Genomic DNA, 72,089 nt, shown 5'->3' on the forward strand with positions numbered 1-72,089 from the left:
GGTTGCGAGATCTTATGGGTTTCACCTCTAGCCTACCCCAACTTGCTTGGGACTAAAGGCTTTGTTGTTGTTGTTGTTGTTGTTTCAAATTAGCGCCCAAAGAATCCTATTGTTAATTGATCCATTATTCTTTTCATCATCAAACTTATCCTCTACCTGGCCAATCTAATTCATAACAATTGGCGTTTGTTTTGCAACGAAGCATGTCAACTTTTTTCCTCCCGTTGCAACGCACGGGCATGTTTACTAGTAATAATAATATAGAAATCTAATCATACTATCAGCATGCTCTTACGTTTGGTAGGACCACGAAAATCAGACACATTTGCCCAAAAAAAATCAGGCATGTGTATTTTCCTCCCGAGTTAGACTTAGATTTGGACACTAAGGACACTCAAGTTTGACTAATGATTTTTGCATCGTCAATTCCTGGAAACTTCTTCGCAAAAAAAAGAAGAAAATAATAATTCCTGGGAACTTTTTTTGCGGCTAATTCCTGGGAAGTTGAACAGGGACTCGGTCTCCTTTTTTTGTGCATGAGGACCCGGTCTCCTTTGTTTTTCACGAGGACTCGGTCTCCTGCCCACGTACGCCAAGTATTTATGTGGCCTGGCCGTGTGTTTTTATATCTTCAGTGTGCACGTGATCTAGTCTGTTATACGTCTCCTTGACCTATACATTATTTTGCTTTGCACCTTTCCATCATAATACGGGTACATCAATTCTAAAAGAAAATATATGTACGTGGCAACTTTCTATGTTCCAAAAAAGACATATATACAATATTTGTATGTGACGTTTAAATCTTGAATCTCATCCCTTAATCTCCAAAATTAATTGTCAAGATAATTTAATCTGTGTGGACGAACGTAATGGCTTGTTTGACTTTTGTTTTAACTATATAATAGATTAACAAATTAGCGAGTTATTGCTCAAAATAATAATGAGCGCGTTATTATTACATTGGTCCTTAAAATCTTCGCAAGCTTTTATACGCAATCACCAGGATTTTCCTTACCTGTGAGTCAAAAACAACCAAGATTTTCCTTGCCAATTTCTGTTAAACATTTACTTTTATAAGTTACTAGCACATATGCCCGTGTGCTGCAACGGAAGATAAAGTAGTATACATTTAAAGTCAGTGAGAATTATATGTGCAAGCAAAACCCTGTATGCACAAGAAAAAGGAACATTTAGCTTCTGGTTTCACCTCGTGTAAAGAAATCAATCCGCTATTTTTTTCATTCATTGATGGAAGGCATTAGAGAGTTTTGTTACGTCATCATACGCCAGAGAAGACCCATGAGTTATCCAATCTACTTTTTCTTTCAGTCCTTTCAATTGAGGGGATTTTAAGGTATGAAATTTCGGAATATTCTAGGAAACATGAATAATTTTTTAAATCCTGAACAATTATTTGAAAATTATTTACACTTTTGGAAAAATGCGAACAGAATATGAAAGGGAACATCTTTAAGAATTCACAAACAATTTCTGAAAGCACCAACTTTTTTATAAAAAACATGAACATTGTTTGAATTTGTGAACATTTTTTTAAAACGGGAACATGTGTTGAAAATTCATAAGATTTTTAGAAAATGTGTATCTTTTAGACACGAAAATCATTTATAATTATGAAATTTCACTAAAAAGGAATACTTTTCGAATTTGCAGCATTTTTTGAATACAATTTTCCTTTTAGAAATCTCGAACAATTTTGAAAAACAATATTTTTTTTGAAAAAAGAGGAAACATTTTTCAAGTGTCGAATATTTTTTAAAATAGCAACAAGATTTTGAAATTCTGAACATTTTCCATTTTATAAATTCTGAACATATTTTGAGAATTTTTAATTTAAATAATAAATTCTAAAAGAAAAATAAACATGGAGTGGAAAAAAGTGATAGGGAAAGGAGAATAAAAATAGAAGTAAAACAGAGACACGAAGAAAAATAGGCTAGCCCCTTACTGGTTGTCCTGTGCGAAACTCAGACTATTTGTTGCGCAGCGCGAAAAACTAAATTCTCCAAGCTGCATGGGCAAAAAAATAGGTGGGCTGGCTTCACTGGGCCACACCGCGCGGCTCACATACGAAAAATTCTTTTTCTACCAGACAAACGCATAAGAATTTAATACCACCCTGGATAGAAAAAAAATCTTTTTGCCGATGAACGGATGAAAAAAATTAACAAAACGCACCTTGCTTTATTAGTAAGTATAGATATAGATATAGATATAGATATAGATAGCACATATGCCGTGCACTGCAACAGGAGATAAAATAGTATTTATTTAGAGTCAGTGAGAATTATATGTGCAAGCAAAACCCTGTATCCACATGAAAAGGAACATTTAGCTTTTGGTTTCGCCTTGTCTGAAGGAATCAATCCGCTATTTTTTCATTCATTGATGGAAGGCATTTGAGAGTTTTGTTACGTTATCATACGGCAGAGAAGACTCATGAGTTATTCAATCTACTTTTCCTTTGAATCATCTCAATCAAGGGGAATTTAAGGCATGAAATTTCTAAATATTCTAGGAAACATTTTAAATCCTGAACAATTATTTGAAAATTTTGTACACTTTTGGAAAAACGTGAACAAAATATGAAAGGGAACATCTTTATGAATTCACAACATTTTCTGAAAGCACCAACTTTTTTCTAAAAAGCATGAATATTGTTTGAATTTTTGAATGTTTATTTAAAACGGGAACATGTGTTGAAAATTCATAAGATTTTTAGAAAATGTGTATCTTTTATACACGAACATCATTTGCAATTTTGAAATTTCACTAAAAAAGAATATTTTTCGAATTTGGAGCATTTTTTGAAATACATTTCCTTTTAGAAATCTCAAACAATTTTGAAAAACAATAATATTTTGGAAAAAATAGGAAACATTTTGCAAGTTACGAATATTTGTGAAAATAGCAACAAGATTTTGAAATTCTAAACATTTTCTATTTTTTTAATTTTGAACATTTTTTGAGAATTTTAATTTAAGAAATAAATTCTAGAAGAAAAATGAACATGGAAGTAAAAAACCGATAGAGAAAGGAGAATATAAATAGAAATAAAATACATAAACGAATAAAAATAGGCTACCCCTTATTGGTTGTCCTGTGCCAAAATCGGACTATTTGTTGCCCAGTACGGAAAATTAAATTCTCCTATCTGCGTGGGCAAAAAAATAGGTGGGCTGGCTTCACTGGGCCACACCGCGCGGCTCATATACAAAAATTCTTTTTCTACCAGAGAAACGCATAAGAATTTAGTACCACCTGGATAGAAAAAAAAAGCTTTTTGACGGTGAAAAGGTGAAAAGAATTTAGTACCACCTTGCTTTATTAGTAGGTAAATAGAATAACACATGGGATGTTTTTATAATGTATTTATAAGTCTCTATAAAATATACGATAATAGTAATAATAAAAATACATATAATGTGGTTAGAAGGGAAAACATAAATTGGACACAACATTATTATTCTTATATATAGATAAATAGAACACAGACCTGCGTTTTATTAAAAAAAAATATATTGGGCTGCCGATCTTTAAGAAAAAGCCCAACTTTTTTCTTGTGAGAAAAATAGAAAAGTTTCAATCTGAAGAAACAACAATACTCTACATCCCAGATTAACCGTGAAATAATTTAACCGAGGCAAAGAGCCAAACCAACAAGTTGCGTCTAGTCCAGCATGCTTAGCCAACGCATGGCTAACCCTGTTCTGATGGCGATAGCTTTTCAATGTATCTGCTCCACTTTTTTTCCTCATACAAAAACAACAGTCTTACCCTCCGTCTTCATGGTGACTAGTGGTTGGGGCGTTCATGTGCGCTCCTATCTTTTTTCAGCACATTGAGCTGCCTTGTTTGATTCCCAGTTTTGCTTCAGAATGATTTCAGTTAGAAATGTTAGTTTAGATATAACAGTAGAACATTTTAATAGCTTAGATCGATCAACCCAGAAACAAAGGTCATCTGCGTATGTTATAAGAATTCAGTACCATGCCTGATCAACCATATGTACGAACTGAATTTTCCTCACAGTCTAGTTTAAAATCATGCAGAGATTCATTTGGCCTCTTCTCTCTTCTAGCAAAAGGTCACAAGTGTACCACATAATAAGATTCACTAAAATAGGTTTCTGGTCTCCTACAACAACCTTCCAATGAAGCCTACAAACATCCCTCTATTTTGATACAAACATGTAGTTGAATTATCCCTGTCGCTGAAGAGGATGGCGAAAACAAAGGGGTGGGGTGGGGGGGGGGATTATTTATGGGGTACAATTTGAATGCTTAGTTACAGAACTCACCATAAAAAACCATGTACAACCTCCTTGCATTCAAAAACTCACGATTACCCTTTTTGAGTACATTGTGCTGCAAACCTAAAAATACAAACCTTAAGTGATTACTGCCCTTGAGGTTGTTGGCCTCTGTCCATGTAAAAATGATAATTTAGAACTGATAATGATTCATAAACATATATGTGATTTCAAATATAATGCTCCTTGACATTGTAATGGCACCGTATATGTGATATCTTACTTATGAATGGTTTTAAGATAGGATAACTGACTGTGCAACCATCGTAGTCCTCACCACAATTACATAAACCTCCTAAGTGAAAATGATAAATAACATAAATGCCCAAGTAAAACAACGAATATTGTAATAATCAACTATAAACCATGATAATATGATAGGTATTTAAGCAACCTGTTCTGTTATATTAATCACTCTATCATGCTATTCTATAATAAATTGTGTTAAAAATAAATATCTTGAAATAAACTTGCAGAACTTGTCATATATTCATCTGAGGTTGCACATATGACACTGCCAGATGTAGTAGCACAAAGAACGAATAGTAGTATGAGCATGCAACCAAAAATTTCAAAATCTGGACTACTCGATATGTGACTGACTACTATGAATCATTTGCCAAAAAAAAGAGATCAAAACTGTAATATATGGTGACTAAACATTCAATTTACATCCGGACGACATCACCTCATTCTTACAATCTTAGTATCATTTACTTCAGACTCAGACCTTCACCTTCCTTACCTGTGTTGCACAACTCCATTAGGCCATTAGGCATGCCAAAGATATCTGATGTCCTGTGATTATCAAAAGCTCAACATGAAACTCTGTAGACTGAAGAACCATTGTAGTGGCCAGCTGCATGAAACAATAAAAGGATCATGTATATTAGCCATCACCCAGACAATACACAACCATAAACATGTTATTTGCTCTTTACAACATAAACGACAGATGTAGTTCAACACTTATGGACATGTGATGAAAATTGTTTTATTGAAGTATAGGACTTGTAGTAATAAACCCAAAGTAACGAATGGTTGGTTTATGAGGGAGCAACAATGCTGACACGAGACAACTTTCAGAAGTGCATGATGTGCATGTGAGACTACGACAAGTAAAATTCAATGCATATCTGACTGGATCGTTTTTAAATGCTGGACCAAAATTATTTATTTCCTAAATGGGATTACAATATCTTTGGATTCAGCAGTGGCCTCTATAATGTACAACGGCTGCGCATAGTACTAAAATTATTAGGATGTATCCATATTTTAGTTCATGAGGTATAACGGAAGGGGTTGTGAATTGTGATGTAGATGCGATAGAGTATGGGTAACCTTCAAAATGAAGAAACACTTTCCATTGAGCACATTGGAACAATGGGGTAAGTGATCTATTTGTGGCACAAATGTAGGGTTGGCAAACACATCTCCAAATAAGGAGCATCATTACACATTGTACAATTACCTAAACTACTCATATTTATTTTACTACATAAAAAGTTTAAGTTACTTTCAACGACCTACAACACATTAATAACAAAAATGTAACAAATCCCAAGAAACAAATGGTGCAAAGTTGTCTTAGATATAATATAAGGTATTACATCACAGCTTGCTTATCGCCCGACCAAACGATGTACTTTTGTAAGATTAAATTACGAAGAAACAACGTCATGTGCTCTTCTCTATACTTGCTTATAATTAGACCCCTTCATCCAGCACACCAGGATGGATCCATCTTATATTTACTAATTGGAGGCACCATACGAGACACCACGTTAATCCTAGAAGTTAATAATTTTTTACCATACGATTAGTATAAGATGTATCTGTAGCCGCTGGATGAAGTATGAGATATGCCCACCTAAATGAGGCACCCTACTCATGGTCTTCTCATGTTTCCCTCTAAAATAAAAAATAAAATGAGATACGCCCACCTAAACGACCCTTCGTCCTTTCATGTTTCCCACTAAAAGAAAGAAAATAAGATGATAATCTGAGGGTCTCTCTCCTAGATGGCTAGATTTGGCAACAAAAGGTTAAAATTGTCAACCTTCCTCCGATTGACTCACGTGCATGGTGGGGAAGCCGCATTAGATCACGAACTCACGATCCTATCCTTTCTCTCTCGAGCCCCTCCTCCTCCAACCAATTAATTCCTTCCAAGTTCAAGTTCTAACCACGTTTCAATCTAGATTCCCTTTTAGACAAATCAGGGAATCCATCTCATGGTTGTTGACACAGCAGAGGTGGTGTGCCGGCTGTTTGAAGCAGCTCGAACGTTTGCTGTCATGGGCAAGGCTCCCGATTGGGAGGAGTACAGCAGACTGTTGGCACATTGATCGGTCTCATCGTCCCAGGTTCCTCTAATCAGCAGAAAAGTAAGTGTGTATCCTTTTACTCCCAGCTTTTTCTCCATCCAAGTGAACTGATCGCAAAATCTGCACTAACTAATTTGATACATATCGCTAATGAAAAATAAAATAGCAGATTTCCTATTGTATGGCTGGGTCCCTGACTTTAATAATTGGCCAGCAAGTTCACTTTGATATTTGTAGGAAGCATAACTACAGATGTTTCTCCATATGAGACTACATGTCCAGAATAAGTTGTCATTTCCTATACGGAGGAATCGGATGTATATATCTCTGTTCAGAGTACGTCCAATCTGATCTCCGATTACACACATGCATGGTATCTGTCTAATTATTTTACGTTTTAGCAATAAGGGAAGTTTTGATGACTTCACTTTAATTTGTACAAACCAACTTCCAAGCTTTCACAGAATCATGTCTGTATTTCCTTGGTAGAGCTGATGATATCTTTCTAAATTGTCGCCCATGCAAGAATAGAGCTAGCTACATGAATTACTGGAGTCATGCATGCTATTGTGAAGGCTGTTTCTTCTCAGTACACTCTAAATATTAATACCAAAGGTGTAGCGCCTACAGTACTTTAGCCTCCAAGTATGAACTTCTAAGATTTCTCATAATAATGTCTAATAGAGTGCATAATATTTTCTTGGTGGACTTGGTAGTTAGATTTTAAAGGAGAAACCGGTGCAAAAAGTAAGCTGGCTGCAAAGTGCCTGTATTGTACAGGTTTTTATATATGTTTCATATTTTCTATGGCAAAAGCGCTCCGGATAGATGATATTTAATTACATAAAATAAAACATTCGCATCGATTTTTCCTACAAGGCCTATCAGATTGTCTTTTCATGTGTGCTTATTTTATATAGCAATGAGTTGTGCAGATTGATGAGTGTATGCGTATTGTAAGATAAAATGGTTTCTGCAAAAGTTGTAGGCTTATGCCATCGATTTTGATTTTCCTATTTGTTAACTCAAACGAAAGGTTCAAAAGTAGTGGCTTTCAATCTGATGTTGTGTTGTCGTTCAGGTGTGTGCTCTTCCACTTTCACAGAAACAGATTTCACCGTACTTCACGTGCTCTTCATAGAAACCGACTTTTAGCACAAAAATTCAAGTTAGCTAATTTATTTGTATTAAGTTTGGTTCCTTCTACTAATTATATAAATTTGTACTTTATCAGGGCATGCATGTATTCTCCAATGCCTCAGATTCTTCTTCTTTCATACATACATATTTCACTAAGCTCCTAAAATCATGTGTTCTCTATAGAGAAACTGAATGTTAGCATGCACACCATTCAGGCTAGCCATTTTTAGCTTAAATTATCTTCATTTTTCTAATTACAGTTATATATATTCTCCACTAATGAATATTTGTATTATAAAAAACAGTGAAGGTGATACATAGTTCTTTTTATAAGTAACTGAGCAGCTTTATGGTATGTATTACTCTGAGCCAAAAAATACAGGCCAAGGATTTTGGATTTCTGTGTCACTTCATAGCTTAGTCTGGCTGCATAGTTATCTGTCGGTATAGTCTTTAGGTACAAGTAATTGTACCCCGGCAGGTCTATATATATATATATATATATATATATATATATATATATATATATATATATATATATATATATCCGTCAGTACATAAAATTTCAATTCTCCTGCTTCAAAATATTTTTCATTCCTATAAAATTATCACAGGAATTTTTGTGAGAAGTTTTGTTCAACTTTTCTGTTTACAACTTACAATATTATTTTTATTTCTGCAGACGTTGCGTTTAATGACCAAGGCGAATCAATGCCGAAGATTATCATCAAAGTTGTTGCAAGTGTTACGGGTCGTTTGTCCATCACGCTTTAATTTCTCAATGTTTTCTTTATTTTTCATGTTAACTCATGGCCAAATTTACCATTTAACGAACTTTGGACCAATTAAATTATGATTTTTATTTGAAGTATTATCTTCATATTATCAGAACACACATACACCTATAATGTAATAGATTTTGATTGTTTGGCAATCATTTAAGTTCATACAATATCCATGTAAGATGGTTGCAGTAAAAAATAATAAGAAGCTAGAGAAATATCAAGTTGTATCATCCTTTATGATAATCTCGCTTTAAAATTCCATTTTTAGCTCTTGGGTTAGATATCACTCTATCTTTAATCAGTTCCATTTATGTTCTGTGAAATTTTCGGCAATAATTATGGGTCCCCGACAAGTACCGACAAGCTCATTTTTGTTAAACAACAGATACATATTACCAAACAAAGTAGTTAAATTCATTTTTTTTCTCAAAAATAAAACAAATAAACCTGGATGCATCTAAATTTATACTTAAGGTAACAAGTCTTGCAATCCATTGTGTTTTTATGTTTCTTATTTAATTTCATTCGACATATGATGTTCCTTATAGTAGTACTTACTGCCAACAAAACTAACATCTATTGTAATGTTCTATTTGTTTTCGTGAAAGTTGTTTATTAATATGACCTTTTGTAATTTTTATTTCGTACTGCAGGTTACAACTACCATAAAAGGCAAACTATTAATTGTTTCAATAGTAATATCGAAAGCATATCCCATAATATCTCTCTATATTTCTCATTCTATATTTTATTCTTTTAGAAAATGCTAGCCCGTGTAGATGCACGGGTTGACGACTAGTATCCATAATTGCTGGTCTAATGAACTGCAGCTTCATTCATTAAATCTAGTCTGAGAATTGGACAAATCTGCCTATTTGGCCTTCAATTTTGTACTCTGTTGTGCTGACACCACGGCTCTCTTTGTGTAACTAGAGAGAGAGGGCCAGGGAAGAGAAATAGGGTAAGGGAGAGGGCGCCGAGGGGAGCAAGGGAGTAAGTGTGCGTGGAGGAAAGGCTGGCCACACCGGCGTCCACCCGTGGTTGTGAGGCGGAACTTTCGGAGGAGCACGTGGATGACGGCTACCTCGAGCGAAAGAACAATGCCGATGACGTATCCAACGGCCTCTTGCTGCATTTGCCAACACTAACCTCGCTGTCCTCGTCAGGCGGCCCCATCGTCGTTCAACAGCACCGGGTGGCTGCGCCGGGCGGTGGACGACATCCTCCTCCCCTCCTTGCCGTGCGGGGGCAAGATCCCTCGTTTGCCTCCTCTGCGGTCGAATTGGCCAACAATTTATATGCTCTCGAAGGTGGCGTTCGATTTCAAGCTTGTCACGCAACAATTGTTGGCTTGTTTATATCAATATTGAGTGGATATGCTCTAGAAGGCGGCTTTCAATTTCAAGCAGGAAGCAAGTAAAAGGAAAATGCATTAAGCAACAACCGAGTGAAAACTAAAAGCCTAAACCGAGGAGGCTGGCCATAGAGCTCTCCAGGATATGGATGAACTAAAGAAATGCATACAAATTGAATCTTGTTGAAGGAAGATGATTCTTGACCTGAGAATTAAGAAGTCTAGTGGTGCTTTGCACAAGAATTCATACCTTCAATAGGACCAAAAATAATAACTCTTGCATAGCTTTGTTCGCAATCTTTTGCCAGAAGTCACTTGTGACCCTACGAAAATAGCCATGAAACAAAGAAAATCCAAAATAAATTACCACAAAAAATGACACCACAAGCAAAAAGTAATTACTCATACAGAAAACATTTAGTTTCATGATCCTCGCAAGTTCATGAAAGTATGCATGCACACTGGAACATAGAAGTACGAGTAGAGACTAGACTACACCGCCTAGCAGAACCGCAACAACGCGATCTCTCGCAGGATTGGTTCCATTAATACCATGTGCACACGCACAATACACAACAATATGTCAAACTAATAAATTCGATGTATACTAACAATGAAAGTACACTGCAGTAAACAAATTATGAGCATACGAACGCTGCCGTATACAGATGCCAGATGCACGAAAAGGCATACCTGAAGTGCAGAGGAGACGCGTCACGGGACCATACAAACATTTGAAAGCTCATCATCCTCTCTCCTCCCATTCTCTCCAATTGCTACTTCCTCAAACTTGAAGTGCCACATACCTACTTCACCACTGAAATCATTTCGATCGGTTCAAAGAACTAAAAGTATCAAGTTCAGTAGTTGAATGATTTAATGAGAGTTGTCAAAAGGGGAAAATCAGACCAGCAATACAAGATGCATACACAGTCATACAACGATGCAGCATAAAAACGAACAGGCGACGAGCAACGGATTAGCGCAAAATGAACTAAGAAAACACAATCACATGAATCAGAGAAGCTACTCTTAGATGCGACCCTCCTGCCGCCGTGTACAACAAAGAGGGGTGGGGAAAGAGGAGGCCGAGAGGGAGGAGCCGATGGTGCGGCGGCAAGGTGAGGAAGGCGAGCCGAAGGTGCAGGAGTCGGCGCCGATGTCCACGACGCCGCCACGCGACACAAACTTTCATCCACCGCCGCGGCCACTCCTCCGCCGTCGGTCACGACCTCTCCTCCTCCTCCTGGTGCCTCCCAGCGTGGCATCTAAGGTCGACCTGCATGGATCTGGATTCGTTGTTGAGAGGCAAAATCGTAGGAGACGACGCGAGGGAGAGAGGATCTGGCTGTCAGAGAAGAGGAGAGGAGGACGTGGCGTGTTTGATGAGAAAGGACGCGTTGTGACGAGGACCTTGGCGTGCCGGTCGATGTGCAGCTGGCTTCGTAGCGAAGGAGACACGCCCAAAGACATAATTTGATGGATTAGAAGCAAATTTGTCGGCAGCTGGCTTCGTAGCGAAGGAAACACACCGGCAGACGGCAGCCATTTGATGGATTAGAAAATTAGTCGGTCGATAGAGTAGCAATGATTCTTCAGCATCGAGTGGATTGGTCGAATTATTGAACCAGAACACTTGCTTGTCATGGTCCATTTTGGTTTTTAAACACAGTACGCAGACACTTACATACACATACATACACATACGCTCATTTCGACGAGCGAACACACATTCTATCTTTATGAACACCTTTGACATACCAAGTCGGCGAGTTTAAAGATTAATTGACAAAGTCATCATAGACACCTGCTATTGACGTAAGAGTTAATATCATCATAATTACAGAAACTTGCGCATCATTCACAGATACATACATAAACTTGAAAGAACACAGATAAATAGTCACTTAACTTCTGATGTGTTAACATTTTGATACAAAACAGTCCCTTAACTGCCAGATCCCCGAGAATAATCTGTTTTTATTAGCTCTTGACGTAAACATGGTCTCCCACTAAAAGAGTAATCTGTTTTTAGTAGACATATAATAAATGTGTCAAACCTAGGGTTGGATCCCCGAGACTTCTCTTCTTTTCCGTTTTATTTGAGAATTATCTTTGGTTCAATTTTGTATTTACACATAGTACCGATCCTCTTTTATTTGGAATCCTATGACCTTTTGTTTTTTACCTGGTCTTTGTACCTTTTTATTTCTCAAAGTACGGATCAAATCTTATCTTGAAATTATGCTAAAGGGTACTGTAAATTGCATGTTTTGTGGTATTTACACAACTCTTCTACTGTCGGTGTTGTAGTGTAACTTGAGCTTTGGTATCAGCGGATATGTACGTTCTCCTATCAACGTACAACCATTGTTGCCGCAGCTTGCTCTCTGGTTCGCCGTAAACCTCTCTCTCTGCTCTCCCTCACTTGTTGTGCACGCACCAACGAAGAAGAAGAAGGTAGAGGAAGACACGATGACCTGGGGCACCTAAGCATACGACTCGAACCAGTTGAGCTAGGTAACTTTGTTGATCACAGAAGAGTGCAAAATCTTAAGAAAACTTAAACGCCGATCCGAACATCTTTAAAAAATTCGAACACATTTTTTTTTCAAAAACAAAACGTGAATGTTTTATCAAACGCGAACATTATTTTTTTTTTACAAATTTTGAGAAAACTCAAACATTTTTCAACACACAAATGAATTTTGGAGATGCAGACATATTTTTTAGAACGGAAAACATTTTTTAAACCACCCAAAAAATTGAACAGGAACAAATTTTCCAATTTCAAAACAAAATTTGGAAACACGAACAACTTTTCCATGTGAAGAATTTCTGAATTCCAGAACAAAATAAAAAAAAACAAACTTTTTTTAAAATTTGCAAACAATTTTGGAAACAGAACATTTTTCCAAAACTTCCAACAAAACATGTAAATATGAACATTTTTTGAAATTTTCGAACAAATTTCGAAACAGGAACACTTTTTCAAACTCCCAAACAAATCTATGGAATTTATGAACATTTTTCAAATTGTGAACAAAATTTGAAAACATGAACATTTTATAAATTCGTGAACAAATTTGGAAAGCTGGAACACTTTTTGAAATTCCTAAACATTTTGCGAATGCAATGTTTTTTAAAATATGAACATTTATTGAAACACACAAACAAAAATTGAAAACGAACATTTTTCTTAAATTTGCGAACAAATTTTGCAAAGTTGTGAAATTTTGAAAAAGAACATCAAGAAAAGAAACAGAAACTAAAAAAAGAAAGTGAAATTTGAAATATGTGAACATTCTTTAAAACTCCCGAACAAAATTTGAAATATGTGAACACATTTTTGAAATGGGAACATTTTACGAAACTCACGAACAAAAATTTCAAGCACGAACATTTTTTGTAAAATGTGAATTTTTTTTGGAATAGGAACATTTATTGAAACTCACGAACAGAAATTGAAAAAATGAAAGTTTTTCTTTATTTGCAAACAAATTTTGCAAATTTGTGAAATTGTGAAAAAAACATAAAAAATGAAACAGAAACTAAAAAAAGAAAAGAGAAACAAAATTTGAAGATGAGACCATTTTTTGAAGTTTGAACAATTTTTTGAAAGCATGAACTTTTTTCAAGTCAGGAACAAAAATTGAAAATGAGAACATTTTGTGAAGTTTTGAACAATTTTTTTTGAAAGATGAACAAAATTTGAAAATGAGAACATTTTGTGAAGTTTTGAACAATTTTTTGAAAGCATGACCAAAATTTGAAAAATGAGAACATTTTGTTAAGTTTTGAACAATTGTGAGCAACACAAAAAAAATTGAAAAAAAATGAAAATAACTTTGAAAACAGAAAAACAAAAACGAAAAAATAAAAAAGAAAGAGAAAACAGAATAAAAAGAAACATAAAAAACGAAAAAAAGATAAAAAAGAAAACAGAAAAATAAAAAATTATATAAAAAGAAAAAGAAAAATAAAAAGAAACAGTAAAAGAAAAGAAACAAAAAGAGGTAAAGGGGAAATAGAAAAACCGGTTCAGGAACCTTCTAGAAGGTTCCCAAGATCCACCTAGAAGATTTCCAAAACCGGATTCGCTTTAATGTTGAACGGGCCGGCCCATACTAACGCGCTCGTCGATCTGCCTGTGCGTCCGGTCGACTACTTGCCGCAAAGAACGGCAAATAGGAAATTCCCGCTCTGGCCACGTCCTCGCCGCGCACGTACACGAACGAGTCGCACCAAGCCCGCATGATCTCCACGCGGGCCCTGCGGAAACACCAACGACCTAGCCCTACAGCCAGACGTACGGTGTACACGGACCGGGACACACACCCGTGCAGCAAAACACTACACACGCACGCACCCGACGCAATGGACTAAGCCTAGACACAGGTTGGACTAAGCCCAGACACAACTCAGACCATGCCTAGACTATATAACCGTGGCTTATTTGCCCAACACACACTCCCTAAGCCATGGCTCAGAGGATACTGTCGTACTCGACGTTGCCGTCGGCGAGAAGGGCTTGCTCCGGCGTATGCGCATTCGGCGTCTTCGGGCACTCGCGTCGGGAATGTCTGTGCTCGCCGCAGTTGTAGCACCGCCCTCGCCGCTTCCCTCCGCCGCCCGATGTCGTGCTCGCTACTCCGTCGTCGCCGTGGTCGCAGAAGCCGTGCCCTCCCTGTTGTCGCCGCCGCGCCGCCCACTGAGCAGCCGCCATCATGAGATGCTCGCCCGCGCGCTCGTCGCCGGCCTGCACGCGCCGCCTCGACTTCTCTTCAAAAGCCTTCAGACGATCGACAGCCTCCTCAAATGCCATCTCCTCCATGTTGCAGAACTGCTCGATGCCGGAGACCGCGGCGTACAACCGGTCTGGCACGGTGTCGAGAAGCTTCTTCACCATGGCGGACCCGTCCAGTGTGAACCCGAGCTGTGCATACCTCGCCGCCATGCCGTTCACCTTGCCCGCGTACGTGCCAAGGTCGTCGTTCTCCTCCATTCGCAGGCGATCGAACTCACTGCAGAGAGTCGCGAGCCGTGCCGCCCGCACTCGATCGACACCGACGAAGCGAACCTTGAGGGATTCACATACCTCCTTCGCGGTTAGCTTCGTCGCGACCTGCATCATCAGGTCCTCTGACAGCGCGCCCAACATCGCCGCTCACACCGTCTTGCTCTTCCCGGCGTCGACCACCGCGCCCTCCGCCGGAGCCACAACACACCACAGCCCTGGGCGTCAAGCATAGCCTCCGCGTTGATCACCCAGTAGGTGTAGTTCGTCGTCGTCAGCGCCGGCAGCTGCAATGGCATCCATCCCGCACCGCCGCCCGTGTGGAACAAGCGTCATGGCCGTCGGCGATCACCTCACAACCGAAGCTCTGATGCCAATTGTTATTGCCGCAGCTCGCTCTTTGGCTCGCCGTAGCCCTCTCTCTCTACTCTCCCTCATTTGCTATGGCACGAACCAACGAAGAAGAAGAAGAAGGTAGAGGAGGACACGATCACAGAGTGGACACGGTGATGGTTCCCGGCGCACGAACACCGCCGCCGCCACAACGACTATTTCTTCTCAAGCACGTACTCGAGCCACACAGCCTGCTCGTTACAACGATCCCCGCAGGGCTTAAATATTTGGGCCAACGCAGGAGCATGATCCCCATGCGCCTGCCCACCCACGCGCCCCGATGGGCCCACTCTGGCCGCATCCTTCCCACACACATATGCGAACGAGTCGCACCAAGCCCGCATGATCTCCACACGCACCCCATGGAAACACCAACCACCTAGCCCTACAACTATACATATGGGGTACATGCACCGGGACACACCCGTGCATCCAAACACGACACACGCATGCACGCGACGCCAAGAACTATGCCTAGACACAGGTCGGACTAAGCCCAGTGTTCGCACACGAACACGTCGCCGTGTACCTCCAACGCCGATGGTGATGCACCGCAGCTCACGTCGAAGGAGACCCGTCCGGAAGCGCGGTACGCAAGCAATCCGGCGGGTGCTTTTCAGGACCCGAAACCCCACACGCCAGGGAGGGACCCCTTCTGGACACACGGCGGCTATGGGCTGCCCTAGGCAAGTTCGCCCGCCCCTAGAGCCTCGAGGATCGCTGCCCTTCAACACGAAGAATGAACGAAGAACGAGGGAGAAATACCAGGGAGAGATGTAAAACTAGGGTAAAAAGGAGATGGGTTTTGTGATTGTGTGTTGTTATTCAATCGGCCGTCACCCCTTAGGTATATAAGAGGCGGCTGGACTTCCCGTGCAAGGAGAAGGCTTGGATTCACATCCAAAACTCTAGTCAAATTCGGATTAGGTTTGTACGAACTTTCCAAAACTGTTCGGTTTAAAACGACTTCGGTTGGAAACGAGCCAAAAAGAAATCTTGACCGTTTCGACGAGGCAAACAACTTTCATGTTGAACATTTTTTGATCAGAGGTCATCTTGAGGGTCAAATCGGTCGCGCAAAACAGGCTATTCCCTTGCGCTACCCATCAGACAGACATGCGTGTGGTGGGGCGTGCCACATCTCGCCTCGTGACAGGGCTGCACTCTGATTTCTCTAACTTTTGCATATGAACTCGGATCTCGACAATTTTTATATCAAAATCAATCATTTCGACGAGACAAAGACAATTCATGTAGCATGTTTTTTCATATGAGGCCGTCTTGGGGCCGTAATCAGCCAAATAGTGTTCTGAATACAAAATCTCAGTATTTCGAACAGAACTTCAGCCTTCGAGATGAGATCGGATGGTGATGGCCCAAAGACCAAAGATGTTCATATGGACAATACGGAACTCTTTTATGTAGATCACTTATCTATTTGAGGCCATATTAATTAAGTTATTGACCGTGCCAAAATCTGGTGTCAACACCTAGACACAACTTAGGCCATGCCTAGACTATGACCGTGGCTTATTCTCCCAACAAACCAATCAATTATCCGATGCTTTATTTGTTCATTGCTATGGTGAAAATATTCCATGGGCTCTTGCAATTACAATGCAACGATAAATTATCCAAAACGGTGTTCTTTTGTGCGAATATTCGAAATAGCTTGGACAAACATTTGTCTGTGAGTTTGCCCTTGCGGCTTTACAGAGTGCTTAGGAATGAGTGATTTGGATGATGACAATGATGATGATGGTGCTGGTGATGGTGAGCATCATGTCGTCTCTAAATTATGAAATGTGAATCACGCAAGAACCGTGTCAATTTCTAAGTGCTAAACATTTTATGTCAAATGGTCAATGTCATGCTGAATTCCTAGCTAAATAATGTTTTCTTGCGGGTTCTGAATTCCTAGCTATAGACAGTGAAGATTATTAGTTTCATTCCCTTTTCTACATAAAGCTTGGTTCCCATGTTAATGTTCACTGTCCGGTGTTCGCACACGAACACGTCACAGTGTACCTCCAACGCCGAGGGTGATGCACCGTAGCTCACGTCGACGGCGACCCGTCCGGAAGCGCGGTACACAAGCAATCCGGCAGGCGCTTTTTAGCACCCTAAACCCCACTCGCCAGGGAGGAACCCTGTCTGGACGCGCGACAGCTATGGGCTGTCCTAGGTTGGTTCGCCCGCCCCTAGTGCCTCGAGAATCGCTGCCCTTCAATGAAGAACAAACGAAGAACGAGAGAGAAAGAACAAGGGAGAGATGTAAAACTAGGGTAAAAAGTAGATTGATTGTTCAATTGTGTGTTGTTGTTCAATCGGTTGTCACCCCTTACATATATATGAGGCGGGTGGACTTCTCGTACAAGAAAATGACTCAAATCACGTCCAAATCATCAAAAGTTACCCTAACTCGGACTACGAGATCTGAATTTCCGGACTCAAATTATATCAGGTAGCCCTCTTGCACTAAACCTGTAGGTCGCATACGACTTTGGATCACGATGGCCTCAAAAGCAAATTTGTAGGTCTTGCAATGGAGAAAAATTCTACAGTTGATCACTTTTTCATCTGAGGTCATCTTGAGATTGAATTCGGGCCCGCAAATCTACAAATAATGTTAAAACTCCAGTTTTTGGGGCGCACCGCGTGCAAACTTTCGGTTTAGCCCGGAACCTGCCGGAAGGTGCCCGGAACTTCCGGGGCAGAATTTTGCAGCACACTATTTTGGCTCTAACTTTTGTATACGAACTCCGATTTAGACGTTCTTTATATCAAAATCAACCGTTTGGACGAGGCGAAGATAATTTGTGTAGAAAGTTTTCTCATATGAGGCCATATTGGGAGCGTAATGAGCTGAATAGTGTTCTGAATACAAAATCTGAGTAATTCGAACACAACTTCGGCCTTAGAAATGAGGCCAGATGTCTATGGCCCAAATATCAAAGTTTCTCCTTTTGCCGATACGAAACTTTATAACTTTGTGCACTTCTCCATTTGAGGCCATCTTAATTAAGTTCTTGACTGTGCCAAAATGTGATGTCAACACATGCCCCCTTGTTTTTCGGCAAACTCGTGTGCCGAAAAATAACTTGCATGATGCTTTTTCTAAGGACGATGTCAACACTCCATCGGACATTTTATGTGCTTAGGATGATAATTTCTATATCGGCCATGTTTATGCTTAGGGCGATAATTTCTATATCGGCCGTGTTTGTGCTTAGGGCGATAATTCTATATCGGCCATTGATTTTAACTTCTTGTTTACATCATACCTTGAAACCGATTACCACCAATCGGCTTTAATGAGATGGGAATGAACCCGTTCCTTGTAGCACTAAGGAAATCAAACTCCGAGAGTTCACGCCCTGTTAAGCAAGTAACATCGGGATGATTTTAATCCACCGATGCATCAGCCAAAGCAACACAAGCCGAATTATCCGCATGAATGACTTCTACCTCATCATCGACCCATTATATTAATAATTGATGCATGGTAGATGGCACACATTGGTTAGCACGAACCCAATCGCGTCCTAATATAACATTATAGTTACCTTGCACCTCGGCGATGAAGAATGTGGTGGCCAAAGTTTTGTTTCCCACGGTGAGTTCCATGCACATCACACATTTGGCCTCTGTCTTTTCTTTACCATCAAAACCATTAAGTACCATATTGGTCCTCATCAATGCATCATCATCTAACCCCAACTTCTTGAAGACCGAGTAGGGCATAAGATTTACCACAGCACCACCATCAACGAGCATCCTAGCAACCGGCGATCCGTTAATATGACCTTTGAGGTACAACGGCTTCAAGTGTTTCACCAGTTCTTTATTTGGCTTCTCGAAGATAGCATTCTTAGGACCAAAATCCAGTTGGGCTACCTCCCCTTCTTCACCTATAGCACAAAACTCGGCAAGTAAGTAATATACCATATTCATGTCCATACCTTCCCGAACCGACGTAGATTCATAATCCACCATCTCATCCTCATCTCCCAATGTGTATATTGGGCTTAAAGTTTCCTCAATTGAAGGGGATGGTTCAGGTGGTGTGGACGATGTAATAGGGGTCACATCATCCTCTTTTGGTGGTGAAGGTGTTGCTGCAGCGAATGTGGAAGCATCTGTGTTTTGTTTTTGTTTAGGCCCTCACACTTGTTTTCTCAGTACCATGGGCTGAATTTCACTAAGCAATTTGTCCGTTTGCCTCTCCTCTTTGTGCTCTACCTTCTCGTGGTTCCTCATGCGTTGTAGTCTTCTTTTCATGGTCTTAGTTAAACCGGGAGGACACCACTTAGGTTGAGTATATTTGGGATCTCTTGGTTTGGCCTTGCTTGTGCTCGCCTCATGATTATTAACCATGGAACCCTGCTGAACAATAGCAATATCATCATTAGAAGTAGCCAGATTATGAACAACCGCCTTTTTTATTTCCTTTTGCTTGTCGGATTCTGAAATTTCTGCATTAGGTGAATTAATACGCCACACTTTTTTGTTGGCCTTGCTTGGAGAAATTTTTGTTGGCCGATTAGCACAATAGCTCAAACGACCTTGTGTGGGCTAATAGAGCCTCTCGCGAGTAGGCCTTCTAGGTGCTTCCCACCCCATATGAAAAGCATAAGGAGCCATTGGGGCTGCCTGCATCCTCCATTAAAGTCTCTCAATATGGTGCATACGGGGTTTGTGATACCCATGGTGTCGGTTCCCATGAATCATATGTCCTTGCATAGCATCGAAACTCTTGCTTCGGAGGAAATCTTGCACGATTTGAATGCGATGGTCGATTAGAGCTAGAACCGTCCGCTTGACTTGCATATTTGGATAGCAACATATCAAAAGTTGGCTTGATTCGCTTGCGCTTAGCTTCACTCTTTCCCCACTTGCCAACTTCTGAATTCTTGGGCTTGATAAACTTAACATGAGTATCTTCTTGTACTTGTGGTTGCCCCCTGAGTGCAGGATTTTTTATGGTGATTTTCAATACTTCCTTGCCATCGGGTTGCTTATCAAGCACAACCTCTCTTCCTAAGACTTTGTCGCCCTCCTTGCCTTTCCTGGGTTCACCAATAATAACATTATCTTTATTAGCAGATTCGGCTATGCTAGGCCGAATTAACATTTTCTTTCCCTCCAAGTCCATGGTGTTTACTTGGAAGGGATGTTTATAAACTTGCATCTCAGCAAAATTCAATCGTCCATCATTAATGGCCGATTGTATATATCGTTGAAAAACATTGCAATCATTAGTAGCATGAGAAAATGAATTATGGTACTTGCAATAAGCGCGCTGTTTTAGCTCCTCAAACGACGGTATGTTGTGTGATATTGTAATCATCTTGTCTTGCAAGAGAGCATCAAATATTATATCACATTTAGATATATTAAAAGTGAACTTCATCTCATCATCACGATTCTTGCGAATCGGCTTAAGAGCATTGCATGTATAGGGTTTGGCCTATGAGGACCAAACAAACTTAGTAGTATAGACATCAACCTCATCATCCGAATTATCATCATTGTATTCAACCATATGCATTCTAGGATGATCAGTTGTAGACCTATGAACCTCTTTACTTCGACTCTCTTGGGCCAAAGCTTTTTGTAAGACTTGGTTAATATTCAAAAACTCATAACTTTCTAGCCTCTCTTTAATATGAGTTTTCAAGCCACTAAGAAAAAGACCTGCCAAGTCTCTCTCACTTATCACCAAGCTATAATATTGGTTTTTTATATCTCTAAATCTCTTGACATAATCGGTGACCGATTCATCATGTTTTTGCATAACCGATGTAAGATGTGACAACTTAAGCTCATTATCGCCGCTATAAAAGTGATCATGAAACTTCTGCTCTAATTGCGACCATAAGAGAATTGAACCATGTGGTAAACTAGCAAACCATGAAAATGTGGGGCCAGTTAAAGATAATGGAAATGAACACACTTACAATTCTTCTATGGAACCTTCTTCACCTAACTGTGCTAGGTAGTGACTAACATGCTCCCATGTTGTTTTTGTGCCTTCTCCTCTAAATTTAACAAAATCAGGAACCTTGTAACCTTGAGGGTACAAAATTGCATCAAAGTGCTCAGGATAAGGTTTTTGGTACACACGACTGATTACTTTCGGCTCATTTCCGAAAGTTTCTAGAAACATCTTATGCAAATCCTCCCTTAGTTTAGCTAAAATTGGATCTGAGGTAGATGAAGATGTTTGTGGCAATGACATCGGAGCAACCTGAGTACTAGCTAGTGGTGCAACTTGTGGGATGGGTGCCGAACCATAATTCGGCGGAAGACCAAACATGCTTGCGCCTATGGGTGGTGTGACAAAGTGATTCGATGTTGACGCCGAATTGGGCATACTCATAATAGGATTAGGATATGTAGGTGCAACCACAAGATGGTTGGTTTGACTAGGGTATGAATTCAACGGCGTACTATATTGTTGTTGCATAGGATTTGCTGATGAAATAGGTAAAGTTGGACTAGGGTTTCCAGATACACCAACAGTACCACTAGATGATGGAGGCATGTTTTTCATAGCATTAGTATTTGCCATAAAAGAATTGTACGTCATCACATTACCCTTATTAAGAAGAATTTCAATCACGGCCACTTGCTCTGGAGGAAAAACTTTACTCACAATGATTAAATCTTGTTCGTCAATGAGAGGAGAAAAATTGACGTTTCCAACCGAAGTGATGTTGCCTTGATGGTCCTTCTTGAAACTTGCAAGAAATGCCTCCAAATCCTCCTCCTAGTGCTTCTTCTTGAGTGCTTCAAAAGCCTCTTCATGCTGCTTCTTGCGCATTCATAGGCTTGGTGATTTTCGTCCGATAGTTCATCAAGACTGGGCTGAATGATGTTATCAACGTCACCTTCTGAGGGCTTGGGGTGATTAGACATGGTTGTTGATGATTCTTGATCTTTCTGTCCCAGCGTGGTCGCCAAAAAGTGTGTTCGCACATGAACACGTCACCGTGTACCTCCAACGTCAAGGGTGATGCACCATAGCTCACATCGAAGGAGACCCGTCTGGAAGCGCGGTACGCAGGCAATCCGGCGGGCGCTTTTTAGCACCTGAAACCCTATGCGCCCGGGAGGGACCATGTTTGGACGCGCGGCGGCTATGGGCTACCCTAGGTCGGTTTGCCTGCCCCTAGAGCCTCGAGAATCGCTGCCCTTCAACGAAGAACGAACGAAAATGAGAGAGAAATAACAAGGGTGAGATGTAAAACTAGGGTAAAAAGTAGATTGATTATTGATTGTGTGTTGTTGTTCAATCGACCATCACCCCTTACATATATATTAGGCGGGTGGACTTTCCCGTACAAGAAAAGGACTCAAATCACGTCCAAATCATCAAAAGTTACCCTAACTCGGACTACGAGGGCCTAAACTTCAGGTCTGGCCCGGAACTTCTAGGCTCAAATTATATCAGGTACCCCTCTTTCACTGAATCTACAGGTCGCATACGACTTCGGATCATGATGACCTCAAAAGCAAAGTTGTAGATCTTGCAATGGAGAAAAAAATCCTTCAGTTGATAAATTTTTCATGCGAGGTCATCTTGGGGTTGAATTCGGGCCTGCAAATCTGCAAATAATGTTAAAACTCCAGTTTTCGGGGCGCACTGCGTGTAAAGTTTTGGTTTAGCCCGGAACCTCCCCGGAAGTTACCCAGAACTTTCGGGGCAGAATTTTGTAGCACACTATTTTGGCTCTAACTTTTGTGTACAAACTCCGTTTTAGACATTCTTTACATCAAAATCAACCGTTTTAACAAGACAAAGACATTTGTGTAGAAAGTTTTCTCATATGAAGCCATATTGGGGGTGCAATCAGCCGAATAGTGTTCTGAATACAAAATCTGAGTACTTCAAACACAACTTCAGCCTTAGATATGGGGCCGTATGACTATGGCCCAAATATCAAAGTTTCTCCTTTTGACGATACGGAACTTTATCACTTTGAACACTTCTCTATTTGAGGCCATCTTAATTAAGTTCTTGACCGTGCCAATATCTGATGTCAACATCCGGTTAGAGTGCCTCATAGGAGATTCGGAGCATGGCTCATTTTTCATGTTCTTTTGCTGGCTTCTTTTATACCTTATTTTGAAGAATATACAGAAGATTTGTCTATCACTATAGTGATTTCTTTGTTGAACCCATCATTTCATTGGAAGAAATACTTTGTTGCAAAACCGTAAAAAACTATAGATACATATTGGAATTACCTTGCGGCTGAGATCTCGCAACCACACCTCCCCTCTAGGCATTGAATCTCTATCAGAAGTCCCACTATATTTTCTTCTTTTTAACAACCCTGGCCCTAATTCTCCCTAATTCCGCTTTCTCCTTAATAATTCCATTATCCTATTTCCCATCGACCTCGTCTCAATATACACCGCTCTTCGGCTCCACTCACCAATCTCCTACCAGCGAGTGTTCATGGGGGTTTCCCGTGGTGTGAATGCCCCAACCCTATCTTATAATCGCCACGGTATGAGTTTGATATCCTAAGTGTCCCTACCGATGCGACATCATTAGGCAACTAGCTAGAGCACGAAGCACCAAGAAACTTCGCGATCTAAATTTCAACAAAGATTTATAATTTTGTCAGGTATTTAACAATAGGCAAATGATTACATTATGTCAGTGAAACATTCCGGGTGTGCGGCGGCGCCATCGAGGCACGACGCCATGGCCATGAGAAGATGAAGCGGGCACAAGGGAAGCATTGTCGGCGGGCCGCCAGGCCGCCTAGGTGATGTGTGGTGGTGTTGGCATGCAACATCGAGCTCCATCTTGGCATGGTACTAGTAATGAGTGGCCCACATCGAAGCTTGTTTTTGGAAGTGATGGCTCGCTTTAGAATAGGAGGGTGTGTAGACCAAACAACCATGTTATATGCATTAAGCGTCTTTAGCTTCCTCGGCGGTTATATAGTCAGAAGATCAAACGACCTGGGATGGTTGCGTACTAAATTCAAGTTTTATCTCATGATTTGTTTTTTTTTCAGACATGGATTTTGTGGGATGTTTATTATATGGATAGGTTGAATATCAAGAGAAATATGGTAGTGGGATGAACTATTTACGTATTATAGGTATCATATCAGTTTGTTATTATTGTTGATGGTCTTATAGCATCAAGGAATTGATCGTAGCAGGAATTGGAACATTTTTTGGTTTATTTAATAAGCATAACTCCTATTTTCTATTGAATTACTAATGGTTGAATCACAATATACTAACATGAAAATTATTCTAAATCCATGTTCACATCATTCATCTTTAACATTCATAACATTTGACCAAGAAAATAAAAATATTTGAAAATAATGAAAATGCTATGCAACACATAATACCTAGAAAATCTAAACCCATGTTTATATTCCTTCATCTGTAAGATGCAGAACATGTCAACAAGAAGAATCAATTTTTTTGACTATAATGAAAACACAATGTGACGCATAGATAAAAAAAAATCATCACGGTCCAACACGTCGAACGTTGAACATGTATATTATTGCCTCGAGCGGACTCAGTAAATTGTCCATATGATTACAAATTTCCAAATGGAAATGTAACTAACTTTTATTCAAATATAGAACTAAAATGGCAATTATAACTAGCGTCTAGCTAGAAGAAGATTCCGGCGGTGCATCAACCCATCCACCATTTCCCACAGAAGATTGTCCTACATCAGCACCATTATAGCCCATGTAAGCACCCATCTCTGGAAATCCATTGTAGAATGGTTGATCCGATAGGCCATAACCCCATGATTCATACCCAAATGGGTCATTGACAGTCAAATCATTGCCGCCAGAGTTGACCAAAAGTGGAGAGGCCGCCAAATTATACCTAGTTGTTGAGTTAGGGTTTGCATTGTTCTGTTGTGGGTTCACTGGGTTGGAAGAACTTACATAGTCTTCGACACTTATATCTAGTGGGGGAGGTAGCTCAAGTGCCTGATTAGATGTGGTTTGTAGCGGGGAAGCAATCTGTGGCACTGAAGAAGATGGTGCAGGATGGAACATTGATGGCACCTGAGGAAAATGTGGTGCCACAATCTGCCCTGGTGGTGGTGGTAGTGGAGACGAAACCATATGGTGTTGTGGCAGATGGTCAGCCCATGGTGAGTGCACTGATGAAGGGACAGTCTTCATGTGATTCGATGGTGGACCACTTGATGGTAACATATTTTGCATCATGCTTGCACCACTAGTCATGGTCTTGTGGCCATAATGCAATGGTGGCAACCGGTGTCCAATTTCCTCATGGACACGATAGATTTCATTGGATAGATGTTTTAGATCTTCGGGACTGAGTTGTTCTTCCTTCGAGAAGATAAGGTTTGCCACCGTACCAGGGTGTTGCTCCATGATTTGTTTCATATGCTTGATGGAGAGTTGGTTTTCCTTAAACTCTTTCATGCAATGCATATCTAGCCGAGCCACCTCACTTTGTAGTTGTGCAATCCTGGTAGTCGTTGCCTCATCGGCAAGTGGAATTGCCAGTGGTGCACCTGCTAGGAAAGCATCAACAATCGGGTCAGCAGATGGCGTCCCAAAGGAATGCATCTTCTCATTTTCCTTCTCTACGACGATAGCAACCCTAGCACTGGTGATAGCAGAGAGGTCAGCAGCAATCTTAAACAAACCGCCACGTCGCTTGGAGAACGTGAAATCACGCTCTTTGTCATCAGTGATGTACGTGATAGCTGAGCGCCTATCCTTCTTTGACATAGTAACTCCTATAACGACAAAGAAACTTACTACTAGAAATAGGAACCACAAGGATCTACAAAATGCTTGAGATTTGCTAAAGCTGTTGACTAACGACATATTGGTGAGAGATATGTGGAGATGTACCCCCTTATATAGAAGGGAAGGGTTGTGAACGCCCCAAGGACCTTCCATTCTCCAAAAGAGAGTTTTACTAATAATACAAAAGTTCCATCTTCCTATACCCATGTTGGGTCTACTTGTCAGAGGCATTAATAGAATGGTGTATGAGAAATATTTGTGATCATGATACTTTTGCATAATATGAATGATAATAAAATTTCATCCTAATCCACACATCCAAATTTAGTAGCAATTGATATATATCCATTAATGTTTGAGTAGTCTGGATCATGTGAATTTGTAGTAGGCATTAACATATTACAAATTTATAAACATGCTAGTTTTGTATAGAATTGATTTTTAGTCAAATATCCATATATGAGTACATTAATATCATTCTTTTGAATCGACGCATATGTTACTATATGTGTGTATCTATATCCTTATTTAGAACCAATCAAAAACTTCCAAACAAATTAGAAGATTAGAACCATTAAATCATTGATATCTGATTACATACACATCCTCACCCATTAGCATTATAAATTAATGACGAGTTAAATCCTACTAAGTTTTATTTCTATGGATACCACCATTGTGGTAAAATGGTTTTGATTATTAATTGCATTGCAACAATTACATTACATTTAAATAATTCAATGAGCAAATTTGTTACATCCAAAATCTCTACTAGTAGTTGTTTTCTCTAGTAGTAGTCATTTAATCCATAATATGTTGTGAAAGAATGGACTTTTGTGCCTTCACTAGAAAATAAGCTACTCCCTCCAGCTGAGTTTATATGTTCGAATTTTAAATTACCTCGTGCCAAGGTTCTAGCGCGAAAGCCGGCTCATATAGGGGTTACAAAATTGGCCTACTAACTTGCTCAATTTCATAGTTCAAATTTATTTTGGACCCTTGAAAATCTTGCAGGTAGCAACTATTATTTTTTTAGAAGATGTAGTGCCTATATATGGTACTCTCCTCCCTCTCTATTAATTCTTAATAACATGGCCCACCTTGTCATGCCTTGTATGGGATCAATTTCACTCGTCCGTATTTTGCACTACATGCGCAATAATTGCTAATAATCCATGATGTCTTGCATTTGCATACATCCATATGAGTAATGTCCTTCATTCATGCTTGAGACTAAACACACGTGCAACACAAAGTGCTAAATTGTCGGAAGTTGATCAGGGGTGACGCAGCATGCGAGACATGTGTTATGTGTATGCTTTGAAAACCTGCCCTAAATATTCAGAAAACGCACATCTGGAATTCTGCACCAAATCCCTGGATGGAAGAATTATGAGATATTGGGAGAAACTAATAAATACAAGTAGGATGGACGAATTATGAGATATTGGGAGAAACTAATAAATACAAGTACATAAGAAAGTCATGTTACTCTGCCTTTCCCTTCAATCCCTAAGCTCCCTTGGAATAGAGAACTATGGTTGCTCCTACCAATTGGCATCATTGACCCCACACATTGGTAAGTTATGGCGCTCTGGTGTGGAACACCCATTCACACATGAGGCACCCTGTAAAAAGTATCAACTATCCACTTTGCCATGTTCTAACGATCTTACCTCCCATCACTCCAGATCATCTATCTTGCTCCTAGAATTGGATTCACCCCTTCAATTCCATCCACCTTCACTTATAAACCAATACACCCTAGACACATTGATTCATATTAAAATCAAATTCCATTTTTTTCTTAATATTTATATTTTGTACTAAGTTACTACTAAAGCCAGAAGGTAGGTTTCCCTTTGTATGACTATGATTTCAGGAATCTTTCAAAATTCATAAATTAAGTAAACATCATGTAAATAACTCCCATGATAAATCCATGCAAAGGGGGACGGGTAAGCCTCGGGAGGGTCATTGCTACATCCTAAACATATATGTAATTTTGAAGTTTCCATGTCATTTTCTTATGGGAGTAAGAATTTTTTATTTTTTGTGCACTAATCTATTAATAATTTATCAAAGAGATGAGATACATGTCTTTTAGTCTCTAGGTACTAGAACTTTCTAGAAATCAAACAAATTTAGAGGTCATTTATTTAGTGGAGAGGTCATGTTCCAAAATATGTTGGTAGGGGTCTATGGGGTTCATGTGACATAGGGCTAGGGCATGCCCAACAAAGCATGGGCTCCATAGCAGTCCTTCCTCTTGAGTCTCTTGCCCCAATCTATATATTGTGTAAAAATCCTCGCTCAAATTATCTACAATTATTTTCCACCACCACTTTGATTCGAGGCGAAATTCATCTGCAACTCTATTTTGGTACTCTAGTGGAGGGGAAACTTATCACCATATTCATGAATGAATGATCTCTCATGCTCCCTTGATGAGGTGTGAGTAGTCCATCTCCTAGAAAACAAGTTTGTAGCCGTAACTATGCAACATCTTCTCTCCAATGTCTCACAAAGATCACATGAATTTCCTAACATGCTTGTGATCCATATAATGTATTATTATATAGAATCTTCTTGCTATGTGATAAATACATACTTTTTAATTAGATTATACATGTTGCATGGACTTTTTCTAGATCTATAGTGCTCAAAGATTCATTACTCTATACAATTGCTAGTTTAGATGGAAGATCAATGTACTGAGTGGTGTGCGTTGTTTGCTGCTAAGTGTATAGCCTAACAACTAGTTAGGCTCCCAAGTGCAGGAGTCTGTACCTAGTGGCAAGACTTTTCCCTCACTGAAAAACCAAGGTATCAATCTATAGAGGTACAAGGTTCTGTAGGAATGAAGTATGTCTACCATAGGGGGCGTGAAATGGAGTTCTTAAATTTTCTTCGGAGAACTCAAAACTCTCATAACCCGGCAGTGAAGTGAATGCAAAATAAACTACAAAGAGCTAAAACTAATAACCGAATGCAAACTAAACACGCGGCGAGACATGTCATATGAAGGGGAACATATCAAATGAAAACATGGGTAATAGAGATAACCAGTGACAGGGTATTTGTTCGACAAGTTCGTCCTTCTGCACAAGGACTACGTCTTGTTGGAGGGGCTGTGACTTAACACGGAACATAAACTCTCTTCACCCTATTATCCTCGACAATTGGTTCATCAACCGATGTCGATTACTCATGGTAGATACTTGAGGTGATCTCCAAACCTTTACAGACTTTTTCTTCGAGAACCACAATTACTCTTGGTCTCTGAAGAATATGACACCTAGATGTCTAGAGAGATTGCAGCTCTCAAGAGTAATAGGAGGACCGTACTAGACTTAGATTCGAGTGATGTTGAACCACTATCTAATTCTTTGGCTCTAGGTTTTTTTTCTTGGTGGATTTTAAACTCAAATCGCTCGGAGAGGGGGTTGCTCAACAAAATTTCTCTGAATCAAATAGAGCAGCCACCGGACAAAGCAAGCGCGGCGTGGCTATTAATAGCAGCAGCCTTCCCGGATGGGAATTCACAATGGTTGGATTTGGGAGCAACAGTAACATAACTTGAGGAACAACTAATGTTAACTCCTCGGTCTGAGACAAATCTCTCACAGCAAAGAAGATCACAGTCTCTTGCCGGCAAGTATTTGCTCGGAACACAGAGAGATTTCTCTCGCAACTTTCATAGGATTTGGATTTAGCATCAGAGAATCAAAGTTTCGAACGCTACACCCCTCTTAATAGGACGGTGGTCCTATGACTCAATAAAGAGAAGAAGAACAACGAAACAAATGCTACATCTTCACTTCGTATTCAATCTCCTCGGATGCAGTCATTTTCCTCGGACATACACCGAACTAATTGCTTCACTTCAGAAATTTTTGAGGGGTCACTCTTGTTATCATCATCTTTGGTGATAACCTTTGCTGCAGTGCGGGGAGATTATCTTCGTCGTTTGCATCAAACTCCTCGATATCTCAGGGACCTATTAATCTATGTGCATTAGTAAACACATAAGTCCCATATTGTTTAGGTGAACAAACTCCAAAACATAAGGTGCCTATCATTACACCAACAATCTCGCCCCTTTTGGATGGTTGTTGACAAAACAGATAATGATCAAAGTGAAGATAGATAAGTGAAAAGTAATTCGAACAAGAGTGAATTAGTGTTACTTGGCTCGATGATGAAATATTCTCCCCCTTGATGTATGCAGGGATATAGGTCTAAAATAAAATTCTCCTGCAATTTAGTGAAGTATATGGAGGAAATTTCAATCATTCAAGATAATGATTCGCACTGATAATATATAATCCATCGGGATTGTAGTTCAATCATTCATAACTTCTGTTAATAATTCCACTAACAAAACAAATGCTTCGAGAGAGATGGTGCAGCAGGCGGGGTTATTAACATTACATCACACAAGTTTTACAACACAGAACAGATAGTCTTTAAGGCATAAGTTTTCAAAAGACATGTGAAACAAAACCAATGAAATGCGAAAGAGCAAACCTATCAAAACTCGATGTAATTCTCCCCCTTTGTGTCAACTAGTGTAAAAAAGGGTCACAAATAACATGAGTGAGAAGCGGTGAACTTGATTCACTCAGAGGCATTGATAACCCACAGGTATAGGGGATCGTTTGTAGCCTCTTTAGATAAATAAGAGTGTCGAACCCAACGAGGAGCTAAATGCAAAACAAATATTCCCTCAAGTTCTATCGACCACCGATACAACTCTACGCACACATGACGTTTGCTTTACCTAAAACAAGTATGAAACAATTTTGCAAGAATAAAACTACAAGTACTTTGTGAGAATAAAACTACGAATAAATTGCAAGGTAATAAAAGTGATAGATTTTCTCAACAAGAAAGTCATTTGTCCCTAGGCATGAGCTAACATACTTTCTCTACTTGGATCATATGCACTTATGATTGGACCCCTAGAAAGCATATGCAACTACTAAAGATCATTAAGGTCGTGAAACCTGTGATAGCCTGGCTTAATATGGATGATAGACTACTCATATCAATAAGGAATTCCTTCTTTTCTGGGGGCCCATTCGAAAAGAAATCCAAAGTTAAGCGTGTGAGGACAAATTGCGCAGAAAAGACTAGTATTGATCTGTCGGGCTAGTCTAGATCCCCATAGGAGTAACTATCACCGGCGGGTGTGTCTGGGGCGCTACAAGTTGGTATCAGAGCCGACCCTCGTGTTTACACGGATGTTTGCGGATAGGTGCACGGTCATGTTGTGCATGACATTTTTAACCCCTCGTGACACACGACATGGCACATGTGCCGGACTGGATGCACAGACGTATGTGCCAAGAGGGAACGTTCCTGTGGCCCGACGAGCTAGTATTGATCTGTGGGGCCAGTCTAGATCCCGCCAGGAGTAACGACCACCGGCGGGTCTGTCCGAGGCACTACAAAACCCAACCATACCATTAAGTATCAAGTCCTCTTTACTCCCATACGCCATAACCCACTTATCCGCGTTTATGCTGTTGTCACCCCCGCAACAACGACACTAAGCAAACCATGAACATATTGCAACATCCTACAGCGGGGGCCCCTCCATTTGCACGACAAGGAGGGCACTGTAGGACAGAACCATAGATAAAATATACAATCATACCAACCAAGATCACGATTAACCCACAGGACAAAACGGATCTACTCAAACATCATAGGATAACTATAGCTCATTGGGAAATAATATATGGAGTTGAGCACCATGTTTAAATAGAGATTACAGCGGGTAGAAGAGGTGTTACACTGCTGCATAGAGGGGGAGGAATTGGTGTTGATGGTAGCAAGATTGTTGATGTAGATCGTCGTCATGATCCTTGCCCCGGCGGCACTCTGGCGCCACAGGGAAAGAGGGGGAAAGAGCCCCTCCTTCTTCTGCTCCCTTGGCCTCCCCCCTAGATGGGAGGAGAGTTTCCCCTGTGGTCCATGGCCTCAATGATGGCGGAGGGGCGGGAGCCCCTCCGAGATTGGATCTCCCTATCTTTTCTCTTTTGTTTCGCGTTCCCCAGATCTGGCCCTTCACCATATCTTAAATTCCCGGAGACCCGTAACTCCGATTGCACTGAAATTTTTACACAATTTTTCCATAAATTATATTTATTGCGCCCTAAGAAGGGCCCCGACTGACTTACGAGGAGGGCATAAGACACCTGGGCGTGCCAGGGGTGCCCGGCGTGCCCTGGTGGGTTGTGGTCATTGTGAGCCCCCGTTTGCATTGATTTCAAGTCCCAAAAATTACATATATTCCAAAATAATTCTCCATAAATATTTATCGCATTTGGACTTTGTTTGATATGGATTTTTTATGAAACAAAAAACATGCAACAAACAACTGGCACTGGGCACTGGATCAATAGGTTAGTCCAATAAATCATATAAAATGTTGCCAAAATATGTGAAAGTTGTATAATATTAGCATGAAACAATAAAAAATTATAGATACAATGGATACGTATCAACATCCCCAAGCTTAATTCCTGCTCATCCTTGAGTAGGTAATGATAAAATATATAATTTTTGATGTGGAATGCTACCTAGCATAAACTTGATAATATGTCTAATCATGGCATGAATATTAAGACATAAGTGATTCAAAGCAATAGTCTATAATTTGACATAAAGACATTAATACTCAGGCATCCCAACAAACAATCATGCATGTATTTCAAAATATGAACGCTAAAGAAAGCTATCCCTACAAAATCATATAGTCTTGTTATGATCTGCCTTCTTAACACAAAGTATTTATCATGCACAACCCTGATGACAAGCCGAGCTATTGGTTCATACTTTTTAACGCGCTTCAGCTTTCTCAACTCCCACGCAATACATGAGCGCAATCCATGGATATAGCACTATGGGTGGAATAGAGTATGATGATAGGGGTAAATATAGAGAACACAAAAAAGTAATAAAGTCTCACATCGACGTGGCTAACCTACGGGCTATGCACTACGAGCTATAAGTGTATGAAATCTCATCATGAAAACTAAGTGGGTGTGCATCTAACTCTATTATGAAAACTTCCCACTAGTATATGAAAGTGACAACATAGGACACTCTATATATGAAAAACATGGTGCTACTTTGAAGCACAAGTGTACAACTAGCATGCTCCTTCTCTCTTTTTCTTTTCCTTTTTTTGCTTTCTTTGCTTTCCTTTTTTCTTTTTTTCTTTTCTTTAATTCTCTCATTGTCCGGAGTCTCATCCCGAATTGTGGGGGAATCATAGTTTCCATCATCCTTTCCTCACTGGGGCAATGCTCTAATAATGAAAATTGATGATCATCACACTTCTATTTACTTACAACTCAATATTACAACTCGATACCTATAACAAAATATGACTCTACATGAATGCCTCTGGCAGTGTACCAGGATGTGCAATGATTTAGAGTAACATGTATAAAAAATGATGAACGGTGGCTGAGCCACAACTACTATGTCAGCTATATGAACATGCAAAGCAATATGACACTGAATGCGCAAGTCATCAAAACGGAAGCGGTGGAAGTTGCATGGCAATATATCTCGGAATGGCTATGGAAAGGCCATTATAGGTAGGTATGGTGTCTGTTTTTAAGAAGATATAATAAGGCTTATGTGTGACATAGAGTATCATATCACGGGGTTTGGATGCACCAACGAAGTTTGCACAACGTGTCGAGGTGAGAAAGGGCAATGCACGGTACCGTAGAGGCTAGCAAATTGTAGAAAGATAAGAGTGCGTATAATCCATGGACCCACATTACTTATAAAGAACTCATATAGTTATTGAAAAAGTTTATTAGCCCTCAAAGCAAAGTACTACTACGCATGCCCCTAGGGGATATATTGGTAGGAAAATACCATCACTCGTCCCTGACCGCCACTCATAAGGAAGACAATCAATAATAAATCATGCTCCAACTTCATAGCATAACGAGAGACTATACGTGCATGCTTCGGGAATCACAAACCTTAACACCAATATTCTTACTAACGACAACCGTTTACTATTACCTCCCACATATTACCATCTCTATATCGCAAAACTATTACAAGGAATCAAACATATCATATTCAGTGATCCATAAGTTTTATGTAGGATTTTATGACTAACCATGAAACTGACCAATTCCTATTCACTCTCTAAATAGGTATAAGTGAAGTAGGAGAGTTTAATCTTTCTATAAAATACCATGCTCTAATAAGTATAAGTGCAGCAAAAGAGCATTCTACAAATAACCGTTTTCTATGTGAAGAGAAACAAGCAATCCAAACTTCAAATGATATAAGTGAAGCACATGAAGCATTCTATAAAGCCATACTCAAAAGATATAAGTGAAGTGCAATAAGCATTCTATAAATCAACCATGGACTATCTCATACCAGCATGGTGCATAAAACAAAAGGGAAAATAAACACAAAAGATGCTCCAAGATTTACACATCACGTGAACGAAACAAAGACGAAAACATACTAATACTTTTTGAAGAAAGATGGGATGCCTTCCGGGGCATCCCCAAGCTTAGATGCTTGAGTCTCCTTGAATATTTACTTGGGGTGCCTTGGGCATCCCCAGGCTTGAGCTCTTGCCTCTCCTCCTTCTCCTCATATCGAGACCTCCTCGATCTTTGATCACTTCATCCACACAAAACTCAACAGAAACCTTGTGAGATCCGTTAGTATAAAAAAAATCAAATCACTACTCTAAGTAGTGTTGCAAACCAATTCATATTTTGTTTTTGCATTGTAGCTACTGTATTATAACTTCTCCATGGCTTATACCACCGATAAAATTGATAGTTTCATCAAAACAAGCAAAACAATGCATCAAAAACAGAATATGTCTTAAATAGGACAGTCTGTAGTAATCTAAACATCTATCATACTTCTGGTACTCCAAAAATTCTAAAAAATTACAAAGAAATAAACAATTTGTATGGCAATATTGTGCAACAAGTTTCAGAAACGTTTGACATTCCAGTAAAAATGAAAATTCAACCGCTATGGCTAAAGTTTCTGTTTTTACACCACATATACCAACAAGAAATCTAATCATCCTAAAGGCAAATATCGGCACATTGTTTTTATAATACAATGGATTTGTACAAGGGGATAATTATTTCTGTGAGAATCTTCATGAAAGTTTTTACATTTTTTCCATGAGCATGAACACAAGTGTTCAAGGTCGACCCTCACTTCTCCAATGCATAACTTCCTTTCGCTTTCCTTTGTTGAAAAAGTATTAAGTTCCCCTCTATATTTTTTAAAAACTTTATAAGAGCACTCAACAGAATAAAATGACTCTCTAAAACTTCCGTGTTGTCTCCCTGGCAGCGCTCTCTTTCATGCCATTAAGCTAGGCATAAAGTGCTCAAGTAATGAATCCACCTGGATCCCAAGGTATACCAAAGGCAATTTTAATTAACAATGATTTGGCATTTAGTAGTGAGCACAAAGCAACATATATCATGCAATGATGAAGTCTAACTCTTTTCCTATGCATCGGCATGTCATACAAGAACAATTCATGCACATCAAGTAAAGGCCAATACATAGCATAAGTAGTTTCTTGCAATTTTATCGTGTTGGAAACATAAAGAGGTGGAGATGTAGTTCCTCTCACATAATAATTGCAAGTATGAGCAGCAAGCACATGCATATTACATTCATCAAAATCATCATGTGCAAAGGTAAAAGGCAACCCATAAATATAATCCTTAATAAGAACAAACTTCTCCGATATAGTGTAGTTTGAGAATTCAAAAATATAATAGGACTATCATGTGTGGGTGCAATAGCAAAAATTTCATTCTTAACCCAAGGAACTATAGAAAGCTCATCTCCATAAGCATAATTCATATTGGCATCTTGGCCACAAGCATAGAAAGCATCATCAAAAAGGGATATTTCAAACGAAACAATGGGATCATAACAATTATCATACCATTCATCCTTCGGTAAGCATGAAGGGAGACTAAACAATGTATGAGTTGAAGAGTTACTCTCATTAGAAGGTGGGCACGGGTAGCTCATCCACTCTTCCTCCTTTTGTTCTTTGCTCTCCTCACCATCTTTTTCATCCAATGAGCTCAAGATGTCATCAATTTCTTCTTCCATAGACTCTTACAAAATATTACTCTCTTCTTGGATAGCAGAGGAGTACTCAATATATGGTTTAACATAGGCATTAGAAGCATAATTATCATAGCAATATTTAAGTATGGCAAAATTTTCAGATTTTGTAAAGAGTAGCATCATACTTTTCAATCAAAGAAGCAATTTCATAACACCACAAGAAATATGTCAACTAGTGAGCTTCTGTCAGTGACCCTGGAAGAATTTGTCATAGATCTATGACCATTTGAGACCAATTGGTCAAAAGCTGTTCAGGGGGCTCCAAACCCTAAACTATAACGACCATTTTGGTCAAAAAGGTCGTAATTTCCTTACACGAAATGGTCATAAAGCAGATAGCACTGGTCTGCTGCCTTATTTCTAGCTGATCATGACCAATATAGATGGTCATAACCTTGTAAATTGTTGTGGGTTGCTATGACTAGGCACCACCTCATCAGTTTTGCCTATGTGTCATGTCCATGTGTTAGTTTTTGCCCTAGGTTGTGAAGCAACCTATATTTCTGTCATTCCCAAAAATCCCAAAAAAATATCATAAATTCTTTGGGTCATATCTTCGTCAAATATGTAAAAAACCTTGCCTAGTTCAAAAATAATTCAAAAATATTCATGTTCCTAATCTATTCAGAGCAGCACTTTGTGAAGGAAGTGTTATTTATATGTTCTTGATTTCCCTAAAAATTTGTGAAGACATTCTTCTTACTATATGACCATCCTCAGCCAAAACTCACGCCCATTGGCCATGTGCATTTCCCATACCGCTAATCTAACACTTTGCTGCTAATTCATGTTTGAGCATAGTTCGGTCTGCTGATGAGAATCTTATGTTATAATTTTCTTCCCAGCACCTACCTGGGGAGTGCCCAACCCATTAGACATTCCTAATCCGCCCAAAACGCATGGTAACACCACGGTCACGCGGTGACCATGCGGCAGGCATGCGAGCTTACGCGCTCTACAGTTGGGGCCCTCGGCCATTGTCCAAACCTCGATGTATCGCCACCAAACCATGTATTTCTGATTAAATAGGTACTTATGTACCTAGAAATGATTGTTGGAAAAAATAAGAGCAAACTATGAGGCAGCTCCAGTTCAAATTTGACCCGCTTCCTACTGAATCGGCGGAAATTTGTCTTTTTCACCAGAGGTGGATCAAAACTTTTGACACCCAACCATTTTTTCAATTGTGCATTAAATATGGCCTAGTATTTTATAAAATTGATTTGGTCCAATTTTGCAACAACTATATGGTAGGTCCTTCACAAAAAAAACTCATTTCGGGCACTCGGAAAATGGAAAATGAATTTTCCATGCAAAGAAAATGAAAACTCCCTTAGGAAACATTGTTTGGAATTCCAAGATGCACCCTTGTGCACAGTATGAGATCATTTGAATAAACTATGCCATGAATGTGGCCATAAGATTGATCATTTGGCTTGAAAACCATGAATCTTCATGCATGATAGCTCATTTCTGAGAACATTTTTTAAAAATAATTGTCGTATTACAAGTATATTATTTTTCCTGGTAACTTGGTCACATATAATGACACAATGTGAAGGTTTTCCAATTTCTTGATTTTTTTGAATTTTTTATGCCCGTTTCGAAATGCGGTCAAAACAGCGGGAATGACCGTTCCGAGCTAGTGGTTGAATCTTGGATTCTTTTGGTGTTTCTCTCATTAAATAGAAACTTATGTACCTAGAAATGATTTTTCGAAAAAATAAAGTGCAAACTACAAGGTAGCTACAGTTCAAATTTGACCCGCTTCCAACTGAATCAGCAGAAATTTATCTTTTTCACCAGAGGTGGATCAAAACTTTTTACACCCAACCATTTGGTCAATTGTGCATTAAATATTTTCTAGTATTTTAGAAAATTGATTTGGTCCAATTTTGCAACAAATATAAGGTAGGTCCTTCACAAAAAAAATCATTTTGGGCACTCGGAAAAATGGAAAATGAATTTTTCGTCCAAAGAAAAATGAAAACTTCCTTAGGCAACATTGTTTTTCATTCCAAGATGCACCCTTGTGCACGATATGAGGTCATTTGAACAAACTATGCCATGAATGTGCCCATAAGATTGATCATTTGGCTTGAAAGACATGAATGTTCACACATGATAACTCATTTCTGAGAACACTTTTTTTAAAAAATTGCCGTATTACAAGTTTATTATTTTTCCTGGTAACTTGGTCACATATAATGACACAATGCAATGGTTTTCCAATTTTCCAATTTTTTTTTGAATTGTTAATGCCCGTTTTGAAATGCGGTCAAAACGGCGGGAATGACCGTTCCTAGCTAGTTGTTGAATCTTGGATTTTTTGGTGTTTCTCTGATTAAATAGATACTTATGTACCTATAAATGATTTTTATAAAAAATAAATAGCAAACTACAAGGTAGCTAAAGTTCAAATTTGACCCGCTTCCAACTGAATCGGCGGAAATTTGTCTTTTTCACCAGAGGTGGATCAAAACTTTTTACACCCAACCATTTGGTCAATTTTGTATTAAATATGTCCTAGTATTTTAGAAAATTTATTTGGTACAATTTTGCAACAAATATATGGTAGGTCCTTCACAAAAAAACTCATTTTGGGCACTCGAAAAATGAAAAATGAATTTTTCATCCAAAGAAAATGAAAATTTCCATAGACAACATTGTTTTCCATTCCAATATGCACCCTTGTGCACAATATGAGGTCATTTGAACAAACTATGCCATGAATGTGGCCATAAGATTGATCATTTGGCTTGAAAGCCATGAATCTTCACACATGATAGCTCATTTCTGAAAATAATTTTTTAAAAGAATTGCGGTATTACAAGTTTATTATTTTTCCTGGTAACTTGGTAACATATAAGGACACAATGCGAAGGTTTTCCAATTTTTTGATTCTTTTTTGAAAATTTTATGCCCGTTTCAACATGCGGTCAAAACGACGGGAATGACCGTCCCTAGCTAGTGGTTGAATCTTGGATTTTTTTGATGTTTCTCTTATTAAATAGATACTTTTGTACCTAGAAATGATTTTTGGAAAATATAAATACCAAACTATGAGGCAGCCGTAGTTCAAATTTGACCCGCTTCCAACCGAAACGGCGGAAATTTGTCTTTTTCACCAGAGGAGGATCAAATTTTTTTACACCCAACCATTTGGTCAATTGTGCATTAAATATGTCCTAGTATTTTATAAAATTTATTTGGTCCAATTTTGCAACAATTATTTGGTAGGTCCTTCACAAAAAAACCTCATTTGGGGCACTCAAAAAATGGAAAATGATTTTTTAATCAACCATGACCAATTCTTTAGTCAACTATGACCAATTTAAATGGTCATGACATTGTACCCGTGTGCTGCGTTTTGATTAGTCTGTCGGTGTTTCACGCGGATCGTGGATCGAACACCATCGGATGCTCGCGGGTCCAACGACAGTCCTCACCCCAAGCCCACCTAAGAGGAAACCCTAGTCCTTGTGGACATTTTCCATCCACCCCCGCCTCCTTTCTTTCTCCCTCCCTCCCGCGACCCCTGACCCCAACCCCTCCCTCCTGCGACCTCCTCTCCCCTGATCCCATCGGCTGGCGTGACCTCTGCTCCACCAGCCCCGCCAGCGACCTCCTACCCTAACACCGGCGCGTGGCAGATCCAACCCAGCAGCCGCCCATTCTCCCCCGTCTCATCCTCCCATCAGATCCATCGCCGCCGCCACCTCCTCATCTCCTCCTCCCTTTAGATCCGTCCAGCCCCTGCCGCCCCTTCTCCCCCGTCTCCTCCCATCAGATCCATTGCCGCCGCCACCTCCTCATCTCCTCCTCCCTTCAGATCCATCCACCCTCTGCCGCTCCTTCTCCCCCGTCTCCTCCTCCCATCAGATCCATCTCCGCCGCCACGTCCTCTTCTCCTCCTCCCTTCAGATCCATCCACCTGCTGCCGCCCCTTCTCCCCCAGACCAAGCAACCTCTTCTCCTCACGCAACGGTGACACCAGCGCCGCCGCCCAGCGACAACAACGTCGCGGCTGGCTTGCTTGCCGGCGCGCGCGTGCGTGCTTCAATGCGCGGAGCTCCGTCGAGCTGGCTGGACCATGGTGCGCGCATGGCTTGCCTAGGGTTTGCGGTGGCAGTGCTGCATGCCGTGTCTGCGGCCACCAGGACGATGATGACGTGAATCTCAGAGACCTCTCGGCCCCAAACACTCACCCGTAGCCCTCCCCGTGGCTAGGGCGGCGGCTCCTCCATCGTCGGCACGGCTCCGGTGACATTGGCGGCTCCTCCCCGACATCTGCCGTGCCCTCACATGCGGCTCAACCCCTAGATGGTGCTATTCCGCCCGGTGGCCATGGGGTACTCGAGCTCCATCCCCTCCCATCTCTCTCTCTCTCTAATGTCTGCTATGTTCTTTGACTGTAGGTATGCAGGAGGAAGTTGTAGATAGACTGGACGGCAAGGACGGATGGCGCCTGAGGAGGGGGTGCTCGACCATGGCTGCTGCTTGGGATGCATCAGCCATGGATCTTACTCTCTGGCTGTAGGTGAGCTCGTCCCCTCCTCCTCTCTGCTTGATTGATTTGCTAGTACTAGGATTGGCCATTGCTTCTTTGGTGTTAGAATTTGGCACTGAACCTCGTGTGGGTTGGATTGATTTTTCAGAAAGAGCCTAACAGCATATCAGAACTGAATCATCTTATAAGGTTCGCTGGAATGCATCAGTATAGCAAACCGAACACATCATGCATCACAACAAAGAGCCTAACAGAAGTTTTGCTCTACTCCTTGCTAGTTCTGTAATTAGATGCATTTTGTAGATAAATTGTGGGCCAGCTATGATGGATTTACAGTGCTAATTTGGTTGTACAGCCTTTCCGAGAACCGGCAAGGATACTTCAAACATTATTTCTATTACAATGGTTTCATTAATCTGGTCTCAAAATTCAAGTTAGTTGGTTCACTTTTGTAGTTTAACTGATCTCATTTGCCAGATGCACTGTCTTACAATGATTTACAATTCACTGATATGCTCACAAATGGACAGCATCAATGATATGCTCTCAAATTTGTTTTCCAAAATATTGACAGGAGCATTGCTCTTTCTGTTAGTAGAAAAAAGGAAGTTTAAATACAATTTTAGTACAGGGGCCAACCCCTAGCACCTTGGTACACAACCCAGATCATCAATGCGTATTCTGCTCACATTTTGACATGCATAAATGACCTGCCCTTAAATCGATAACATAAAGTTACGATATCAGATAAATTTGAGTTCTAGATTCCTCACAAAATACAAATTCAGTTTCTAAAACTAAAACTTCACTTCAGGTTCTTGCTGCTCAGCTATTGCCCGCTGCCTCCTTCAGCGGTTTACAAATTCAGTTTCTAAAACTAAAACTTCACGTCAGTATTTCTTGCTTGCATGTTTTCTTCTTCTTTAATGGTTTGCGATTCGGATCAACTAAACTGAAAGTGAGATGCTGAGATGTGGGTCACACTAGTACTATTTCAATATTTCTTGCTTGCATGTTTGCTTCTTCTTTCTACTGAAGCAGGCGAGTTGATTTTCTGCTCTTAGTTTCTGTAGCGATTGGAGGAGGAGTTGGTGCCGAGAACTGGACCGTATGTGCTTTGATTCGTGATCTACAACGCCCTTGATCTCAGGTGCGTGATCTGCAGTGCCCTAGCTTGCTTGTTCTGACTAAATTCAGTTAGAACAAGTTAAGCTTCAGACTGCATATAAGAAAAGAATAAAAACAAACTCCTAAATTCAGTTAGAACAAGTTAAGTACTTGGAGTATATTCAGCGCCCTTGCTTGTTTGTTCTGACTAGATTCTGTTGCCTCGCATGACCATGAGCGGAGGCTGGAGCAGATCCGGAGGGTGTTCTAGGTCCTCGAGTGCTCCCACGTCTGTCCCTTCCAGGTTAAGCCTCGCTTTGCTATTTGTTTCTCCTGTAGTGTACATTATATTACTTGCTTTGCTGTTTGCAACGCTATCTGCGTGCTACTGTCTTAGTTTGCTGCTGCTTTTTGTGCTTCACTGAATTTTAGGAGTGGGGTGTGTTTTCTGAATTTTCGTGCTTGTTATGATGCAGTATGCTTTGACGGGAGCATCTGCGGAGAGGGTCAGGGAGTGGGTCTCAGAGCTGGCTCATCCACTTGGAGGTACGCACCTTGCTAAATCTTGGTGCAACTTATCATCAGATTTTCTTTGAAACTTGGCGTTGATTGGTCTGAAGATGAAACTATAGTACTATACACATGACATGCAGCAGCCACTTATATCAAACAGTGGAACAGTGCTGCTGTCCTGAATGGAACGCCACGATATTCAGCATCGTTGAGAAATTGTTTGTGTACTGTCGTGTGTATAGTAGGGTTCAATTAGATACATGGAATTAATGTCTGCGTACATATATAACCGATTGGATTCTGTATGTATGCTTAGATGATTGTTTGGCTCTATATAATTGTTGACATGAATATCTTGACTTTCCAAACAAGTATAGGACTGTGCCTATGCATACAGATTATCATAACAAAACTGAAAGTAAAAATTGAAGCATGAAATAAGCAATAAGTGGCTGATTTTTATCTGCATGTTAAGCGGAAAGTTGCAGCCAAGGCTTATATTACGAAATATTGTCTCACACTTGAGCTTCTACCATTGTTAGGGACATTGTAGTGTGATCTTCATGATTTTTTGCTTGAAGATGTACTGATTCATTACTCAAGCAGAGACATAAGTCATCTTTTGTGTCTATTAAGTCATGTAAAAATCACATAACTGTTTTAGTGCCTAACATTATATTTAAGCTATACTTTTTTGTAAGTTCTTGCTTATATTAGTGTCATTCATTTCCATTCTAATTAATGTGGAACCGAGAATGAACATTTTTCTCTCTTTTTAGACTGCTAGATTGTACAAGTTGAACAATCTGCTCTAGTTTAAACAAGTTGGGATCCATCAATACTATAGGACTTAGTTTGCGTTTCATCTTGCTTCACTACAAGAAATATGTCAACTTGTGACCTTGACTATTGGTCACTGAAAGGTCATTGTTTTTCATTTGCGACCTTTTTTTGACCAAAAACAGAAGGTCAAAGGCTGGCGGTCGTAAACTGACTATAGCGACCTTCTTTGTGAGAAGGTCATGGACGTTTACGACCAAAATATTCCTACTGTGGTGTTTTGGTCACTAGCAACCTCCTCAGGCCACGTAGGCATCCAGCGTGGCAAGTTGATGTGGCACAAGATTCAGCCCGGTCCAATTCGGTTTTCTACATGGGCCTAGCCGAACAATTCTGCCTTTTTGTATATATTTTCTTAATTAATTTTGGTCAACTACATGGGCCAGGCCCAACATTTAAGCCATTTTATTTTTGGGCCGTAGCCTTTTTGGTCCATTGATTTTTCTAGTTTCAGCCATTATACATTGGGGTACCACTAGTAAGCCTGCCCCACATGTCATGCTTATCTCAAAATATGTCCCACATGTCAAAAATTTTGAATTTTGTCAAACAACCATTATAACTTGGACCCTCTTGTCAGGTTTCCATTTCACGGGTATTCAAATCACATACACAATCATTGTTTTGAACAGACTAGAGAGCAAATGAAATTCGTCCAAAACAAGACTACATTAGTCTATTACAATTCAGTATACTACAACCCAGATACGCGTACAATTACAACACATAATATGCTCCTCTTTGTTGATATGATTCACAGCTTCGGCATTGGATTCATACTTCACCTGTGCAAAGAATAAGAATGAAAATATAAGAATAAGAATGTGTTCATGGAGTGATCCAATAACTTATAAGCAAGAATTGACATCAAATGCCATGTAGATAAATAGTATGACTAACACTAACCAGTATGTGTTCATGGAGTGACAAATGTTCTCACTAGCTAGGATTTTTTTGGTATATAGTATACTGACATGTGCAACTCTAACTAAATTGATCATAGAAATGAAAAGAACTGTAAGCATGTTTTTTGGGTATATAGTACACTGACATGTTCATTCAGAATCCAAGCAACATCAGATACACACCAGCAGATACACAGCAGATACACATTCAGAATCCAGTCAAATTTTAAGCAACATCAGAACATATCTAACAAACCAGACCATAATCAGCATGCATCAAGATTTATGGTTCTAGCAAAAAAGTGGCTGACTAACAAACTAGATATGCTTTTGCAGACTAACAAAATGGCAGCAAACATACTAATCAGATTGATTCGTTCAATTAGGGCTTGTTATAGATTATTCCCATCTAATTTATTCCCATCTAACTTATACAAAATGGCAGCAAACATACTAATCAGATTTATACTAACAAACTAGATATATTCCCATCTAATTTATTCCAATGGATTATGCCATGTTAGTACCGAACCTACAGCATTCTAATTACCTGCAACAAATCAGTAGCATACATGACATCAAAGGGATGCAAACTAGATAATTTAGTAGTCTTTTACAGCACAGAACAGTAGGCATTCTAACTTGCAGCAGAAAATCAGTAGCTAGATGACTACCAACAACACAAATCAGCTCAAACACTTGGTCCTCGACATGGCGTACAACAAGTAATTAGCCATGGAACCGAGGCCAAACTCTAGCATCACAGAAAGCAGAGGGTAACAAAGGGGTGGAGGGGCTCACCATGGGGGTGCTACTGCTGCTCATCCATGGTCGGTCGTCCTACATCCATCCGGCGACAACTGCTCATTCATGGCAGGAAACCACAACACATCTCAGTCAAAGGAATGGAGGGTAAGGGAAGAAGAAGAAACTGAAGGTAAGAAGACCTGGATGGCGTCAGAGCAGTGGTGGAGGGGCGTCCTCCATGGGCGCCGCCTCTGCGTCCACCACCGAGAACATCTCGTTCAGGTCCTTGGCCCACAGCGCCTGCACGCACCAGATTAGATCACAACGCGGCGTCAAAGCTAGAGATCGATGCAACTTCAATTCAAAACTGGATATCAAAGAACAATGTAAAGAACAATGAGAAAGCAGTAAAGTCATTTGGTAACTAGCTGTCTGAACCGTGGAGCATAAATGTCCTGAATACCACTGAAGCCTTGAGAGATTCTTTACATGCTGTTTAACAATAAGGATTCAATTACATGCTGCTTTAGCTACAAATGATGAAACGATCATGTAGATAATTAACACACTACCAGTTACATTTGGTCCATAGAATTTTCGAGTTGATTGGCATGATGAAAACGGAAGCAGATTATTACCGGGTTTAGACAACTGAGTAGACTAATGAAAATAACTAGTAGTAATATGCACCTAAGTTAAAACACACCTAACTAATTAAGAATCCAGGAACATTGACCACTTGGGTTATAATTAAGAGCAAGCAAGCAGTACTATCTGTGCATAAAAGTCAAAACAAGCAAGCAGAACTCTCTGCAGTTAGAAATCAAACCAGCCGTACGTGCACACATATGCAGCACAGAACTGTAGTACTTGTCTACGGTGAGGTCGCATAAGAACAAAATAGATTAGTGATGTAGTAGCTTGGTTCCAGCAACTAGATTAGTTAGCTACGGCGCAAAATATTACATACGCAGGCACATGTATCACTGCGCCCAATGCCCGTGTCACAAGAAGAGGAGAATATACGGGGCAACCAAATCCATAGATATCTATTTCGAAAGCGCGAGGCCGCAGATCTGAGATTGGGATGCGAGGGGCACATCGATCCTGCCATGAGTCTAGGGAGGATTCGAGAGGATCTGCGCGAGAAAAAGAGGCAGGTACCTCGTGGGGCTGGAGGACATAGGGGAGGAAGGCATCGAGCGGGCCGTGGGCGTAGGGCAGGCCGAGCGCGCCCCGCCGGCGCGACAGTGTTTGGCGTAGGCCTTGGGGTAGCCCAGCGCATCGTCCACCACCCTCTCCTCCTCCGTGAACGCCGTCATCGATCCGCATCAGACGCGCCGGCCCCTCCGCATCTCAGAGGGAGAGGGAACATGGTGAGGCAGATAGGGAGAGATGCGACGTGGAGGAGTGGAGGGTGTCACCTGAGTCACCGGATGACCGAAACAACGCCGGAGCCACGTCGGCGTCGTGGTGGCTCAAACCCTAGAGGACGGGTAGGTTCGCGAGTGGCCGCAGGAGGACGCTCCCGTCGGATCCCATCGACGCCGTCGCCGTCCTGGTTGCCAGAGTGCCGTGGCCAGCATGGGGCAAAGCCACCACTAACCCTAGATCTGCTGTAGGACAGGAGCAGGTGGAGTACGAGAGGGTGGTAGGGGCTAGGGGAGGGGGAGGAGGGGGCGACGGCAGGGGCTAGCGGAGAAGGGGGTCGACGAGGTGTGAGAGGCGGCGGCGTCATTCTCGGGAGGGAAGGGGATCGAGGGGAGCCGACGGCATTCTCGGGAGGGAAGGGGATCGGGGGAGGAGACAAAGTGTGCGGGAGGGAAGGGGATCGAGGGACGTAGGATAGCTGGAGAGGTGAGGAGACGTTGGATCAGGACGATGTGGACGGCTCAGATCGCCTACAGGAGGGTGATCCGGGAGAGATGTCCTGATTGGTTGGAGACATGTATCGTTTAAAATAGTCTCTAAGTGCTAAAAACAAAAGGGGTTTATGAAGTAACTACCAATAATATTTTGCAAAATCACACAACAAATTTTTTTACTCAGGGGTTATACCACATTTTATGGATGATAACCAACTTGTATGCATTTTCGACCTTTCTAGCTTTTTTTAGCCATTTAAACCAACTTGTACCAAATTAGGACGAATCGGGTCAAATTCGAACTACATCTACTTCATAGTTTGCTAATTATTTTTTCCAAAAATAATTTTAGGTAGACATGTATATATTTCATTAGAGAAATACTATGAGTTTAGTAAGATTCCACCCGTAGGTATGAACGATGATGCCCGCGGTTTTGACCGTGTTTTGAAATTGGCATAAAGAATTCAAAAAAATTAAAAAAAATGGAAAGCCTTTGCATTGTGTCCAGGAAAAATAACAAACTCGCAATACTGTAAATACCTTAAAAAAGTCTTCTTAGAAATAAGATACCATATGTGAAGTTGCATGGCTTTCAAGCCAAATGACCAATAATTTGGCCACATTCATGGCATAGTTTATTCAAATGATCTCATATTGTGCACAAGGGTGCATATTGGAATTCCAAACAATGTTGCCAAAGGGAGTTTTCACTTTCATTGCACAAAAGAGCAATTTTCCATTTTTCGAGTGCCCCAAATGAGGTTTTTTGTGAAGGACCTACCAAATAATTATTGCAAAATTGGACCAAATCATTTCTATAAAATACTAGGCCATATTTAATGCACAATTGACCAAATGGTTGGGTTTAAAAAGTTTTTATCCACCTCTGGTGAAAAAGACAAATTTTCGCTGATTCAGCCGGAAGCGGGTCAAATTTGAACTGCAGCTTCCTCATAGTTTGCTCTTTATTTTTTCCAAAAATCATTTATAGGTACATAAGTATCTATTTAATCATAGAAATATCAAAAGTTTTCCAAGATTCAACCACTAGCTAGGAACGGTCATTCCCATCGTTTTGACCGCATTTTGAAACAGGCATAAAAAATTCAAAAAAAATCAAAAAATTGGAAAACCTTCGCATTGTGTCATTATATGTGGCCAAGTTCACATGAAAAATAACAAACTTGTAATACGGCAATTATTTTAAAAAAGTGTTCTTAGAAATGAGCTATCACGTATGGAGATCAATGGCTTTCAAGCCAAATTATCAATCTTATGGCCACATTCATGGCATAGTTTGTTCAAATGATCTCATATTGTGCACAAGGGTGCATATTGGAATGGCAAACAATGTTGCCTAAGGAAGTTTTCATTTTCTTTGGATGAAAAAACCATTTTTCATTTTTCGAGTGCCCAAAAGAAGGTTTTTTTGTGAAGGACCTCCCATATAATTGTTGCAAAATTGGACCAAATCATTTTTATAAAATACTAGGACATATTTAATGCACAATTGACCAAATGGTTGGGTGCTAAAAGTTTTGATCCACCTCTTGTGAAAAAGACAAATTTCCACCGATTCAGTTGGAAGCGAGTCAAATTTGAACTTCAGCTGCCTCATAGGGCCAGTTCTTTTGGGCGATTCTCTCAAAATCGCCCCCTCCCCAGCTTCTCCCAGAATCACCACTCCATTTTTTTTACAATCCTATCTAGTTAAGGTCTAATTAGCTAGGATTGTCAAAAATATATGGAGGGGAGATTCTGGGAGAAGCTGTGGAGGGGGGCGATTCTAGGAGAATCGCCCAAAAGAACTGGCCCATAGTTTGCTATTTATTTTTTTTCCAAAAAATCATTTCTAGGTACATAAGTATCTATTTAATCAGAGAAACACCAAAAAAATTCCAAGATTCAACCACTAGCTAGGAACGGTCATTCCCGCCGTTTTGATCGCATTTTGAAACGGGCATAAAAAATTCAAAAAAAATCAAAAAATTGGGAAACCTTCGCATTGTGTCATTATATGTGGCCAAGTTCCCAGGAAAAATAACAAACTTGTAATACGGCAATTATTTTAAAAAAGTGTTCTCAGAAATGAGCTATCATTTGTGAAGATTCATGGCTTTCAAGCCAAATGATCAATCTTATGGCCACATTCGTGGCATAGTTTGTTCAAATGATCTCATATTGTGCACAAGGGTGCATATTGGAATGGCAAACAATGTTGCCTAAGGAAGTTTTCATTTTCTTTGGACGAAAAAACCATTTTTCATTTTCCGAGTGCCCTAAAGGAGGGTTTTTTGTGAAGGACCTCCCAAATAATTGTTGCAAAATTGGACCAAATCAATTTTCTAAAATACTAGGACATATGTAATGCACAATTGACAAAATGGTAGGGTGCAAAAAGTTTTGATCCACCTCTCGTGAAAAAGACAAATTTCTGCCGATTCAGTTGGAAGCGGGTCAAATTTGAACTGCACCTGCCTCATAGTTTGCTATTTATTTTTTTCCAAAAATCATTTCTAGTTACATAAGTACCTCTTTAATCATAAATACATGGTTTGGTGGCGATACGTCGAGGTTTGGGCGGTGGCCGAGGGCCCCAACTCTAGAGCGCGTAAACTCGCATGCCCGCCGCGTGATCACCGCGTGACCGTGGCGTTGCCATGTGTTCTGGGCGGCCTAGGCATCTCTAGTGGGTTGGGCACTCCCCAGGTAGGTGCTAGGACGAAAATTACAACATAAGATTCTCACGAGGAGACCGATCGATGCTCAAACATGAATTAGCAGCCAAGTGTTTGATTAGCGGTACGGGAAATGTACATGGCTAATGGGCGTGAGTTTTGGCTAAGGATGATCAGTTACTAAGAAGACCGTCTTCACAAATTTTCAGCTCAAAAGGAGGGGCCTAGGTGGTACTTGCTTTGCAAACTACCACACTGGACATAAATACGAATGCTGAAGCTCGGCTCAAAATAATGAATGGATTGAGCTGGCATTTGGTGGAGGATGGTTATTTGGGCATAGGAAAGCACTGTAGAAAATGGATACTATTTGGACATGCCAAAGTGGTACTTCCTTCACAAACTATTGTTCTGAACAGAATAGGAAAATGAATATTTTTGAATTATTTTTGAACTAGGCAAGGAAGGTTTTTACATATTTCACGAACATATGACCCAAAGAATTTATGAGATTTTTTTGGGAATTTTGGGAATGACAGAAATATAGGTTGCTTCACAACCTAGGGCAAAAACTGCCACATGGACATGACACATAGGCAAAACTGATGAGGTGGCGCCTAGTCATAGCAACCCACCACAATTTACGAGGCTATGACCATCTATATTGGTCGTTAACAACTAGAAATAAGGTAGCGGACTAGCGCTGTTTGCTTTATGACCTTTTCGTGTAAGGAAATTACGACCTTTCTGACCAAAATGGTCGCAATGCTTTAGGGTTTGGTGCCCCCCGAACAACTTTTGACCAATTGGTCTGAAATGGTCATAGATCTATGACCAATTCTTCCAGGGTCACTGACAGAAGGTCAGTAGTTGACATATTTCTTGTAGTGCTTGTAATCAATATCCTCACTTCTAATTTACCTCAAGTTTATCGTTTTCCGGAAGTTTCAAATTCTTATCTTGGTTTATGTTCTCTTTGTAGGTTATGAGATATGCTGCTGGAGAGATGCCGTTAGCAAACTGGAAGGGATGCAACCAAATCCAATCGGAAGCATGACCTTCCTGTAGGTTTGCACATAAGTGGAAGTTGTAGTGTATAAGTAGTCGCTGGAGCTGTGATGGTGATCTTTCTTTTAGTTGCTTCTTCAAATGATGTAACTGCAACAAATGATGTATGATTGTATAGTGAAACAAATGTTGCTTTGATAGCAAAATTGAAAAAAACTGAATTGTTTCTCTGTTGTCCAGTCCTTTGAGTTAGTGGGCTGAAAATATTGATGGGCTGCAAGAGTCCTTAGCCCAAACAATATTGGACAAAAAAATGAAAGGAAAAAGGTTTTAATTTTTTTAAAAATTAAATGGACCGCAAAAAGGCCGAGGCCGAGAAAAATGGAAGAAGCTCAGAAAACAAAAAAGGCCAAATTATTGGGCCATGGCCATGTACCTAGCGAAAATTAACAAAAATATAAATATTAAAAAGGCTGAATTAATGGGCTCGGCCCATGTAAAGCATCGAAATGGACCGGGCTGATTCTAAGTAACGACCTTTTCAATTGGTCGTAATTTTGCCATGTCAGATTGCCACGTCGGATCTGACGTGGCACGAGCAGACAGCCAGTGACCAAAACAAAAGGTCATGGGTTCAAGGACCTTCTGTTTTGGTCATAAACGTCTACGACCTTCTCACAGATAAGGTCGTTAATTTCAGTTTACGACCGCCAACTTTTGACCTTCTGTTTTTGGTCATAAAAAGGTTGCAAATGAAAAACAATGACCTTTGAGTGACCAATAGTCGAGGTCAAAAGTTGACATATTTCTTGTAGTGTAAGTACCCTTAAAAGAAACAAATTCTTCAATTTGTTGAACATCATAGTAATTATAAACACCCTTAGCATACAAAGATACGATTCCATTATCACTAAACTCAGATTTGTAAGGAAAGTGTTTCTTAGGGTCTTCAGAACAATAAGTACAATCATATAATTCACATAAATTCCAAGCGTAGCATTGCATAGTATTAATTTGATGTTGTAAAAGTTTCCCTTTTGGAGATAAGCGGTGTTGCACAAAACAGGCATGCTCATCTAATGATTTTCCCTCAACTAAGCTAGTTGGGGTTTCAGCACGAGCACATAGGGATCGAAGATGATCCAAGTAGAAAGCTTTAGTAGTATGATAGATTTTGGGTTGTCCTTCAACCATTTGTATAGCAAGTACACCTATTTTTTTTGGTATTTTGTGTTTCCTACCCATAACTAGAGATAGAAAACAAGATCAGAAAATAAAAACTACTTAGTGATAAAGCAAACAAGAACACACGAGAATAGTCAACCCCACGCTATTGCTCCCCGGCACGGCACCAGCAAAAGGTCTTGATAGCCCACAAGTATAGGGGATCGTTTGTAGCCTTTTTTGATAAATAAGAGTGTCAAACCCAACAAGGAGCTAAAGGCAGAACAAATATTCCCTCAAGTTTTATCTACCACCAATACAACTCTACACACACTTGACGTTTGCTTTCCTAAAACAAGTATGAAACTATTTTGCAAGAATAAAACTACGAGTACTTTGCGAGAATGAAACTATGAATATATTGCAAGTAAATAAAAGTGGATAGCTTTTGTCAATAAGAAAGTCATTTGTCCCTAGGCAATCGATAACAAGTACCGGTAATCATTCTTGTAGTTTTATATGAGGGAGAGGCATAGCTAACATGCTTTCTCTACTTGGATCATATGCACTTATGATTGGACCTCTAGCAAGCATCCGCATCTACTGAAGATCATCAAGGTCGTGAAACCCAACCATATCATTAACTATCAAGTCCTCTTTACTCCCATACGCCATAACCCACTTATCTGTGTTTAGACTACTGTCACCCGCGCAACACTGACAATAAGTAAACCATGAACATATTGCAACACCTACAGCGGTCCCCCTCCGTTTGCGCGACACGGACGACACTGTAGGACAGCACCATAGGTAAAATATACAATCATACCAACCAAGATCACGGTTAACCCATAGGACAAAACAGATCTACTCACATATCATAGGATAACCATAGATCATTGGGAAATAATATATGGAGTTGAGCACCATGTTTAAGTAGAGATTACAATAAGGAGAAGAGGTGTTACACCACTGCATAGAGGGGGAGAGAGTTGGTGTTGACGGTAGCAAGATTGTTGATGTAGATCGCCATCATGATCCTTGCCCCAGCGGCACTCACTACAGGAATTAGCTGCTTTGCCGTCTGCCATGGCGGACGGCAAAGGCAGGAACGGCGGACGACAAAGGTCTTTGCTGTCTGCCGGGGACGGCAAAAGGCTCCGGCAAAGTAAGGATCGGCAAAGAACTACTTTGCCATCTACTTCTTGGTAGCTGATGGCAAAGACCTTCTTTGCCGTCCGCTAGCTGACGACAAAGAACTGGCAGATGGAAAATTCCTTGATTCCAGTAGTGACTCCGGCGCCACCGGGAGAGAGGGGGGAGAGCCTACTCATTCTTGTTCTTCCCTGGCCTCCCCCCTAGATGGGAGGAGAGTTCCCCCTCTGGTCCATGGCCTCGATGGCGGTAGAGGGGCGAGAGCCCATCCGAGATTGTATATCCCTCTCTATTCCCTTTTGTTTCGCGTTCCCAGATCTGGCCCTTCACTGTTTATGAATTTCCCAGAGATCCGTAACTCCGATTGCGTAGAAATTTTTACATGGTTTTTTCCATAAATTATCTTTATTGCGCCCGAAGAAGGGCTCCAACCGATGTACGAGGAGGGCATAAGACACCTGGGCGCGCAAGGGGGTGCCTGACGTGCCCTGGTGGGTTGTGGTCACTATGGTCCCTCGTTTGCTTTGATTCCAAGTCCCAAATATCACATATATTCCAAAATAATTCTCTGTAAGTTTTTATCGCGTTTGGACTTCGTTTGATACGGATTTTCTACGGAACAAAAAACATGCAACAAACATAAACTGGCACTGGGCACTGGATCAATAGGTCAGTCCAATAAATCATATAAAATGTTGCCAAAAATATGTGAATGTTGTAAAATATTGGCATGAAACAATAAAAAGTTATAGATACGACGGAGACGTATCAAGCATTTTCAGAAGAGCTGTCCGGGGAGGTTTCGGATTCTGAAGTCACTGGAAGATCATCATCGTCAATAGCAGCAGATTTTCCTTTAGGAATGGAAGCTTGATGCTGAGATGATGAAGGCACATTGGGCTCAGTCACTTGAGTCAAACGAGAAAGCACATTTCCTTCAGCAGGTTTCTCTGCCAGCGAGGTGGCTTCAGATTCGTCAAGCAGCTTGTGAAGATTAATATGCAACAATAGCTTGTGGGTGCACACGGAAGTTTCTATCATGAATAATCTTATGATCCCTTTGATCCTGGGTTGCACCGTAGGATGATCACACAGGTGCTCCGTGATATCCTAGGACAACACTGGATTCTCCAGGTGCCTTGACAACCACTGGGTACTCCAGGGTGCCTCAAGCAATTGACCCAGATGTGTGTTAAAGTAGCCACCTTAAGTTAACCATTATTAATAACTCTCACATCTGTCATGAATCACTCGAACCAAACCACGTCTACAAGCATAGCATAGCAATATAAGCAACATAGAAGTAACTCCCAAGGTTTGATAATAAACAGGACAATAGGTACTACCTCATCTACTTCCCGAAACCCACATGTTAATCAGATCCTAACCATGCAATGGTTTGAGGATGGATCTAATGAAGTAAAACTAGGTAGTAAAGAGGTATGATCAAAGTGTTACTTGCCTTGCTGATGTTCCGCAAAACCTAGAGACTCGTAGTAGCACGCTTCGCACTCCGGGTAATCTATCGCAAACACCAAAGCATACAATGAGGACTCAACTAGAAGCACGGGTAAAACTCAAATAAGAGATCTAACCTGAAAGTTCAACTTAAGAACTCCGGTTTGCAAAAAGAATCAAATCAAACGAAGCAACAAAACTCAAACTGCGAAAGAAACAAGATCCGTTTACTAATCTGGACTTAAGTCAAATTTTATAGTACCAAAATCTTGTTCAAGTTGATTAAACAGAAAGAGGGCTTCGAGACGAAGAATTACGCGCTTGAATCGCCTGATTCCGATAAATGAGCGAAAAGATAAACTAAAACGAAAATCAGGGCAAAAATCACGATCAAAAATAATCACGGAAAAATCCTGTAAAAAGAAAAACTGACGAACAGGCTAACGAATGAACGTTTGCTGTCTTCGGCTAATAGGTGAAAACTGTTCATTAAAACGAATGTACGAACGGGCGTTCACTAAATAACTAAACCGGAAAAAAAATAAACCGATCTAAATAAAAAAATGCATCTAGGTTATCGAATAAAAACCAAACGGCTTTTGGAATAAAACCGACGGCCACCTTGCGTATCGGGACGGCGGCAGCGGCGTACTCCGGCGGCGGCGGTGGCATACTCTGGTAGTCGGGGCGGGGTCGGGCGGTGGCGAAGGTGTCGGTCGGCGAGGCGGCGGTGATCTCCGGCGGCGGCGGGACTTCGCGGCGGCACGAACGGGCAGTGGCCGCGATCTCCGGTGGCGGCGACGGCGAAACGCGGTGGCGGCAGCGGGGAACGGGTGGCGCTAGGTGTCGGTGTCAAAACCGGCGGATCTCGGGTAGGGGGTCCCGAACTGTGCATCTAAGGCTAATGGTAACAGGAGGCGGGGGATACGATGTTTACCCAGGTTTGGGCCCTCTCGATGGAGGTAATACCCTACTTCCTGCTTGATTAATCTTGATGATATGAGTATTACAAGAGTTGATCTACCACGAGATCGTAGAGGCTAAACCCTAGAAGCTAGCCTATGATTATGATTGTTCTTGTCCTACGGACTAAACCCTATGGTTTATATAGACACCGGATGGGGCTAGGGTTACACAGAGTCGGTTGCAGAGAAGGAGATCTACATATCCGAATTACCAAGCTTGCCTTCCACGCAAAGGAGAGTCCCACCCGGACACGGGACGAAGTCTTCAATCTTGTATCTTCATAGTCCAACAGTCCGGCCAAAGTATATAGTCCGGCTGTCCGAGGACCCCCTAATCCAGGACTCCCTCAGTAGCCCCTGAACCAGGCTTCAATGACGACGAGTCCAGCATGCAGATTGTCTTCGACATTGCAAGGCGGGTTCCCTCTCTGAATACTCCATAGAAGATTTTGAACACAAGGATCGTGTCCAGCTCTGCAAAACAAATTCCACATACCACCGTAGAGAGCACAATATCCCACAAATCTAATCTGCTGAAAACTTTTCATAGCGTGACATCACGCCACGACCCGGTCATTATTCGAACCATTTTTTCCAACGAGCCTGCCACTGCACGTGTTGTGAGGCGGTTTTATTGGCACGTCTTGTCAAAGCAGAGATCGTGTTCCCCTTATCACAGGATTCTCATCAATATGGGTGTGGGTAACCCAACTGTACTTTCTAGTATGACTCCTCGATTTTAGGCAGGTTCCAAACGGTCACGCGGGGGACGCTTAATATTGTCCCTCTTTATAAACGGGCCAAGGCCTGTCCTTCTCTTCCCACGCTTGATCCTTCCCTTCCCCCACCTCGAGTTCCAACACCCAAGGCTCAGGCTAAGCGCTTCGGACCTTCAACCATGTCCGGATCCAACCTTCAAGGCTGGTGGATGGCTTCCTCTGTGACAGAGGAGGACATCAAGAAGCTTAGGGAGGCCAGGTATCTCACCGCCGAAATCCCGCACAGGCTGCATGCTCAAGGGCAGGTCATCCCCACTCCCAAACCCAACGAGAATGTCGTATTTGTTTCCCACTTCCTCCGAGGGCTAGGTTTTAGTCTTGATCCCTTTGTGAGATGGCTCATGTTCTATTATGGGCTAGATTTCCATGATCTAGCTCCAGATTCCATCCTTCACATCTTGTCGTTTATCGTCGTGTGTGATGCCTTCCTCTGCATCACCCCACACTTCGGCTACCTTCAATGTGAAGCCGAAGATGATCGATGGGCTACACGCAGAGTGCGGAGGTGCTATAATAAGCAAAGGCACCGACGCGACATGGACAAAGGGTTCCTTCCCGGATGTATCCGATTTATGGCAATGGGAGTGGTTTTAGATCACAGCTCCCCGAGGTACAAAGCGGGAGGCCGCCCCCGCCTTCCGCTTGGGCTCCGCCCCAACTGGCATCATGAGTCAACAAGGGGCTCGACTGGGGGCGAGTTAATGACGTGCTGACATTGCAAAGCCGCATTTCTCGAGATTTCCTCAAGAGGGACGTCAGTCTTATCAAGGTAATGCAAGTTATGCTAGTTGTTCGGGTCCTGCCATCCCAACGTCGATCTCTCCATATGTGGGAGTTCAACCTGGAAGGACCGCGAACTGTTCAACAATTCTTCGGTGTCACGCTCGAAGAGATGTATAGATTGTTCTTCGGATCACGAATAAAGTGTCCAGACACCACCGAGGATGCGGGTCTCAACTACAACCATCCGGATACCCAAGTAAGTATTTCCGTGACCGAACATGCTATCTTTTTATTTGTCACTACATCATTCTGAAAAATTGCTCTCTGCCAGGACTGGATAAGAAACGCGGAGAGGATCAGGTGTTCGGCCCCCCTTCCCGAAGGCTCACCGGATCCTGTACTAACCAGGATGCTTAAGCACGCACCTTATCAAGTGCCATCGGGAGAAGGTGAAGGGAGGAATAAAGAAGCCGAAAGTGGGCTTCACACATTATACATCCAAACTGGGGGAATTAGTGTCTCCGCGAAGGAGGATAATCGGGGAGGTGAATCTAGAATCCTCTCCCCCCAAAGGAAGAAAAGGGCCGCCTCTAAAGACTTGGAAATGGAGGTTTCCAAACGAGGGAAGATGCCTTCACCAGGGGGCCCTGCCCCAGAGGACGTTCTTACCGCACAACGCCCGCAATTGGGCCAGCCCTCGACCGAGCCGTAAGTGAACAAAAGTACTTTGGTAAATATATCCTGCTTCTTCTCTGAGAACAATAACCGAGACATGTATCTTCCAGTCCGGCTCATAGCCCTTCTCAACAGAGTTCATCTTTGGGGGATCTTCTTCCGGAGATGATGGAGAGCGAAATGCCTCCTCTTGCGTCCCCGCCTCATAGGGCGGATGACCCCGAGGTGTCGTCACGGAGGATAACTCCTGATCTGCCAAGTCCAGAAGGTAACTCTTCGGCCGCCCGAAGTCTGGAGTATTCGGCTCCTAAGGAGAGCAACAGAAAGAGTCTGGGACTGTCCGGTGCACAACCGAACACACTGATGGGTCTTCTGGAGCAAGCGGCTATCTCAGAGGCGCATCGTACCTTAATGGGTACGGTGGTTGAGAGGATTTCATCCGCCAAGAACGGGTTGAATGAGGCTTTTACGAGCCTGCTAAGGGGCTTTGAGGTACGTCAAGTAATATATGTGTATTTTTGATAGTACCGCACATGCCAGGTGTGCTCTGTATAGGTAGTAGCCCCTGAGACTCTGGTTGCCGTCCAGAGGCGGCAAACAGAGGATCATAGTCCCAGGTAATGATCATGCTGCTTCCATGTGCATGCGGCTGGGGGTCCGGTGACTGGCCAGACTGCTGATTTTGCCGAGCTGAAGTGGCAGCTTGACGTGGCGGATGCCGACATCGTGCTTGTGAACAAGCGGCTTGACAAGGCACAGGTATGTGTTTTTGGGTAGTCAGCAAATATTAAGAGGGGCATTATGCTAGTATCTATAATATGCTGTGACTGTAGATGGAGCTGCTACCGTGGAGACCCTTCGGGCGGAACTCGCCCGAGCCAAGGAGCAAGCCAGGATAAGTGATGCGTCCGCCTTAAAGGCGGTCGAAGAGTTAAGAGCCGAACAAGCTGCTCATCGCTAGAGCGAAGATAAGATAGCCAAGATGCATGTCGAGTTGAAAGATGCCGCCGGCCGATATGAGCACCTTGAAAAGGAAAGCCAAGCAAAAGCGGCCGACCTAAAGAAGGCCTTGGAAGCGGCCAAGGAAACCCGCTCTAAAATTAGAGGGATGAACGAAGAGCTTCGTGAAGCCGGAGATATCACGGTTGGGAGGCCCTTTTTGTTGTGGATGGAGTTCGGAGATCCGAAGTATGCCCATCTGGATCAGTTATGGAGTGCTGCAGACGCATATGCGGACTTGGCAAAGAGTGATGCTACTGCAACTGAGTTTTTCAAAGATCACAAAGATCATGAGGTGGAAAGGTTGTTCTGGTTGCAGTTCAGTGCCCCTACGCGTCCGCTGTCGTTGAATGAAAAAATGGCCGCATGGGCTGAGCTCCATAGGTTGTCCGGGCTTGCTATGAGGTCTCTCGTGGATCATCTTTGGCCGAAGGGACCAAGGACGGATAGTTATTTTGGTTTAGTGCAACAATTCCTTGGTGCTGTGTCGCATATCGATGCTGTGAAAAGGTCGGCGTGCATAGAGGGTGTGCGGATGGATCTTGCTGTGTTAAAACATATTGGGCAGGATGGAGGCCACCGCTATGGCAACCCGGGGTCCGGCAGGAGGCCAGGACCCGGCCGAGCACTATTTTGGAGAAGTCCTAGAAGGCGCCCGTTTAATAGAGGCTCAGTGCTCGAAGAGTACCATGTTCGAGTGACATGTATGTGAATTGTAAAAACAATGCTATTTTGATTATAAAGGTTGTGTTTATACTTTTGCCCGAAAGTATTAAAGTGCCTCCTGTGTGGCTGTTTATGTATGTATATAACCTGAAAGTTTGCAGTCGTCGGCTTCAGCCCCCATGCATATAATGCGGGGGTGTTTGAAAAAAGCGCGTAATAACACTTGATCCAAAGTCTTGGTCCATTAAGGAGGTGCTAGCGCGGCGAACCAGGCAATCAGACTATATAGCTTTAACACTTTCACTTAGCCATAGGAGTTTGACGGTGGGGCTACTATATAGCCCCTGGTACTTCCGCGTTCATTCGAATACGGTGCGCGTTCGTACGTGACCAGGAAACCGGTCCTTCATTAATGCGGAGGAATTGCGAAGATTCCACTGAGTCATCGAGTGGTTGACCAGTCTCGCGCTGTATCATGACAGTCAGTTTTCAGCTTTCTCTACTGAGGTGCTCATCCAGATGAACCAGGGCACATTCGCAATAGTTCTCCCGGTGCCGCCTTAGCCGATAGAGCGGAACATAAGTTAGCAAAACACGGGAGCCGGGCAACCCCGCTATTGACCAAAGACATGATTCAGAGCTGATGCATATAAGGCCAAACTCGCGACGCCGAACACTCCCTAAGGTATTCGGACTTTACAACATATACTAGGCTGAGTAACACCCTCGATAATGAGCCCTTAGTTTCCAGGTACATGCATTAGTCTGGCGTGGCGAAATGCGAATGACGCCAGTATCCCTCCCAATTGTGTTAATTCTTCGGAGGGTATGAAGCAACAAGATATGTTAAAAAAAGGTTTACGCAGGGTCTTAATCTAAAAAGAAACCTTTCAGCGGGGCCCTGCTGCACGTCTGCGCCTTTATCTCCGTTGTGCCATATCCTGGAAGGCTGTAGCGTGATGATCATCTGTAAAAAGGAAAAACCCAGGTGAAAGACTTCGTGCGAAAAGTTGGTTATTCTGAACGAACCATGAAAATGTAGTCTGTTATTGTATTAATAGGGTCAAGCCGAACTATGGGATTTTTTACATGCGGGCAGCCCCTAGCACCACCTATGGGGGTATATCCGTCGACCCAAGCTCAGGTTTATCTGGGTTGTTACAACTAGTGGAGCATCGGACTCGTCTATAACATGGGTGCTTCCAACCTTGATGGGGTCTCTCCAACTGACATGGGTGCTTCCCAATTTGTCACAGTGACAACCTTGATGGGGTCTACTGCTATTCCCTCTCTGGATATAACATGTCCGAAGAATCCTAATTCCTTCAACCAAAACTCACACTTGATGAACTTGGCATATAACTGATGTTCTCTGAGCTTCCCAAGTACCAAACACAAATGCTTCGTATGCTTCTCTTCATTCTTGGAGTAGACCAATATGTCATCAATGAACACCACGACGAACATATCCAAGAACTCCATAAACACCTTGTTCATCATTTTCATGAAATAGGCAGGTGCGTTAGTCAGACCAAATGACATAACGGTATACACATATAGGCCGTACCTTGTGGTAAAAGTTGTCTTAGGTATATCCTCCTCTCGAATCTTCAGCTGGTGGTATCTTGATCGCAGGTCGATCTTGGAAAATACTTTAGCTCCTTGCAACTGGTCAAACAGATCATTTATCATCGACACTGGGTACTTGTTCTTGATTGTCACTTCATTCAATCCTCGATAATCGACAACCATCCTCAACGATCCATCCTTCTTCTCCACTAGAAGCACTGGTGATCCCCAAGGTGTCGAACTTGGGCGAATATAGCCTTTATCCAGTAACTCCTTAATCTGCTTCTTAATTTCCTCCAAATTCTTTGCGAGCATCCTGTACGGTCTCTTAGATATTGGCCCTGTGCCTGGCAAAATCTCAATCAAAAACTCAATGTCTCTATCCGGTGGCATGCCTGGCAACTCTTCTGGAAATACATCAGAGAAATCCTTCACCACTGGTACTTCCTCCTGTACAACTCCTAATAAGGAATTCACTTGAGTCCTCTTCGGCACATGCTGGGATACATACTTGATCCTTCTTCCTTCTGGGGTGGTGAGCATAATCAACTTACTGGCGCAATCGATGTTACCTCCATACATCGATAGCCAATCCATACCCAAAATCACATCCAAACCTTGCGACTCCAGAATTATCAGGTCTGAGGGGAAAACATGCCTACCTATGGTCAGTGGCATCTGAAAACATCCTTGGCTTGCCATATGCTCCGCTCCTGTTGAGCTTACTAACATAGGTGTTCTAAGAACTTTTGTGGGAAACTTATAATTATCCACAAATCCCCTTGATATGTTTGAATGTGATGCACCAATATCAAAAAGAACGATTGCAGTAAACGACTTAACCAAAAACTTACCTATTACTACATCGGGTTGCGCTTCAACCTCCTCCACGTTAACATGGTTCACTTGTCCCCTGTTGAAAGGCTTGGGCTTCTTCCCAGAGCTTCCATTGCCGTTTCCATTCTTTGCTTCAGAATAGTCCGTGGCATAATGTCCATTCTTCCCGCACTTGTAACAAGTAATGTGACTTAGATCCTTCTTGGCGGGCGTTGCTCGGTTGGAACGGTTCTGGTCGTTGCTTCCTCCATTACCATTCCCATTCTTGGGGCCACTATGGTTGTGAGAACTCCCTCCATTGTGATTGTGACCTCCATGGTTATGGTGAAGGGATCCTCCCGATTCGGGGTAAAACGGGGCCTCTGCTGAGCTCCTGAATTGTAATTCCCTTGTCCATACTTCCTCTTGCGGTTGTCAATCTACTGATGCTTCCCTTCAATCATGAGAGCTCTATCTACCCACTCCTGGTAGTTGTTGAAGGTTGCCGCCATCAACTGCATGCTCATCTCATCATTTAGTCCTTCCAGAAACTTCTCCTGCTTAGCTGCATCCGTCGCGACGTCATCTGTCACGACCGGTTTTTCAATAAAATTCTTATTGAGAAAATCGATCTCTTGATCCCAGTATAGGAAGAGTTATCCTTACTGGTAGACAAAAACTTGAATACAGAAGACAAGTAGCATTAAATATATTACAGGGTTGAGCTGAGGTTGCTCAACAATTTATTACAAACAAGCCAATATTGTACATACGGGCGGTTATGATGCAGGGGTGTGGTGACATGCTACTAGCTCGAGATACAAGTGGTGGTGGATAACTTGACTCCTAAACTGGCAGCTCATCGAGCGTCGAGGTGAGGCTCGATGAATTTATTTCTGGGGTGGCGGAAGCGGATATAATACAGTGACCAAATCCAGGGTCGCACGAGACTGACTGGGACTCCTCTAGGCGTCGGACTCGCTATCGAATTCTTCATCCATGAGATCGCCTTCATCAACATCTGGCCAAATCAACAAGCCAGGTGAGTACTTTGAAAGTACTCGCAAGACAGTTCAGACAAAAGATACAATGAATGAATGCATGAATGCATCATGAGCAAAAATAATGATGCTCATTCAAATAATAAAACTGCATGACAAGGTAAGTAAAACAAACAATTGAAAACTGATCGCGTATCTGGAGCGACGCCTCGAAGGGTAAACAAATAAATAATCATGCCGCAGTCGGGCGTCTAAGAGACACCACATAAAGGGCTTATATTGAAAATTAAGAGACAAGAGAGCCACAGTCGGACGTCTGAGCGACATCGCAGAAAGGGCTTTTATTGAAAATAAATAACAAGCGTGCCACAGTCGGACGTTTGAGCGACATCACGGAAAGGGCTTATATCAATAGTAAATAACAAGTGTGCCACAGTCGGACGTCTGAGCGACATCGCAGAAAGGGCTTTTATTGAAAATAAATAACAAGCGTGCCACAGTCGGACGTCTGAGCGACATCACGGAAAGGGCTTATATCAATAGTAAATAACAAGTGTGCCACAGTCGGACGTCTGAGCGACATCGCAGAAAGGGCTTTTATCAAATGTAAATAACAAGTGTGCCACAGTCAGACGTCTGAGCGACATCACGGAAAGGGCTTATATCAAAAGTAAATAACAAGTGTGCCACAGTCGGACGTCTGAGCGACATGACAGAAAGGGCTTATTTCACAAGTAAGTAATAGGTTAGTCCATCCATAAGAATAAACTGTTAACCGGACTTAACACCCATGTGGTTCACCGGAGTTTGTCACTGAGACTGACATTTGACGAGATAAGATGATCACAGTACTTGGACATGTACAAGATGATTCAAAGGATTTTTTGACTCTGCAGAGTTTGTACTAATTTGCCCACAGCCAACAGATTTCCGTAGTCACAAAGGACTAGTTCCGTTTACGGTATTTTAGTAGAAACACATCTGACCAGTACACACCCATTCCACCTCACGATGCCAGGAATCACCCTTGACAACATCCAAGAAAAACTTTGAGACATGGAGGTCACAACCTCGAATAGCATGGGATCAAATTTCTATACACGCGCTCTAAGGGGTGCCCCCCTCTCGGTCCCAACCGGAAACACCCATGCCCCCTGACCGGATGACGGGCTTTAATCTAGGGCCATGGAACCCTCATCCCGGCCTCTCTATTTGGTGTGTACCAGGAAAACGGTTTGCAACTTACTAAGCCATATCCCTTGCGGAAAACATGTGGTAGTACAGGAAAGGAAATGAATGGGAATGTGACTTGATTCACGTTGACACTGAAGTCAAATAGACTGGCATAAGACTGGCATGCCATAACACTTCCATCTTACCCATTTTCATGCCATCACATGGCCATGCAAACCTATATCCAACACATATGGATTTCCGAAACTCACTTGCTTCACCTTTGCATGAAATATAACATTTAACGAAATGCTCATAAACATGCCATGAAACTACTAAAATGCAAACATGCAACAACCACTCATCATATCAAAAGTTCAAACATGCTTGCCTGGTTCTGAGTAGTCGGAGTCTAACTTGGCGAAGTTCGCGGCTCCGTCACCTCCTCCGGTATCTACGGTATAAGAAAAATACATACTTAACGTAAATACCGCGAGTGCACAGAAAAGTGTTCCAAATATTTTCAAATAAATATGACAAAAAACTAGACAGAAAAATAAAGATGACAGAAAAAGAATCAATCAAAAATCATTTTCTGTTTAAAAGTTATAAAGGTTTTAGAACCAGGGACTTATCTGTGATGAAACAGAAAGTTTCCAGGGGGCCAACTGAAAAAAACAGAAACGATTCGGGAAAAAGAGAAAACACTGACAAGGGGTCCCACCCGTCAGGTTTAAATTTTCAAAGGGGAAAAACAGGGCTCGACGGCGCCCGAGAGCTGCGGTGGTCGCCGGCGGCGATCCACGGCGAGGCAAGGGGATCGGGTGGTACCTACGTGTTCAACGTGTCGTTCCGCGTCGGGGGGTGGTGGTGGCGGTCGCCGGCGAGCACTATATCGACGGCGGCCCTTGCTCCGGCGGACGGCGGCTCGGGTGGAGTTGGATCTCGTCGGGGAGGGCTGCGAAGGTCAAATCGAAGCTTGGGTTAGCTCACTGGGTGCTCGAGGTAGCTACTGATGAGGTTTGGGCGTCGGGGATGGCCTCATCGGAGTGAATCGAGCTGGTGGCCGAGGCGGATCGGGGCGGCCGGAGTTGGGGGAGGAGACCTCCTCGAGGTCCTCCTAGTGGCTTGGCGGAGGGTTGGCGAGGTGCAGTGGGGGTGCGTGCTCGAGAGCGAGCTCGGGGCTCCGTTTTATAGGCGATGCAAGGCGGTGGCCGTGAACGGAGTTCTCCAGCGATGGTTACAGTGGCGCAGAGCTTGGTCGGGGAGGTTTAGGGAGTTGGGCGTTAACGTGGAGTTCCGCTGGTTCCGTTTTGACGCTAAACGAGCTTGGATTAGGAGTCCTGGGGGGATTCGACGGAACGGGGCGGTGCGGGCCCGTCGGCGGCAGAGGGCGTTCCCTGTACTTGCCGGGCCACGTCGACGCTGCTACGGGGGTGCGCTGGCATGCATGAGCCACGTAGAGGGCTAGGGAGCAAAGGGCGGCGCAGAACGGCGTAACGGGCCGATGCTGGCTCCGTTTGGCCGCCACGGGTGGCCTTGCCACCGCAGAGGCTACCGGCGTTGAAGATGCTCGCCGCCACCGACGCCTGCATCCGTCCAAGTGGCGTGCGGTGCTCTGGCCAGGGGGAAGAGGCTGTGCGCAAAACCTGAATTTACTGAACTTACTGAAAATGCACATGAAAGTGCCGGCCAAGTGTTCGACGAAATGATTCTGGCATGTGGGGATTTTATCTGGAGCTGATCCTTGGTGTGGTGGTCTCTCATTGCATATGAGGGCTGCCTGAATTTTGGTAGAATTTTTGGGGAAGAGGAGATATGAATTTCACCAAATTTGACAAATCTGGTCCAAACTTGCAGAGGATGAAATTTGAAAATTTTGAAAAGAGGAAGAGTGGATCTTGATGGTTCTAGGTTGTGGGTGCCAAGGACTATCCAGAGGAGTTGGTTTGAGATCAAAACTCAAAGGGAATTAGGTGCTTGCTTTGCAAATCACCTAGGCTTAAAATAAATGACAGAATTGTTTTGAGGAGGAAAATAAATGTAATAAAATCCAAAAATGGATTTAACTTGTTGGGACAGAATGTTTGGATTGCCCCAAAGTGGAGGGAGGGGTTTTTGGGAGATTTTACCACAAGAGGTATGGTAAATCCAAGGATGGTTCAACACAAAAGAGTAGCTCAAAAACTTTTGAGTTTCTTTTTAAAAGAAAGTAAATTTCCAAGAAATGTTTTTGAGAGAGAGATATTTTAGAAAGGATTTAATAAGGCCTTTTTCAAACCAAGCAAGGCTTTTAGCTGAAAACAAAAACAAAAATTTTGGAGTTTCACAACACCTACCCCCTTAGGAAAAATCTCGTCCCCGAGATTTCAGCTGATCCTTAAACAGGTGTGGGTGCTCTGTCCGAAGGAAATCCTCTCTTTCCCAAGTGGCTTCACTCTCGGTGTGATTGCTCCACTGGACCCTGAAAAACTTGATGGTTTTCTGTCGGGTCCTCCTTTCAGATTCCTCTAATATTTTTATTGGATGCTCCCGGTAGGTGAGGTCTGGTTGCACGTCAATGTTTTCATGGGATACTTTCTTCTCTGGATTTCTTACGTACTTTCTCAATTGCGAGACGTGGAACACGTCGTGGACATCGGATAATTCTTCGGGTAAGTCTAGCTGGTAGGCTACCGTGCCTCTTCGAGCCACTATACAGAATGGTCCGATGAATCTTGGTGCTAGCTTTCCCTTAACCTTAAACCGTTGCAGGCCCCTCATAGGGGATACTCGTAGATACACGAACTCTCCGGGTTCGAAACTGATTTCCCGATGCCTTTTATCGTAGTAACTCTTTTGTCGACTTTGAGCGGTCTTGAGTCGATCCCTAATCATCTTAACTTTTTCCTCGGCCTCCTTGAGCATATCTGGGCCGAAGATATGGCTGTCTCCGGTCTCTGACCAATTTAGCGGTGTACGGCATCTTCGTCCGTACAGAGCTTCAAATGGTGCCATTTGCAGGCTGGCCTGGTAGCTGTTGTTGTATGCGAACTCTGCGTATGGCAAGCTTTCTTCCCAACTGGTCCCATAGGTGAGGACACATGCTCTCAGCATGTCTTCTAGAATTTGGTTTACGCGTTCAGTCTGTCCATCAGTCTGGGGGTGGTATGCGGTACTGAATGCTGGTTGAGTTCCCAGCGCCTGTTGTAGATGATCCCAAAACCTAGAGACGAATTGTGTGCCTCTGTCGGATATTATAGTCTTTGGGACTCCATGCAGGCAGACGATACGGGCAAGATAAAGCCGGGCAAGCTTCTGTGTGGTGTGAGTTGACTTCACCGGGATAAAATGTGCTACCTTAGTTAATCTGTCGGTGATGACCCATATGGCATTATTTCCGTGTCGTGACCGAGGTAGCCCAACAATAAAATCCATTCCAATCTCGTCCCATTTCCACTCGGGTATCTTGTTTGGCTGTAATAGTCCGGCTGGTTTCTGGTGCTCGGCCTTGATGCGTTGACAAGAATCACAGCATGCAATGAATGTGGCTATGTCCCTTTTCATACCGTGCCACCAAAATTTTCCTGAAGGTCCTTGTACATTTTTGTTCCTCCAGGATGGATTGAATACGGAGCGGTGTGGCTTTCAGCTAGAATCTGTTGTTTGAGGTCCTGGATATTTGGTACGCAAAGTCTCTCTCCGTACCACAATATTCCTTGCTCGTCTATGTTGAATTCTGAGGTCCTGCCCAAACTCACTTTCCTTTTTATGCCATCAATGCTGGGGTGTCCATGCTGAGCCTCCTTAATCTTTTCCATCAGGGTAGGCTGTATTTCCAAATTCCACACACTGCCTTCGGTGATCATTATTAGGTTGAGTTTGGCAAATTCCTGCTGAAATTCTGGTCTCAAATTTGGTATACTGTCGTTGCCCGAGCTGGGGTTCCGACTAAGGGCATCTGCCACTACATTTGCTTTTCCTGGATGGTAGTGGATTCCAACATCGTAATCCTTCACTAATTCCAACCAGCGTCGTTGCCGTAGATTGAGTTCCGGCTGTGTGAAAATATACTTGAGGCTCTTATGGTCCGTGTATATTTCACAACGATTTCCAAGTAGAAAATGTCTCCATTCTTTGAGTGCATGGATGACTGCTGCCAACTCCAAGTCATGAGTAGGATAATTTTCCTCATGCTTGCGAAGTTGTCTGGAGACATACGCAACTACCTTGCCTTCTTGCATCAATACGCATCCGAGGCCTTTCCGGGATGCGTCGCAATACACCTCAAAATTCTTGTGTATGTCTGGCACAATTAATACTGGTGCCGTTGTTAATTTCCTTTTTAGCTCTTGGAAACTTTTCTCACAAGCTTCCGTCCATTCAAACTTCTTATCTTTCTTGAGTAACTGCGTCATTGGCTTTGCTATGGTGGAGAATCCTTCAATAAATCTCCGGTAGTATCCTGCCATTCCCAAGAAACTTCGCACGTCCGTTACGCTGGCTGGTGGTTTCCAGCCAAGTACGGCCTTGACCTTTTCCGGGTCTACTGCAATACCTTCTTGGGTCAGTACGTGGCCCAGAAAACCCACCTGTCTTAGCCAAAATTCACATTTGCTGAACTTGGCGTACAGTTGATGTTTCCTGAGTTCTCCTAGTACAATTCTGAGATGTTCGGCGTGCTCTTCTGGTGTCTTGGAGTGTATCAGAATATCATCGATGAATACCACAACAAACTTGTCCATATATTTCATAAATACTTTGTTCATGAGGTGAACAAAATATGCGGGGGCGTTTGTTAGTCCAAATGGCATTACTGTGAACTCATACAGTCCATATCTGGAGGTGAAGGCTGTCTTGGGGATATCTTCTGTTCGCACTTTCAATTGATGGTATCCCGACCTTAAGTCAATTTTTGAGAAGACTTTGGCCTGAGCGAGCTGATCAAATAAATCGTTTATTCGGGGCATTGGGTATTTGTTCTTGATTGTGACCATGTTAAGCGCTCGATAGTCTATGCACAATCTCAGTGTCCCATCTTTTTTCTTGGCAAATAAAATTGGTGAACCCCAAGGTGAGGAACTGGCTCGTATGTATCCTTTCTCCAACAATTCCTTTATTTGCTTCTTCAATTCTACCAACTCGGATGGTGCCATTCTGTATGGTTTCTTGTAAATGGGAGCGGTTCCGGGTGCTAGCTCAATGCTGAATTCTATCTCTAGGCCTGGTGGCATGCCTGGTAGTTCTTCGGGAAATACGTCTGGAAATTCACACACTACTGGAACCTTGTTCAACTCAGAAACGTCTACCTTGTTTAATCTCGGTTGCCGAGATATTTGTCTTTCTTTGGCTGAAACCTTTACTGTCTTCCCGTGATGGTGGGTGAGGATTACGCTTCGGTTGAAGCAGTCAATAAAACCTTTGTTGGTGGTTAACCAATCCATCCCTAGGATGACATCCAGTCCTTTACTTTCCAATACAATAAGGTTGGCGTAAAACTTCAATCTTTCGAATTCAATAGCCACACCTCGACAGTAACTTTGGGTCAGTTGCTTAATCCCAGGGGACTTGACGATCATGGATTTTTCCAAGGGAAGCATCGAAAATTTATTTTGCAAAGCAAAACTCTTCGAAATGAATGAGTGAGAAGCTCCAGAATCAAACAAAACCATGGCAGGTATTGTGTTGACAGGGAACGTACCGAGTACGATATCTGGGGCGTTCTGTGCTTCCTCTTTGGTCACGTGGTTCAGATGACCCTTCCTGTGGTTGTTATTGGGGTTGAAATTGTTTCGCTTGGGTGCTGAATTATTGCCACTATTGTTTGGCTTTGGGGTTGAGTTCCTTGGTTTGGGGCACTGCTTGGCATAGTGCCCTTCTTCTCCACAAGCGTAGCAAGTAACGCCTGGGCGATAAGTGAAATCTTTGTCCCTTGCATGGAAATTCTTGATTGGGCGAGAATTATTTGTTGTGGGTTTGTGTGTCCCACTTTTCTGGAAATCTGTCTTGCTTCGGTGGTTTCGGGCCTGAGTAGTCTGGTCCCTTTTGCGTTTGCGGAAATCCTCCAAACTGCGTCTCTCATTTTCCAAGGTAATGGCCTTATCCACCAGTGTTTTGAAATCTGGGAAGGTGTGTATGACTAGCTGGCATCTGAGTGCGGGTGCCAGGCCTTCCAAGAATTTTTCCATCTTCTTGCTCTCAGTCATACGCTCTTCGTTGGCGTAGCGGGACAGCAGAGTAAACTGGCTGTTGTATTCTGACACCGTCATGGTCCTTTGTTTGAGGTCATCAAATTCTCTCTTCTTGATCTTCATAACACTTTTAGGAATGTGTGCCCCATGAAAACTTTCCTTGAATTCCTCCCAGGTTATTTCATTTTCGTTGGGGTGCATGTGTAGGAAATTTTCCCACCACGATGCAGCTACTCCCGTGAGATAATGCGGTGCATATAGTACTTTCTCACGGTCTGAACACTGTGCAATAACTAATTTTCTCTCCATGTCTCGAAGCCAGTCGTCGGCCTCAAGAGGTTTGTCAGTATGAGAAAATGTTGGGGGACGCGTCTTCTGTAGCTCAGACAACTTGGATTGCTGTTGATACTGTCCATGGTGATTTCCCATATTGATGACTTGGTTCATCATTTCCTGATGTTGTTGCTGACTCTGTTCATAAAGGCGACACACTTGGGTAAATGTTGTTTCACTGTCCTGTTGACTTGACTGTCCCTGTGTGAAATTGTTGTTTGGTGGTGTGCCATAATTCTCCTCGGGCTGATTTGGCATGGAGCGCGTCCAAGGACGAGACATCTTTCACTCTGGGGATATATTTTGTAAAACTCATAAGAAAAGAAATTGAGGTGCAACAGCCAAAAAAAGTAACAAATACGGAAATTTTAGAAACTCCCGATTTTTTTTCAAGAAACAATCAACGATTGCGCACGGAGAAGGACTATTACATATCTTACATGCGACCAGTAATTATACAATACATCACTCAGGACATGCGTACATAATCCTGACATGTTATTGAGGCTACTGCACTTCTCCAGACCCTACATGAAGCGCGAACAAGCTACTCCTCACAACCAATGTACATATAAACACATAGAACAAGTCGGTACATCACATGACGGCTCAGCGTACTCAGTCGGAGATGGTGAGGATCTCCCTTGGCCTGCCGAGGGTGAGGCGCAGAGAGGCGGGGGACTCAACTTCCTCCTCGCTAATAGGTTCCAGACGTGAAGCGCTGCGCTGTGCTGGCGGAGCGGGTGCCATAGGCGGAGTAACACGAATAGGAGTGGGTGCAATGGGCGGAGTAACACGAATAGGAGTGTGCGCAATAGGTAGTGCAGATTGAACTGGAGTGGGTGCAATGACTTGGTTGAACTCCTCGGTGGTAGGTAGACAACGAGTAGTGGCGAGAATGGTAGGTGAATGGGATGCCGAGGACGAGATGAAAGTCAGCGGTGGAGCGGTGTGCAGGAGCTCCCTCCTATTGGCGGCACAACCATGGACCGAGTCCATGCGGGCAGCAACAAGATCGTCCACCATGCTGTCGAAGGCTGCCTCTAGAGCTCGGAGGTACTTGACAAGCATCTCAAAGGCCTCGTCACGCTCTCCTCTGGGGCAAGCGAATGAGTAATGACAGGTGTATGGCACGTGGCATGGAAGATAGCGGTAGCGACGAGTCTTCATTGAAGGAAAGACATCCCGGAGACGAGCTATCGCCTCACGGGCAGCCATCTGCATAGCATGCCTCTCCGTAGGCATGGCTCTCCCCAACAACCAGAAGCGGCATAGCTCAACACGACCTCCCTTGAATTGCACCGCGACCTGGTGCATGGTCAGACTGTCGTTGATCTTGTGTGGGTAGAGTGTGAAGACTGGGCGCACTGATGGCCCCATCGCGACCTGGACGATGAAGGAGAGGAGCTTGACGAACCCCTCAGGCACGTTGGCGAACACCTGTGACTCACAGTCGTTGCCAGCCATCTACAAAAGTAGGCGAAAATTCTGAATGGTCAGATCATAAATTCATGCCGACTGTCAGAAAATGACTACATTTGTAAAAATAAGAATAAACTCTACTATGCTAATAACCAATTAGCGATCGCACCTAGTGGCTTCCTACAGTCAGCCTGGCTCTGGTACCAAGTTTGTCACGACCGGTTTTTCAATAAAATTCTTATTGAGAAAATCGATCTCTTGATCCCAGTATAGGAAGAGTTATCCTTATTGGTAGACAAAAACTTGAATACAGAAGACCAGTAGCATTAAATATATTACAGGGTTGAGCTGAGGCTACTCAACAATTTATTACAAACACGCCAATATTGTACATAAGGGCGGTTATGACACAGGGGTGTGGTAACATGCTACTAGCTCGAGATAAAAGTGGTGGTGGATAACTTGACTCCTAAACTGGCAGCTCATCGAGCGTCGAGGTGAGGCTCGATGAATTTATTTCTGGGGTA

Source organism: Triticum aestivum, chromosome 7B (assembly GCF_018294505.1).
Source record: "Triticum aestivum cultivar Chinese Spring chromosome 7B, IWGSC CS RefSeq v2.1, whole genome shotgun sequence".
NCBI classification, from domain to species: Eukaryota; Viridiplantae; Streptophyta; class Magnoliopsida; order Poales; family Poaceae; genus Triticum; species Triticum aestivum.